The sequence below is a fragment of the Sturnus vulgaris genome, chromosome 5 (assembly GCF_052056855.1).
Source record: "Sturnus vulgaris isolate bStuVul1 chromosome 5, bStuVul1.hap1, whole genome shotgun sequence".
NCBI lineage: Eukaryota > Metazoa > Chordata > Aves > Passeriformes > Sturnidae > Sturnus > Sturnus vulgaris.
In genome coordinates this window covers 20,059,329-20,131,417 of record NC_142247.1, presented here as the reverse complement: position 1 = coordinate 20,131,417, position 72,089 = coordinate 20,059,329, and the positions used below count along the sequence as shown (strand labels likewise).

General features: G+C 36.5%; 2 protein-coding genes across 3 annotated transcripts; one reads left to right on the top strand and one right to left on the bottom strand.

The window, feature by feature from the left end:
* Positions 1-16,310: 16,310 nt before the first annotated feature.
* On the bottom strand, positions 16,311-61,569 carry METTL25 (methyltransferase like 25). 2 transcript variants are annotated; one of them, XM_088165012.1, is made up of 12 exons: positions 61,290-61,569; positions 57,282-57,446; positions 52,635-52,735; positions 47,785-48,414; positions 45,389-45,533; positions 35,628-35,722; positions 33,149-33,178; positions 31,993-32,066; positions 29,814-29,907; positions 18,850-18,924; positions 18,153-18,224; positions 16,311-16,580 (listed from the first exon to the last, which is right to left on the bottom strand). In XM_088165012.1, the coding sequence occupies exons 1-12, from the start codon at positions 61,552-61,554 to the stop codon at positions 16,494-16,496; spliced, it is 1,833 nt and encodes a 610-aa protein (XP_088021138.1). In that variant the 5' UTR covers positions 61,555-61,569; the 3' UTR covers positions 16,311-16,493. The 2 variants fall into 2 exon arrangements, with proteins under 2 accessions (XP_088021138.1, XP_014744233.1); XM_014888747.2 differs by lacking the exon at positions 61,290-61,569 and adding an exon at positions 60,231-60,581.
* A 28-nt stretch (positions 61,570-61,597) lies between these two features.
* CCDC59 (coiled-coil domain containing 59) lies at positions 61,598-68,548 on the top strand. The gene is made up of 4 exons (XM_014888736.2): positions 61,598-61,746; positions 63,008-63,230; positions 63,992-64,091; positions 66,628-68,548. Exons 1-4 carry the CDS (start codon positions 61,635-61,637, stop codon positions 66,787-66,789), a joined length of 597 nt encoding a protein of 198 aa, XP_014744222.2. The 5' UTR covers positions 61,598-61,634; the 3' UTR covers positions 66,790-68,548.
* The last annotated feature ends 3,541 nt before the right edge of the window (positions 68,549-72,089 follow it).

The following is a 72,089-nucleotide window of genomic DNA, read 5'->3' as shown; positions in this document are numbered from 1 at the left end:
AATTACAGGAGACTGACATTCCCTTGCAAGAGGCTGGCTGCCCACGTGCTTCACCATGTTCATCCCTTGCTTCTGTTCCTTATGCTCAAATTAAATTGTGAGGTTTTAGATCTGTATCTTTGGTAATGTCTGGCACAACACAAAGCTTCTGGTCTTGCTCACAGGCTTATTTCTGCCAACTAAGAGATCCTGTGTGGATCCGTAACAGTAAGCAGAACTTTGCTGGAAGTGTGAACTGTCAGTTCTGTCAGACCTGGCAGATACTCCTTTCAGAAATATGTTATCTACTGGAAAGCATCCTTAAACTCTTCCCCAGTATTTTGTTTCTTTCAACAATGATTCTTCTCGAGAAGATAATGTACAAAAACAAACACTTTTTTTTTTTTGGTGGTGGGAGGGTTGTTCAGAAATTGTGAAGATTCCAAATAATTTTTATCCACATATTTCCTTCCTTTCTCAATAGGTGAAAGATCATGCCTACTTAACCCTGACTCTAACTGTTACCTTCTACTAACTATGGGTTTTTTTTCCAGTGATTATATTGTGGTTTCTGGCTGCACACAGTCTAGTGCACCTGTGTCCAACTTAAAACAGATAAATGTTTCATTCGTTTTGGACTGGTGGTTAATTCATCTTCTGATGCAATGACATCCAAAAATTCCTGTTTCTTCATTCTCTCCTGGCACCAGTGAAGTCTTACAACGTGGTGTAATTACTTACACTGCCTGCATTCTCTTTTGAAGGCCAAGAATTGTGTTGTTTATTGCAATGCACGGAACGGTTCCATGTATGCTGATTTTCATCTCCACATGCTTTATTTCTTCCTTATTGCAGTAGTTTATCTTCTTTTGCATCTTCTGGGTAAAAATTGCCTTCACTTCTTCAAAGCAAAAATCCAAGTAAATTTTTTAAGATTTGAAACTGGTTCCCCTATTAATTAGTGTCAGATTTCCAGTGTGATTTGCTATACAGAAACTTAGCTTCCAAAATTTGAGGTGTTTCAACCCTCTGTAAGTCAGAAGGTCTTGTATCTTCTCTTTTCATTCTGTGATTAAGAACGCATCTCTGCCATTTAATGTAACAGGAAGCAGAGCATTTCTCCACTTTTGTGAGTTTCAGTGTGCCTTTTCTGTCTGTCCTGGTGTTTGTGGTTTTTAGTTTCCTTTTTGGCATCCTGCATCCATTCAGAAGCATAAGTATCAAAGTGCTTGACAAATGTCTGCTTAAGGTTGTAATTTCCCAGTCATTAACACTGTATCCATGCATTTCCAGATCACCAGTAATATACTCTTGATCGAGATCAGGTGTAGCCATACAAATACTGTTTTGAATAACTAAGAGCACTCAAGGGTGTTAATGCTTCCTTTTACACTGTGTGATTTTTGATCTTGCACTATAGACTCTAAACCTGACTCCAGTGTGTAGTCAGAGCATGACCTCAGTGCCTGAGTTGTAAGCTGGCAGCACACACAGAAAATGAGCCTCAGCAGAGCACAATGAATTCCCTGCAGCTTTTGAAGGGTTTGCAAAATCTGTAGCTCCCTGCTAGTTTAGCAACTTAAACAAAGGAACCTCAGTCAAAGCTCAAGATGTGTAACAGTGTATTTTTCTTGATACACAATGATATAGGACTTCTGGATATTTAATATAAACTTTTTTTTTTTCATTTTCTAATAAGCTTGCCATTAGTCTGTAAATTTTTTTCCCTGCCTACATATTTCAGAGTCTAGAATTGCATCATCACAATAGCTTTGGGCCTGAATGCACATTTAAATATACATTTGATGGATGTCAGTATATATTTAAATTGATTTTCAAACTCAAGTATTAAAGTGCTCTTTAAATACTACTGATACTTTTTATTCTTGTGAGATACACCTTTAACTTATATTGTAGTTTTAGTCTATGAAGTCACTAAAGTAGACGGGGACACAGGGAGAAACTTTCAGATTAACCAAAGAATATTTTACTTCAGAAGCCCTGTCATGAAAAGGCGAATGTAATTGTCCTAAAAGTGAGCAAGCTGACATGTAGAAGGAGAGCATCTATTTCCACTTTGTCTCTTCTGAAGAACACAATTTATTATATAGGTCTTCATTCTCTCATTTGCAAAATAGGCACGGAAATGTATTTCAATATTCTTAGGATCAAAGCTAGGAAGGACCACCTATAAACATATTCTTTGTGTTGCTATGAGTGCCAGCACTAACCTTATTCATAATTCACAAAAGGCTTCAGTGGTTGACTAGAGGACTAGGAAGACTTAAAACTTGACATTGTGTAAATTGCTATTTCTAGCTTTGATAAGGAAAGCAAAACATGTGGAAGAAGATACATTGGGATAAAGACATAAAGATATGGCTTTGGAGGTCTCTCTAGGGATCATGTAGCCCTTTTGATTCTAGTGACTGGAGGTCACCTATGATTTAGATTGGATAGCTAGCTTTGCCAGAACTGTTGGCTTTGTGCCAACTGAACATCTTCTGTGTCATAATTTTTAGCTAAAACCATCCTAATGCAGTGAAGCCTCAGTGCCCTTGTATGCATAACAAATGGACTCAGTGAGAGACGAGGATGCAGATGAGTGGATGTGAAGTGGCAAGCAGGATACAGACACAATGCTGAACTGGAAACGCTGAAGTGAGCATTCATCCCATATTAATGCTCATCTTCCTGCCAGCTTTGTACTCATCACTGTGTGCATTGAAGGGCTGTATGCTGTGAGTTTCAGTGAATAGGGCTGGAAGATAACCTTACAAAAGATGGATTGGGAGATGTAGAACCCTGTGCCTTTGGAGTCAGTCACATATAGAGACATAGGAGGCCTGGGGTGATAGCAGAGAAAAAACTGATTATCTGTGACAGTCAGTGATTTACAGCACACATCAGTACAAAAATAATTTTTTCCATCCCTTGTTACATGGCCCTGTAGCATCTCTCTTCCTTACTCTCAGAAGAGAACTCTGCAGATTTTCTCTGAACCTTCACAAGTATTCTGCCTGTGTTTGGAAGAAAAGGAATTTTGAACAGGAACCATTCAGTTATGAGCTAAATCCACGTCCAAATACTAAAATTTATATTCTCTGGGGAGCTAAATGGATTCCTGAGGTTTGCAAGCTTAGAAGACTGGAAAATTGCCAGAAACCTGTCAAGGTGACATTGTCATCCTTCTGCAATTACTGTGGTATAACATAACCTAAGTTTTCTTAAGGAGAAAACAATCCATACCAAGTTTGTACAATAAGCTTCTGTCAAGCACTTCCATTTTCAGGAATCTAGAGTGTAGACAACGCTTTGAACTGGATTAAGTCAAAGGTTAGCAGAGGGCCTTATGAGATCTGAAACCATACATGAACCAATTCAAGCTGACCAAGGGTAACCTATAGTTCAACATTCTGAATTAACAGTTTAATTTTCCAGTAAGACTTTTAAAGTCCAGGTAGGACTTTAAAAATATAGAAGCATATGACAGATGTTTATGTGTACATAGAACCAAAAGTGAAATTGAAAGAAGGGAAACCTAGCAGACCAAATTTAAGCTTATTTTCTTGGCAAATGTAAGGATTTTACTTTTAAGATTAACTATAGCATTCCTTAGTTAATGTGGGGTGGTTATTTAAAAAGTTCATGCCTTGAAGGGCTTGATACTGACATTCAAAATTTGGTTTATATGATGAAAAAGATATTGTGCAAATTGGTTGATTTTCTCATTTTTTCCCCTGCTTATTGCTACAATAAAAAGAGCATTTTTATTAATAATTACATTAAAAAATCCTTAATTTTAACTTCTTGGGAAAAAAATGTATGAGAACTAGTCTGGATTGTTGATACTTGTTTGTAATAGAAAATGTACTGGTGTCCTTGCTACATGCAATAAAAATGGTACAAAGATCAGGAAAATTCCTTATATTTTTCACAGAGTAGAGGAAGTTTTGATTATATAGGTCACACAGAGAAGAACTGTCCCCATCAATTCACTTTTTCCTTTTTCATAGGCTACACAAGAAATCCTGTACTGGTAGGAATATAGGTAGGAATGTTGATTATTTGGCTGGTAATTAACTGTCATACTAATAAAGGAAAATCTAAAAATATTTGAAGAAAACGAATAAATTCTTGAAGAAGAGCATGCACAGAACTACTACTAATATAGAAGAATTACATGTAATGAATATCTTTCATAAGGTTCAAAAAATCTCCTTTCAGTAGCTGCATAACTGGAAGAAGGATATGATTTGAGGAATTTAACCACTTATCCCTGTTTCCCCCCAAAATAATAGAAATCTTTGTAACTGGTCAAATCTTGTATCCTTCATGCATGCTTGGTAAAAGTAGTTATAAAATATTGTCACAAATGTCCTTGTCTACAACTCGCTAACATGCAACACTTCACATATAATCTTTAGAAGGTAAAGCTGACTTTCCTGGTACATGGAAGTTGCTTGTGAACTCCTAACCCTTTCTTCCTCTTCCAGTATTTTTTGCATTAAGATAGAGCCCTAAGAAATCACATTTGGCAGCTTTCCTTGAAATGCTTAGAGTCAAGTGGCTGCAAAGAATCTCTTCAATTTAACAAGTATTACCCCACTCAAACAGTGTTGGAGGTGAACCATGCAGTTAAGAAAGTGAGAAATGCATTAAAGTAAACAAACAAATAAACAACACTTTTTGCTCTCACCATTAATAATAATGGCTTCTGAATGCCTGATGGGATAGCATAAAGCAGACTTTGTTCAGATCTGAGCAGAAACTGATCCTCCTTAAGTATTTCACACTGTTAGTGCAGGAGAACAAAGCAAAAAGACTCACTCATGCCAAATAAATACAAAAAAGTGTGCTCAGACACTGGATTTGTCACAGGCGTGATTAGGAAAAAAGCAGGTAGAAAATACATTCTAAGAAAAGCCAACAAGGATTTTCAACACTGCTTCCTCCTTGAGAACTACAGAATTAAAACAGGCTTGAATAAGGGAATGGAAAATGGGAATTTAAAAGGTCCTGGGGTTACTATGTAATGTTTAGATTTGTATTAATGATTGACGGAACAGATTGAAATTGTGAGGATGTGCCTTTCATGGCAGTATGACCTCACCTCATATTCAATAGATAGCAGTGAGAATATTTACTAAAACATGAAAAAGAAAGGTGACTTTCTTGTCCAGAACTGAAAAAGTGAAATTGAAAATCAAAATAGAGAAACAAGATAAAACTTAATGGAAACATTGTTAAGGCTTTGTCTAATCTGCAATTTCCATCAAATCCTGACATATTTGCAAAAACTGTGAAACACAGATCTAGACACAGTAAAATCAATTACAGAAATTCATCACTCTGTGCCATTCAAAGAACGATGCTGCAAGGGCTGTATTTATACACCATGACAGTACACACATGATAATTTTTCTAAATCAAATAGTTATATTCAAGCATATTTGAGTCAAAAATGTAGCCTCACATCTTTAATGCCCACCAAGTTGGCTTTGAGTATTCCCATTAGGGATAATTTTTTATAAGATTTTGTGTCTGTTGAGCATACATGTATATATAAAAATAGATACACTAACTGGAAACAATTCTAATTTATATGCTGTTCAATTATTTTGGTTTACATTTGCTATGTTCCAAATGGTCAACATTTTTTTTTCATTAATTAATTCAATCAGTCTTGCTTTTGTTTTCTGTTTTAGCTAAACAAAGTCTAAAAAGTTTCCATTGTTGCTGTTGCTGTGTTTCCAAAACATCCTGTGGTACGTCTGATTCACTACATATTTGGCTATTTTTCGTGCACTTTCTTTCAATCTTCAGTCTGCCTATCATACAGTGTTCTTTCTGGCATCAAATATCTGAATTTCCTTCCTAGATTCTCTGGTATTGGTTCATGGCACGCTTAATTTGATCATGATACAAACATAAATATTAAATGTGTATATTACACATACCTTATTAATCTTGCAGAAAAGTCTGGGGTAAATATGTTTCAGAAATGTTTACTTTCTTTAACTTTTTAATGTAATACATTTAAAAATGTATTTCTTTGGCTTTGTTTGTGCTTATTTGGTGTACATGTTCCATAAATACTTTTGTAAATGCTCTTCATTAACTAAGTAGTTACAACTTCTAATTTTGATCAGATGCTCTTATAGTAGCAGGAAATACAGTTCATAATTCCTATACGGTCATTAATCCACATTTAATTTGCCATTGTTGCTAGCTTATGATCCTGGAAGATATCTCCCACTTACTTTTACTACAATGCAGTGCCTCATGACCTAGACTGGACTAAAGTAGTGAGGATAAGCAGATGAACCAATGTCTGCACAAACAGATCTTGCATTACTGCAAAAATTATCCAGTCAGAAAATAAAGCAGTGGAAAATAATCATTACATACCATTTGTGAATCATCTGCAGCCCAAGTTACTCCCTGAAGAAATTAAATGTATCCGTCAAGACAACAAGTATGAGAGATAAATAGGATCTGTTAGTACAATTCACATCAGGGAGAAATCACTGTGAAAAATGAGACAGAATCATGTAGGAATCTTGCAGGCTGCTTTTAAGCTCTTCAGATAGGGTTTAAATTAGATATAAGCAGATGTATTTTATACCTAGAATCAGAATTCACATAAACCAAGTGAAAAGTTAAATTAATCAATCAGTCCATTGAAATGTTTTCCTGTTCTTCTATGTAGGAAATAGACACTCAATGAAAAATATTATTTTTACACGGAAAGGTGACATTCAGTTCAAAAAATGAGAATGCTTTGTAGTATTCTTCTGATAGGGTTTACTGAAGGATCCTTGCTTTGTATGGAAAGTAATTTATTACCTGTCTGCTTTTTAGGGCAACTTAGCAACAAATTGCAGAGGTAAAAAAACCTGGCATTTTAAGCCAACAAACAAATACACAATTTTTCAGAAGTTGAGTGTAAACACTTCTAGGTCACTTTCAACAGAAGATATATTGATTAGACACAAACAAAATTTGAAAAATAACTTTAAAATATTAATATGTCTGTAGCTGGCTTTCATAACAAACATTAGGGATTTTTTGTTACATAAAACTGCCTGTCTAGAATAATTTGCTCAGCTTTTGGGGAAAGTAGAGCACTGAATTCACATTGCTTAGCACATCACTGTTTTTGAAAGCCTTATAAACTGCATATATTGACTGTGTATATTGACATTAGAACTTTCAAAGTTTAAAACTTTGCAACGGAAACAGACCTCTTCAGCATCTACAAAACAAAATTCAGATTTCTTATCTGTATGAAATCTTATTTAAATTATTCCAAAATATACAAACTTTTACTTCAACTGGAAAATGGTACTTCTCTCTAACATTCCATTATCCCTCAACTGAAAAAAAAACAAACCCTAAAAGAACAGGTGAAGAGTCCATGGAAAATAGAGATAAAAACTACATTTATGCTACAAAAGACAGTTGCCCTGAGATTTTTCAAGAGTGAAGGTCAGTTTTTGAAAAGCACTTTAAAGAGCATTTTGTTGTTAAGAGGGTTGTCAGAATGCAAATGTAGTGATAATGCACATAGTGTATGTGCTCTTCTACCAACAAAGGGGGATATTTATGATTTATCACACATAAAAATACCTTTCTGAACACAAAACTGTTTTTGTTTTGTTTCTTCTTCATAATGTCCTCTAGGCAATCTGGGAATGATAAGATGTATTGCAATGTTCAATGGCAAGCCTGTGATTTCACTGTTCAAGGGAAAAACTGCAGTTCAATAAAGCATGCTCAGAACAACCTGGAACCCCCACCACACTGCAAAGCACATTGTCACTTCTAGAAGAGAAAGTAAATCCTGGGCCAGTTTCCTGTTCCCTAATTGACCACACCATTGCATTAAAAAGGATGTTTTTCTGCAACTGGACATAACAGGTACAAATCAGGCTGACGTCCACAACAGGAATTAACCAGCCTTTGGTGGCAGCATGTCCCAGGCACCAATTACACGGAAGAGATATGCAGGAGCAAGAACTGTGGGAGCTGTTCACTGCTACCCTTAGACAGTAAGAGAAAACTGGGCCCGAAGCACTTGAAGGTGTAACACAAACACTGGCTAGGAGAACAAGAGTAATAAAACCTTTTCCTTCTTCCTTGTTTATCCTGTCTCAAAAACCCAGATAATGCTCAGAGCATACACATGCTCCTCCCCTGGGCTAGACAGGAGTAGAGCCATACCAGGGCAGCACTGCACCACGGTCTGGTCATGCTGCAGAGCATAGAATTAACTTGGGGGAATCCCAGACTAACAGGCTTATGTGGCCTCTGGGACACACCTGGTATAAAGTGAATCCATCTTTCCTTTCCTGAGATGGAGAACCAAAATGTGAAGGTCTCAAAACTTAACTTACTAAAAAGCAGTGAATGAAGCTGACATTCACTTCTGATGACAAACTGATAAAGAAACTAAACACTTACTGTGAACTGCATTCTTCTCTTGCACGAATCTGGATTTGTTTTGGCAGCTTTTTTTATGGAGAAACACGACATTGCTTACCATATCATACACTTCTATTTCAGTCAACAGAACAGTAACACACTAATACGTACAAACATGAATGTTCCCTGATTTGCTCTTCCAAAATCTTAGGTGTAGTTCACCAAAGACAAATAAACTAGCAACATATAAGGTTGTAATATTTAAATAAACTAGAAGTGAATGAATAATTGTGATACTTTTTACACTTTATTAATTTCTGTTGTTGCCAAATCATAACAAACAAGATTTTTATTAAATGATCCCTTACAGACAACTTGAAATATTATTTTAATTCTCCACTGAGATTCTACCTCCAGTTTCATAATTTTCAAGTCCTGCTGTAAAATATTTTAATAAAATCACCTTTAAAATGTTTTCTATGGAAATTCATTCTTAAAATATATCCTAAATAGTATTATAAAAATCAATCACAATTTTAGCCTGACAATCAACATTTATAGGTTCTATTGAAATCATGGCCTGTGCAGAAAGAGTTATTAATTAATATTCCTTTCTTTAACACATGGCTCATGAATAAGGGATGTGCTGCCTACAAAGTGCTGGTAGAACTGGCTAACTGGTGAAATATACCACTCAGATAAATTCAATTTTTCATTTTACAATATTTTATAAAATTTCTGCATAGAAGAAAGACAGGAAAGGAAATACAGAGGAAAATGAAAAGTGAATACAAAGTGAAATATTGCTATGAAAATATTTTGTTAAAGTACTGACAAGTGCCAGCTTTTTTTAAGAATTAAGGCTAAATCTTACTTTCCTTATTCATAGAATCCATTATAATCGTGTTCATGAGAATTATACCACTGGATTCAGTCAAAGTACAGGCTGTGACACTTTAGTTGTTCTTAGGAACAAAAAGTGCCATTTAACTCTGTTACTGTAGTCAGTGCCCTCATTGTAAAGGACTAGTGAGAGGAGAAGAGAGAATCCAGAGAGTTTTGAAGCATTTAAACATATTATCTGAAATTTAAAAAAAGAACAAAAAGCCATTTAAACCTTCTCTTTCTATATGTCAGGATGATTTCAATGATGAACTAGCATTAACAATCACTTCTATACTGTTCAACTTCAATATGTATGAATAAAGGAAGCATACAGGATCTCTTCACCTTCAGAAATGTAAATTTGGAGCTGTCCTTGTACAAAAGGTATTTGATCATCCACACTGTTTGTCTTCAGTAGATGCTTTTGTATCCAAGCCTGCTCCCATGAAAATCAACAGAAATTAGCCACTGACTCAAAAAACAATGCAGGTCTTCACTACATTGTTGGACAGACATTTTTTACTTAAATCTAGAATTTGTCTAGGCGTAACCTTAATGATATGCATTTTTACTATGTAACTCTCTACCATTATTCATATTCTCAACTTAAAACTAACGTTTCTGTGAAATGAAAGCATTTTTGTATTAGCAAATAGCTAATAATAATCTGTCAATAAACACCGGAGAGCTTAAAATTAATAAAAGTTGTTTTATATGCTGCTCATTGAGTATTTTGTGAGTTGTGTTCTTTGAATTGATGCCCATGCCTTGGAGTATAAAAAGCTTAGCAAATGGCACATTTATTCAAGCAATGTACAGCCCTTTTTGAAGTTTTTAACATCTCTGTGTTTTCTTGATGACTTTAGCCTTTCTCAGACTAACAAGCCAATTTAGGATTTATAGTTGAGAAACAGCATGGTTGCTTCTGCTGTCAGTCTTTATTCATTACTCTAATAATAGGAGGTGTAATAAACTGCATAGATTTACAACTGTACATTTTAATTATTGTTTCTGAAAGTCTGTATAATCCAGAGAAGTGATCACTGCTCCTTTCTGCTTCAGAATTCTCTTCTTCAGTGCCAGACACCACCGAGTTATTCAGTAAGCAGACAGCTTTGCTCTTTTCATCAGTGAGTCATGAAAGAGTTGACAGTGTGTTAAGGCCATCTCAGCTTCAGTCTAACAATCTGATTTGTTGGCTCAGTAGATTTAGTGCATCTTGATTTTCCTGATAAATTCCATGTGAAACCAAATACCAGCTACCCTGACAACATCTTTATCTACACAAGTAAGTTCATACTGGTCAAGATGCAAAAAGAAAGAGACTTTTATAAATCTGTTAATTTTGTAATGAAAACTTAAAGAGTTTTATAGGTTTCACATGCAGAATTTTTTAATCCACAGATAAACTGTATCTAAATTCAGAAGTGATATTTTGCTTGTGGACAGTCTTTGTTAATAAAAGATATTAAATAATTTTATCTCGTTATTGCTACAAGAAGAAATAAAATGTCCTTGCTTATTACACATAACCACTGTAACTGTAATTGCAAAACACTGAAAAGAGATAATAATCAACTATTACACAAAAACCCCCCCAAAAAGCATAGACTTGGATTATAGAAAAGGTACAAAATAAATGTTATGTAGGAAACAGCTTGATTTCCTGGAGTGAACAGTGTATCAAATGGTTGCCCCCCAAACAACCGTCACTTTTGCAGCTAGTTCCTAAATTGTAAGGTAAGTTTAAAATGTGACTCCCCTGTTTAGTTACTGAAAGTTCCAATTTTCCTGTATTCCAGTTAAATAACATAATTACATTTCTTCCTATGGTTTAGAAAGAACAGCAATACACTTTATGGTAACTGCAAATCTCTGAGATATTTTCTCCATGTAATCTTGTTTATGTGTTTTGTATTTGTGAATTATCAAATTCTGGCCAACAGTGCACCTCATGATGTAACCTGACATATACTGTTCTTTCCTACCCAAGTACAATTTCAATTTCTTTTACATTTAATTGGTAATCTAGAATCTATTTTCTAGTGTACTTCAAATGCACATTTCTGAGAAAAGTATGGTTTATAGCAGGATTCCACTTGGATAAAACAACCTAAATTTACTATAAAATCCATAAATAAACCTAGGAGTAGCTACCACTCCTAGCGATTATTTGAAGTAATTTACTGTTTGGACAAGTGTATTGTGAGAAAGGTCCACTGTGGAACATAAACCACAGACATTATACACCTGTTGATGATAGTCAGTAGTGACTGAAGTAAGTAACAGACTGAACTGACTGAAAAAATCTGTCCAAAGGATTTCAGTAAATCAGGAGTTATCAGGAGATACCTGGATGTTTGGCATACCCATCCTAATGGTTCTGTTGCCTTTTAGCATAAGGCAGAGTGTAGAATGTCATTCTCCTGCTGATGTCATGAACAGCATCACTATGAGAGACAAGTGAGACAAGTGTCTATTTGTTTCCAGTTTGATACAGACACTGCAGACAGCCTTGAAGAGAATGTAGGTTTATACTAGGAAGATTGGTGTACAACTACAACAGCATGTTTTAACAGTTTGAGGCCAATTTTCATTATGTTGGTGGGTTTCCTTAGATGTCTGAGTTTAATGATAATGTGCTCTGGAATTCCTGTGAAGAAAATGCTTTAGAGCTCTTGAACTGAGAGTCTTGTGAAGAGAAGATATTGTGCACAGTGATTTTTAATAGCCTGTGCCTCTCAGGATGTCTGGTGCTAACTAATCTTTCTGATTATCAGGAATTAATTTAAGGGAGAAAGCAACAAGAAGCGTAACTGTGGTGTAGCTTCTCTGAGGCATCCTAAATCTCAGAAGGATTTTACTCTATCTCAAAGTACACTGAAATACAACATTGACAGAGATAACAAGCAGGGATAAGCAAATTCAAAGAAACTGACTTATTCAGCAGTTGCCTGGAGATACAGAATATAGACCCACCAATCTGAGTTGATTATTTCAGATAGGGAGAAAACTGCAGCTGGATTCCCAGAGAATTAGGCCATGCTCCCATCTGGCAGGATTTTAGAACTCAAAATTTGAATGGATTTCAGAAACTTAGGGAGCTAAAGTCACAGTTCTAAGAGTTAGGTGACTGGTTTAAGTGTACGGACAACTATACCTCAGTTCTGATTTGCTTACAAATGCTGAAAATTCTTCATGGCCCACAGCTTAGCACAAATTCCCCTCTTTTCAGTGCACTAGGCTATACATCAGGAAGAAGGGGAACAGGTATCAGTGAGAATGCTAAGATGCAAGGGATAAAGAGACTTAAAGATATTAACAGTGATTGGTATTCAGTTACTTCCCTGGGAAAGTCTGAAGCACCACACTAAAGTTGGGTAGTTCACACATGAGCAGGGAGGACTTTCTTGGTGCTGGTCCTATTTTACCACTTGCCCTTAGTACCTCAGTGATATCTGACAATATAATGACACACTTAGGACAGTTTTTAGGAAAAAAGTAAATATAAGCCAATAACTACTCCAGTCATTTAAAAGACATACTGCTGCTACAAAGCCAAATACATTTAGCATGCTTCCCTTGTGCAGATTTTATGCCAACACAGGACATAGAGTTGCAAGATTTTAAGTCCATCAAGACGTAGCAAAAGCATGTTAACTCTGAGCAGATATTAAGCACTTTAACAGTAATGAATAATATCAATGAAGAAGATAATTTACCATAAAATATATGTAATATTTAACCAGAAGAAACCCCTTCAAACTAAAATCCCAGAAACTAAAATAGCACAAAATTTTTTATGGCATGGTATTACAAGTCAGGAATCAGACCTAGAATCATAAAATCATAGAATGGTGTGGGTTGGAAGGGACCTTGAAGATCATCTAGTTCCAACCCCCCTGCCATGGGCAGGGACACCCTGTACTAGACAAGGTCTTAGAGCCCTATCCAACTTGTCTTGAACACTCCCTGGGATGAGAAGTCCATAACCTCTCTGGCAACCTGTTCCAGTGCCTCATCATTTTTTCCCAACATCTAATCTAAACCTACCCTCCTTCAGCTTGAGACCATTCCCCCTTGTCCTTCTCCCCAGGGCTCATCTCAATCCATTCTCTGCCCAGCCTGTGTTTGTGCTTGGGATTGCCCTAAACCAGATACAGGACCTTCCACTTGGCCTTGTTGAACTTCATGAGGTTCTTATGGGCAGATCTCTCAAGTCAGTCAAGATCCCTCTGCATGGCATCCCTTCCCCCCAGCACGTTGACCACACCACACAGCTTGGTGTCATCTGCAAATTGCTGAGATGCACTCGATTCCACTGCCCATGTCTCCAACAAGGATGTTGAACAGCACCAGCCCCAGTACCAACCCCTGAGCAACACCACCCAACCTGCAGAATTAAAGTTTGTCACAAAAGCAGCCTTGGAGATTTTAGGTCTACACTGATCTCTTGAATATTAACATTCCACACATTCCCTGCATATACCATTATTCCTCCATCTAAAAACAGGTTTCAACCCTAAGAAAGATAAATAAAACGCTCTGAATCTGTTAGAGAATGCATAGCTGTGCCACAAACAGAATCAGGCAAACACCTGATGGAAAGCAGGTGTATCCTCTGTTCCTTAGGGAGCACAGCAAGACAGATAATGGTCTGTCACACTGAAAGAAAATGGAGATTCTTTTTAATCAAAAGACTTCATCATATTTCAGATACAGTTTACTTTATGGGAGAACTTCTGGCAATAACCATGAAAAAACGTGGTTTTATTCATCCTGATTACTGTCAGGGATTTTTCCATTGTGCAAACAATAACTCGCAAGTATTCAGGCACCCAAAGCTTTGAAACAGCTTTGAGAGCACACAGCAACTGAGTTCGCTTGAATCCAAACTCATCATATAAACCTCTTGATAGTTATTATTCTAAGAAGCACATTGCCTCTGTTTTTGCCTGCATAGACTACAAAGTGCATGAAAAGTACTGAAAGAGCCTAAGAAGTTGCTGGGGAGGGAATGCAAATTTATTCAGACCTATTTAAAACAGTAGACAAGCACTTGTGCTAATCCTAGAGATGTGCTTGTTTTTCTAAACTGTTGCAAATGTTCTTTTAAGATAGTGATAAAAAATTAACTTTGAATTTACCTAACATTACACACATATCACATAAAATTAACACTAGTCTGTATATCCTTTGCAATTTCGACTGTGTTCAGATTAAACCCGACAGGGCTTGCTCAAATGAATATTTTTGGATCACAAAAGGGTACTTTTGAGCCCATGTTTTCAGTGGGAAACTGTGCTTTCTTTGTTCAAACATCATATATGTCCAGTTTTTAGAATTTGGTCTGAAAAAGTAGAAAAACCGATTCATAACAGAAAAAAAGGGAATTTCTTCCCCAAGTACATTTTTTCAACAGCATATAAGATAGAGATGACAACACTGGAACACTTCAGTAATAATTAGTCATCATGTCTTAGCAGAACATAATATAATAAAACCTATTTTCCTAGGATTTTTGTTCACCTTTTTTCTTTATAACATCATGTACTTTAGATTGCCTTTTTACATCAGATATTATTGCTTTTTTCCTTACAGATGCTTAGAGGTTAGGAAAGGATTTTCTTTCTTTTGATTCCTCTCCTGGGAAAAAAATTCAGGAGCTTGTTAGTTTCCTCAGTACTCTTTGTATAACAAAAGGTGGCATATATGGAAGGCCTCATTTTTCTCTTAGCTCTATTGCTCCAGACATGCAACTTCTGCTCATTTCCTTGGGCACTGAAGATGTTCAGCAGCTCTAAGGATTGAATATACTCAGACCAAACAAATATCAGAAGCTCATACTGGAACCATGGAATTAGTAAGAACTGGACTGTTATAACAGTTTAACTGGACTGCTATAACAGTTTAGACAGACATAAAACCAAAATCTTTCTTCCAAGTGAATACATCAAGAAAGATGTGACTTGTTAGAAAAATGTATTACTTCTCTTTTCTTGAGTGGCCATGTTCACAAGCTCTCATTATATTTTGCAAAGTGCAACAGAGTAGGATCCATTGCTACTCACATCTCAGTCTCAGTCTAATTACTGTCACTATACAATTAATATAAAAATATTTTTTGTTATTCTCATCTTCCATGTGTATTCTCCTCTTTTTTTCTTTCTCCCCCTTTTCTTCTTCTTTAATGCTGTATTTTATTATTTATTTGTTGTCTTTTTTTTCTGTGTACTAGTAGTTAATTATATTTTACATAAGCTGGAAAATTCTAATAAAAGCACTAGGACTTAGAAAATAAACTTTTCTCTTTTTTTAATTGATGGAAAATCTGCAAGTTTAATTAGGCAACCCAGTGAGATAAATGCATCAACAAATAAATTTCCCACTCATGAATGCAGCACAGCTAACAAGAAACTGCCTAGGAAGTTTCAATTCATTTGGGTATCAAAGTATTTATACCCAACAGATTTGGGCCAGATAAGAGCTTTCCAATACAACCCAAGGATTACAGAGTGAACCCCAGCAGGGTACCTGATTCCTAAGCACTGGGAAATCTCCCACTGGTTTAGAGCACACACATTTTTCTTTCAGAGTGACAGGCAAACAAGTGCATGCCAGGAAAACGCCTGAAGGAAGAAGGCGTTGATATAAAACTGTCCTTTGCAGGTAGTCACTACTTGGGCTCTTCTATGCTGCTCTGTAAATAAGCTGAAGAAGAGGTAGTATGAAGATTCTATTTAGTCTATGAGCCTGTTGTTTACAGTGCAGGTTATTTTTCTGTTTATACTCTGCACCATCTGAATCCAGAAAAGAAAAAAGTGAGCCTAGTCTGAGACTAGTCACTGGTAAAAATTAAGGTTGAGATTACAAATATCAGGAGAAAGGATACACAAGTGTAATACCTTAAAAGGAAGAAACATAAATGTTATTTTAAATAATAATAACATAGTATGGGCCATAACATTTATAATAAAATCAGATGTTCAACATTAATAACTGACATAAGGAAGCAATCATATTTATAAAGAAGATTTATTTCTGAAGATTCAAACAGGCATTGCACTTTTTTCTTTTGCATCTGAAAAGCAAACATTTTACTTGAGGAATGAATTAAAAATAACAGAATAAAAGGGAGGAAATAGCACTATCAGTTCAGAATTTCCAACCTCTTTGCAATTTGCTTCCACTTAAGAACATGACTAGTTCTTCAGAGCAATAACTGCATAGCATCTGGGGGACTTCACAGGATCAAATAACTTCACAAGTCCAGACCAGGCAATGTTTTCCTGAAAATGATATATGATTGAAGTGCATAAAAATGTGTTTGACTTATAAGTTAAAATATGGTAATAGGTACACATTTTGAAATACAAAATTGAAAATAAATAGAATTATCCTGAAGCAAAGTAAGAAAACCACTTATCTAATAAGAAAATTGGGGGAAAGTTTGTTGTGAAAAAAGGACACCCATAACAGGATGTATTTTAAAGTAGTTTAATTATTTCTAGTGCTATCAAGTGATAGCTTCCCACCTGTTTCATTAATAAAGCTTTGCTTTTTGGCTGAACTAGAGCAAAGAAATTAAGGCGCATGTCATACTTGTTTTATGCTGCACATTCTACTACTGAAGCTAATTAACTGACTTCAAATTAATCAGGCTGGCTGGATCTGGTCATCATGCTGCATTTGGCTTTCTTAACTTTTACTTTTCTTTCTAAACACATTTTGTAAATCAATCAGTACAAGAGTAAATCCATGCATATATTACATTTAGAAAAGGTGAATTAGTGCTATATGCAGCAAGTCTTATCTCCTATCTTGGAAATCATACAGATTTCTATGCAATTTTTAACTGGTTGGCATTTGGGAAAATACATCATTATTTAACTATTTTAAATTGCCTCTCTGTAAAAATACCAGTTAGAACAAAGCACACATTTACTATAATTCAGTTGTTCCAAGTGCATCGTGACAGAGAATAAAGTGAGTTTTCACTTATGATAAAGTGGAGCTCTTAAAATGAAAGGTTTATAGAAGAAAAATACAGCTATTCATATGAATGAGATTAAACTTTATTTTAAAATTTTATTTTGACCATGGCCCAGAGCAGAAGCTGGATGATGCGACCATTTCCGCCTAGGAAATTATTATTTGTGTGAAAAATGTTTATTGGCGCAGAAAAAATACTACCACTGCTTTCAAGTTAAGCAGGCCAAGCTCAAAATCAGTGTTAGAAGAAACAGTGTAATAATGTAAGTCATCATGGAATAAATGTAGTAGCATTTGCTTATTATGTCCCAGATCTATACTTGTAAAATATATCAGGCTGCATGTTAGTCAAATGTACCTCAGCTGACCCATACAGTTAGAAAAAGTGCACCCTCTCTCATTATTGATCTTAATTAAGAAACAGTAAAATAAAATCATAAACATTTTGGATTTAATTCAAAATTTTTAGAATTATATGTTCCAAAGCACATTAATTGGAAGTTCGTGTATTAGCAGCAAAATATTTGTTTAGCATACCCAAAATTTTTAAAAATTATTAAATATCTCATTATGTTGTATAAAATGAGATTTGCTACATCTTTGATTAATTTATTTTTACTATCTATTGACTAGTAATTACCATACAATTAAAAGAGCATAAACTTTACTGTTGTTGCTTTGTTGAAAATAAAAACATCTGCTGGGCATATGTTTATACTAAATGGAATGAATGCTTATACTTTTGCAAATATGATGAGAATAATAATTCTGAAACAGAGACTTTTTGTCTGCATAGTAATAAATTGACTGAAATAGCCTCATTTCAGTGATGTAGCCTTTAGGAATCATAAAAGAGAATGCAAAAATACCTGCTCCTTGAGGTAGCAAAGACGATCCAGAAGTATCAAAACTTCTATGCAAGGAGCCAGAACAACCTTCAGCTGAAAGAAAGATTAGATGCTATAATCCTTTTGGGAAAGACAGGCAATACACTTCCAAATGGCTACATTTCCTCAGAACAATTCCAGGAAGGTCAATCATTTTTTAGGGTTTCTGCTGTACAAATGTCACCTTGCTAATTTTTCCCTATGGGATGAACATCTTCAAAACAGATTATATTAAAGATCAAAAATACATGTAAAGCCATAAAGTCAGAGAACTATTTATTTATTTAGTTGGTTTTCAGACATTGTCCAACAAGAAAATAATATTAAATGTAGCAGAACAATTTTAAAGAGGGAAATAATGAATTTTAATAAAAAGAGTTTTTTATTAAATAACTGCATGGAGACCAGTCTAGATTTAAAAGGAGACTGACATTCCATTTTCCAGTGCAATAGTCCCTCTTGAAAAAGAATCCTCCATGTGTTCACTTTATGACTTTACTTACACCTAATATAGTTCTGGAATAGGATACGCTCCAAAGTATGGAATGGGGAACTGCTTTGTTTTTTGAGATTGCATACCACAGTGTAAGACAGTCTACCTCCACATAAAACTTAACAGGGCTTTGTTCTAGACTAGCACATATATGCAAGGTAGTAATATTAATCCTATAACTTTTACCATATTAAATGCTTCAAGCTCAATCATTCTGTGCTTGTACTTTTCGTAGTAATCCATTATACAACTGTCTGGGAGCTGCAAGGGATTAAACAAAAAGATATCAGTTATTCTAGTTACTTTTTCAACAGAACTTTAGAATTAAACATTGTCACACTAAAAGAATCCATGTTTCGTTTTTGAAATTAGCACTTCGCTAATATTTATAATAATTTTCCAATAGAAGTTTCTCAGTTCTTATTTACAGTGACTGTTCTTCACACAGCAGTTTCCACTGGCCTGAAATACTGAGATATATTCATTATTCAGAAAGCTCCAGCCATTCTTAAATGAGAATTAAACAGTAAAGTGGAGATAACATTCTCATTTCCTTTCCATGTACCTTATCCCCTCCTCACTCCCATGCCCAAGAGATTTATTTAAATAGCTGAGAATTAAACTCTGGTGTGAGAGTAACATGGATGGTATTTCATATTCCAAAACCTACTATCAGATTCTGGAAATAATGCTTTGTTTCCCTGGGCTTAAAATTACCTATCTTTAAAACAGAACTTTCTCTATTTACTTTGAACTACTTCATGTTCCCTCTCTTCCCAATCACCTGATGTGAGACTGCCAGCACTGCCACCATGACTGTAAATGCTGCGATTTGGGGCTGAATTTGATACACAGGCAGTTCAGGATTTGACCAAATCTTTTCAGCCCCTGCTGGCCAGTGCAGCAGAGCATGTGCTGCAGCTGTGACCACGACTGCTTTTCACAAATCATTTTCTCTATAGGGCAGCCAGACCACCACATCTCCTGGCTTTTGAAGGTCATGATGTGTCTGCTCTTCTGATCACAGTCCTGGACACTGAACAAGACACTTGAGCTGGCTACGTGAGGAACATGCCAAAGAAATGGGAAGTAGGATTGCAGCATTATTGCTGATGGAGGCTGCTGGGAAGAGCAGAGCTGAAAGAGCCTGATGCACTTCTGCAGTACTGAGAATTTTGCAGTACTGCAGTACTGCATACTGCAGTATGGCTGTTCTGTCGTGGCTATGGAATTAGAGAGTCCAAACAGCAGAAAAGGAACAGCTCTGACAGACATGCAGATGGGGCACTGAGTGACATGGTTTAGTGGTGGACTTGCAGTGTTAATGGTTGGAACTGCTGCTCTTAAAAGCCTTTTTCACACTAAATGACTCTATGACTCTATGACAAAAGACAAGGAAAGTTGAAGTGCTTAATAAATTTTTGCACATTTTATTAGAAGAATCATCTGAGAGCATGTGGCTAATACAGTTGCAAAAAAGTAAAATCTTTGTTTAAAATAGGGAAACAAACCAGAAAACATATTAAAAATATATAAATTTTTAAATCAAGTGAGTATTATAAATTTTATCCTGGGGCAGCCAAGAAGGGACTGAAGTGACCTCAGAACTACTACTCACTGTCACTAAGAAGTTCTCAAAGAGGGTATGTCAGACAGATAGCAGATATATGTCTTTTATTATAGAGCAGACAGTTCAGATTCAATGCACCGAAAAAATGGAACAAATAAAGAATTTAAAACCACTGAAAGATAAGCAAATTAGTAAAAATCAACATAAATTCATCAAGAATCACAGGTCAGTCTATTTCAATTGTAAGGAGGGTAAAAAAATTCATGACAGAGAAAAACAACTGGTTCTCATATATTTTGATTTCAAAAAGATTTTTGATAACATTTCCCATAATAATTTTATAGGCAAATTTAGGAAACAAGCTTCAGATTGAAGTACTAAAAAGTGAGTAAAAACTGCTTGAATGAACATAACCAAAGTCTTTGAGCAACTGAAACGACCTGCTGACTGGAGGTCCATTATGGAATGCAGTACTTCATTAAAAATCCAGACAATAGAACAGAAACCACATTAGCTAAGCCTGAAAATGTGCAACAGGAAGGCACTGTCAGAACTTAAAATAACTTTCAGAAACTGGAGCATTGCTTAGAGAAGAAGTTTGAAATGCTGTACAGAAAAGCAGAAGGGACTAGGCTCAGGCAGAAATAATCAGCTGTTCAGGACGGGGAGCAGCAAATGACAGTCTGGAAGATAGAGCAGATCATAAGCTGAGTGAGAGTCACAGTTGTGCTACTGCAAAAAAAAGCAATCACCATTCTGTGACATGTATGGGAGAGCAGCCTGCAAAGTGCAGGAAGTAATCCTTCAACTTTGGCAGTGGAAAAGCTCTAACTGGAATACTGCATCCATTTTTGGGCATCAGATTTCAAAGAAAGAAATGAACTGTCTGAAAAAGCCCGGAGAGGGAAAATAGATCAGAGATCTAGAAAACATGACCTATGAAGAAAGACTCAGAGAACTGGAACTGATCAGGCTAAATGAGACAAAATTGAGAGTGGGGATAATAACAGTTTTTACAAGGCTATCACCAAGAAATAGGGAACAGTTTGTTCACTGTGTCTGCAGTGGGTAGGGCAAGAACTAATGGGCTTGAATTGCAGAAAAAAAAAAAGTTAGCTAAAAGCTTGAAGAAACATTTTCTCTTAGAGGTTAATTAAGGACTAGCAAGCTTGTCAGTCTTCATCACAGGAAGCTTTTAGATCTGACAAATACTATTTTCAGGAATGATGCGTAATTCTAACTCTGCTTTAAAACTTTTGTAGTATTTCAGTCATATTTTTTTAATTTAGAAAGTACATTTTCCCAACTGCAAAGGCAAGGTTGAGTAGTTTATCCGGCAGTACTAATGTGGACTAACAAGAATTTTTTTGGTCTTATTGTTATTTTATTTTCTGTGAAGCTGTGCAATATTTTAGAGTTCTTTTTGTTTTTCTCTTTCCCTCTAAACAGTCAACCCAACCAAAATATATCAGTCACTAAATAAACAAAAGAGTTTATTTAACCTCTGCCCTATAAGCTTTTCATTTCAACTGAGTATTAATAGGGTTTTAGTATAATGGATTTTTGAAATTACAGGCTATTTGGAATTAAGATACTAAGACTTATATTTGGAAAAATGTGATCTTGAAACCTTTCTGCCTTTGCTTCCTTTATGTTCTCCATTTTTCAAGATGAAGCATTCAAATTAGAACAAAAGTTGTGAAATGTTTGGCAAATAAAAAGTGGGTCAAAAATGTCTCTTGTACACTGCCATACTCAAGTATGTGCTTTTCCATTCCTTCCCTGCCTATTACACATTCTGACTGAACACATCCTGCTGTCATGGATAGACTAGGTACTATGCCAAACTGTGCCTCAGATAAAAGTCTGGTGACTGAACCAATTCAATGCAACAGCTCAGCTGGAAAAGAGAGAAAGTGTGCATTGAAAAGCATTGGTAGAGAAGGGCATGAAAAGGGTAACTGGTAGTTAGCCATGTGGTCAATTTATTGGAAGACAACTAAAACCCAGGTAACATTGGTTTTGTCTGAAACTGCAACAGCTTTCCACCTGCCTTTGGTACCTAACACAACCTTCAGCTCTCCTTCCAAGTAAACTAGGAGTAGTTTACTCTTGGCATTTTTGAAGAAGAATTGTACTTCTATATGCAAAGCCAGCCCCATTCAGCTACTGAAGTTGTCCAAGAAACTGTTCTCTGCGTTGTTAACTCACTTGTGTACCCCCAAAAAATTCTTCATATATAGGTACTGAATCTTTTTCGTACATTTCGATGTTGATACAATGAACATGAAAAAACTCAAATACATGCATTTGTCTTAATAATGACTGCACTCAAAGATTTAACTTAAGTTACTGACACTCAAGTGACCTTCATTTCATTTTGGCCAGTGTTTCTTCCCTGATAAAGCTACAATGTCTCCTGGTCTTTATCAGGTTGTGAACAATAGGACCTCGCCATCACCACTGTGATGGTGGTGCAAACTTCATTTTGAACTGATTTCTTTGTGGATTGATGTGGTCACTCAAACAACTGAAAGAAGCAAGAGGACCTAGCAAGGTCTCCGGTGACCTACCTGTAACAATACCATATAGATATACGATATCATAAATACCATATGATGGACATGGCACTAAACATGAACCATAGGACTGACTGATCTGTTGTGAACACGGTGAGACTGTTCACAGAGCTCTGAGAGCATATGAGATACCACATACCTGAGCACACCCACCTTGGACTGCAGTCCCACAGGCATGCTGATAGAGCACAGGCTGAAAAGAAAATATTCAGGCCCAAGGTGTGGGGCAATTACTGAAACCACACTTCACATTTCTTCAGAGAGCCTTTTTTCAGAGCTGAATCCTTTCCTAGACTAAGAGTATTTTCACTGAATGAAAGTCTCTTTTACTGTCCAATGCTGCACATGTCCTCCAGAGAAGAGACAGCCTCAGGATGCTATTCCACAGTCTGTTAGATGCAATTCCTCTTTGCTACCTCAAAGGGACTGCTTCTTCCTGCACTGACTGCACAATTCCATGTTTCCTCTCTCTACTTGTACCAGCACTATCAGGAACACTAACAAGAATACAAGAAAACTGTAAGGCAATCCTTCTAGCAGAACAGTGTCTTAGATCAGTTCAAAACATTTGGGAGAACATACTTAAAAGGAAATTTTACAACTTTTCCATGACTAAGGCAGTCAAAAATAATGTAATATTATATACTGTAAAATAATGTAAAACAGATAATGAAATTACTGGGAGACTTAAGAACCTTGTTTAAAACAAAGTTATTTAGAACTTTAAAAACAATCTTATTTAGAACTTTGTTTAAAATGCATTTCAAATTAATGCAATCTATATTATTTATAATATACCTAACTGAGTTACGAGTCACATCTCTTAGGACTCCTTTTCAGAGTAAAATGCTACAGTACTATAACTGGGATAGTATTTTGTCTATGTGAAAAACAGTTATGCTTAAAAACAGCATTATGTGCTTACACTTTATAGAGTGCTATGCAAGTGTTACCTGAGCTGTCATTTAGTACTTCCCCAACTAACAAAGGAAACAGGAAGTCTGTGAGATGAAACTTCTTCTGTCCAAGAAAACACTGAAGAAAGTCAACTCTTCAACAATTGTAAAATGCATTAAGAGTGTAAATCCATGTAGTACCTTCATTTTTTGACTGTTTAGTCTCAGTTAATTGCTGTACCAGGATTCAGGGGAAAGTGGAGAGCATTGTTTTGGCTTTGGCTCTGTGTTTGCCCAATGGCTGAACACAATAAAACATATCAAATTACAAATATTCTTAGCAAAGACAACCAGTTTCAGATATTCACTATCATTTCAAGATATTCACACTGATGTTGGCTGTGGGGTAGACATAAAGATCATAATAAATTTCAGGCTAAAAGGCCCTCTCTTCCCCAGTTTCTGCAAAAATTCTTTTTAGCTCCCAGTACAACTGCATATATTCAGGTTAGTTCATGTCTTAATGTATTACACAATTCCACTACTGACAGTTTCCCAGTCTTAAGTGAGTGGCTTTTCAACACTTCTTAAATCAAGAAGAAATTTAAGCCATACAGTAAGCTTCATGTTATCTCCATTTGAAAACTGCTTTTTATGATATCCCACTAATCACTGCTGAGGAGAATTTACAAATCAAGGACAGACTATAGTAAGCTAAGAGTAAGCCATCTCCACTTATTAAATATAAAAAACCCACAAACTTGTCTGATGAAAAATAATCAATTAATGAAAAAGAAAATATTTTTGCACAATTCTGATTTCAGTATTGTCTACCAGCTTTAATGCTCAAAGTTAAACTGTCTGGAGTTTGAAAAAGCACCAAGTCAATAGATCCCAAAGGCTGTCAGACACACATCCAGACCTTAGCTTTGTAAACACTTGCTCCATTTAATCACCTTAAGCTAGCCCCTATGAAAGATCTTTTGCTAATCTAGCCCAGTAAGAACAAGACACCAGGAAACCTAGAGTTTTGAGTTTTCTTTCTTAAAAACTCTAGAAATACAGAAGTATTTCTATGAGGACTTTTTGCTATGGCAATGGTATTTGTAGCACTTATTGCCTTAAGCAGCAATCAGCTGCGTTAATAAAGACATTTTAAATGCATTTCCAAAGCAGCTACAAACAGCTGAAACATGTTCTAAGCTGAAGAGGAAGGAATTGCTCTCACTGCTTGAAAGAAAAAAGACCAACAGTATCAGAGGGGCCAGCTACTCTAGGAGAGAGGACAGGGATGAATGCTCTATTCTCCCAAAAGAGGGTTCCCTGTTTACATTAATTAGATAAACCGGTGAAAAAAGGGGAAAGAAATCTTGTGATAGAAAGAATTTCTCCAAAATCTATGTGACCCTTAATGCTCTGTCTGTACAACACAGAGTCTATAGGAACAGAGTGAACTATGACAAAGAAACCAGTCAGGAACAAAATACTGCTCTGGTATGTATCAAGACCAATTACTACAGTCCTGTGCAGGGGTCTCTAGATATCACCCTCTACAAGCACAAAGGAGCAGCCTCACTTTCACAAGCCCTTGTCCTCATGGGGCACTTCAACCACACCAGTATCTGTTGGAAGGACAATACAGCAGGGCATAAACAACCCAGGAGGTTCCTGGAATGCACTGATGAGAACTTCCTTCCCATGAGATAGGGGAGCACATGCTGTCAATTCTCACCAATAAGGAATGCCTGGTGCAGAATGTGAAGCTCAAGGGGAAGTCCGGGCTGCAGTGACCATGAAATGGTGGAATTCAATGTCCTTGGGGCAGTGAGGAGAGCACACAGCACACTCATCCTGGACTTCAGGAGACCAGACTTCTGGGATCAGCTTGACAGAGTACCATGGCATAAAGCCCTGGAGGGAAAAGGGGCCCATGAAGGCTGGTTAATACCCAAGGGTTACCTTCTCCAAGCTCAAAGACGAAGTCTGTCAAAAATACCATGAGGTCAGCATGGATGAACAATGATCTTCTGGCCAAACTAAACAACAAAAAAGAAGGCTACCAAGAGTGGAAGCAAGGAGAGGTAGCCTAGGAGGAATACAGAGATATTGTCTGAGCACCCAGGGATCAGGTTAGGAAAGATAAAGCTCTCATAGATTTAAACTTGACTGACATCAAGAGCAAGAAGAAAAGCTTCTATAGGTACATGTGCTCTCCAGAACAGGGGACCAGTTACACAGCTTACAGAGAATACTGAGATATTCAACAACTTTCCTGACTGAGTCTTCAACAGCAAGTGTTTGAGCCACACCACCTGAGCTGCAGAAGACAAAGGCAGGGATAGACTAAATGAAGAACTGCTCACTGTAGCAGAAGATCAAGCTCAAGAACATTTTAGGAGTTTGGAGATGCACAAGTCCATAGGACCTGATGAGATGTGTCTGTAGGTGCTGAAGGAACTGGCAGATGAAGTTGCTAAGCCACTATACAGCATATTTGAGAAGTCAAGTCAACCATGTGAAGTTCCCATGGAAAAAGTGACATAATCCATAGCTCATTTTCAAAAAGGGAAAAAACGGAAGGCCTGGGGAACAACAGGTCAGTCAGTCTCACCTCAATGCCTCAGATCATGCATCAGTTCCTCCTGAAAACTATGCAAAGGCACATAGAAAATGAAGAGGTGATTGGTGATAGCCAACATGGCTTCATTAATGGCAAATTGTGCCTTCAAATCTGGTGGCCTTCTATGAAGGGGTTACAGCTTTGGTGGATAAGGAAAGAGCAACTGACATCATTATCTGGACTTGTGCAAAACATTTCACATTATCCCACAACACATCCTTGTCTCTAAACTGGAGACCACTTGGGGGATAAGGAATTCGCTGAATGGTCACACTAAAAGAGGTGTGGCCTGCAGGCTAAGAGCACTGGGGCTGTGCAGCCTGGAGAAATGATGCCTCTGAGGAGACTTTAAAGCACCTTCCAGTACCTAAATGGGACCTACAAGAGAGCTGGAGAGGGACTTTTCATAGGGCCATGTAGCGACAGGACAAGTGGGAATGCCTTTAAAATGAATGAGGATAGGTTTAGATTACATAAGGAAGAAATTCTTCACTATGGGGGTGGTGAGCTAATAGCACAGGCTGTCCAGAGAAGCTGTAGATGCCCCATCCCCGGCAACATTCAAAGCCAGGCTGGATGGGGCTTTCACCAACCTGGCCTAGTGAAAGGTGTCCCTGCCCACAGCAAGGGGGGTGGAACTAGATGATCATCAACATCCCTTCTATGATTTTATGATCCATGGCCCACAGAGCAATTCCATTAATTCTGAAGCTATAAGCAATATAACCATACCTGTGAAGCAGTATGCTCATACTAAAAGACCTTTCTCTGCCCTCACAGAAATGAGAATGTTTTGTCAGAAATTCAGTAGTCATGGTTTATACCTCATTTTTACTGCTGAGGTAAAGAGATGTGTGAAGGGAATGGTCCTGTACCAAAAGGCAGAAAAAAGTATTTCATTTGCATCGAAGTGTTTAATTGACAGGCTCTTTCTTCCACACTAAAAAGAAACACCATGAATGGAAGAACTTATTTTGGCTCACTTAACTAGGAAACTTCAGACCTTGAACAGTAATTCTTAACAACGAGAGGTGTAAAGTAATTGATAGATGCCTTTCTTTTTTGTAGAAAAACTATTTTACTACATTGTATCACTCTAACTCATTTCTGATTTCTGACTCTTTTCATAAAGAGTCTGATTCTTGCTTCACATAGGCAAAAACCTCTCATCTATTTCACAAAGGAAAGAAGCAGAGGAGTTTCTTCACATGAATTATTGGCAGGATTCAAGAACTTAATTTTACTTAAAATCAACAGCCAAAAAAACCTTAGTATTTGGATAATTATACCTGATGAATTTTCATCAGTGTAATATTTAGCAAAAGGCACACACTTACACAAATGAGTATCAAGGCAGGTTAGGTGTTTTACATACTTGCACTCTTTATCCTGCCTCCACAATTGTCCAGACTGGAAAATGACTGGATTGCACCAGGGCTACCTTTTGATCCGAAACAGAAGTGTTGGTGTGTATAAAGGAAGCAGCTGTGATGCTTATCATGAACCATTAAGTTTGGAAGAGTGTTTACGTCCCACAGTACAGATTCAGCTTCAGTGATAAAAACCATGCAAGATTTTACCATACATGACAAGCTACCAAATCCTGGCAGAGACTCCTAGAAACATTGCCTCTACTCCTCTATTTTCCTCTCAGTACTTTTATTATCATATAGCAATGAAATTCTTTTAATATTCTGATAAGCTTAGTAAAAGACTGGAGACTCGCAGTTTCTTGACTTCTGTATTTTAGAAAATATTTTTGCACATGTAAAAGAGACCCATATGGAAACAATTTTTTCTCATAGTTCTCTGGTTCTATTACACAGTGTCACTAAGTTTGAGCTGCTTTTTAAATATAACCTAAATATATTTATGCATTAAGACAATGACTGCCTCCATTTTTTTTGTGAATGACAAGGACATTTTTGATTATTCTGGAAGTAGGCTTCATACATGCTTACTCCCACCTTATGTTCTTCCAAGGCATCAGTTTTTGTTCACTGCCAGAGACAAAGTAGACATTTGGTCTATGCAGAACAGCTGCTCTTTTGTTCATTTTTAAATAGAGCTTAAAAAACAAATTCCACATAAATTTCTCTTTGATTTTTGTTGTCTTTCAGAGCAAATGTTTAGGCTCCATCACATTCCTAGCCACGTATTTTTTTTTTTTTTTCTGAAGAGAGGCATTTAACTCATTCTCCAATATTGTGTAGATATAGTGCTGACTCCATAATGAAAACTGCAGGGTCAGAACCACTGTTAAGGGAGCAGTAACAATTTTCCTCTCAGTAATATCAAAATAGCACTGGTTTTGTGCTGCTGCAGATTTCAATATAGCTGGGAAATAAAAAATAATATTGTTTACATCAGCATAAAATCCAGTCTTCAGTATGCAGCCAGCTGCACATAAAATGAGTAGAAACATGAGCAAAAGTGAGCATTTACTTGAATCAGGCCTTTAGCAACCACATAAATGTGCAGCTTGAAGTAGTGTTGACAGACATCTTTGTCTCAGGGCAACTTGCATTCGTCCAGACCCTTCTTAGCAAAAGGCAACATACCTAAAATCAGACCTCTTGACACAAACTTTCTATGCTTATTGGTTTTGAAGAAAACAGTGAACAAATCTACACTAGCAGCGTTTAATCAATGACCTTGTGAACTGATTATTACACAAACAATCCACTATTGCTTCTGGGTGACATGAAGAAAGACATAATTATATTTCTAGTTGAGGTAAACACATCTTGTTAGTGCCTATTCATACAGAAAAGCAAACAGGTAACTACATTTGCTAGATGTGATTTGCCAACTACAGAATTAAACAGAATCCTTTTAAAATACAACACACTTCAAGCATAATTCCTTTTCTTAATGCTGTCAGGATGATTCCAATGTCATTTGAATTTACTTGCTTATTTGGTTTTGCCTGTTTCTCCGAGCTCATATTTGATGTACCTGGCAAATTTTAAGTGATTTTACATTTTGACTACAGGTTTTAAACGTTACTTTACCAAAGAGTGCAGCAACATTTACCTTAAATATTTTATATGTTTGCCACTCCCACTTTTCCTTTGATTGTACTTAATTTGTTAACAATCTATCTAGTACTCTCTAGTGTCTCCTCTGCACAACTTGTTCTCACAACATGGTTGTGATCACACAGTCATAGTCCATGCCTAATGCTATGTTGCCATCTGTTGACCAATTGAGCAGTCGTAGGACTAAGACAAGATACCCAAGAACATAAATAAAATCTCCAAAAGATTTTAAATCTCGACTTTCTATTTACTTCTTTTTCTCTAAGTGATTTAAAATCTTCATGTATTTCCTTAACATTTACTAATCTAAAGATACTAAGTCTTCAAATATAATATTCATACAGCAATATAAGACATAAATCAACTCAAACATTGCATTGTGGTACTGACTTAAGAACTTATATGAATATAACAATTTCATATTGTCACTAGTTAGTGACTCACCTTTGAATCATCCAGTTCCAGCTTTTTCAGAGACCGTCTGACATAATCTACAAAGGAGGATGATTTGGAGAAGGTTTTTCCAACATGTCGATCACTGCAAATACAGTATTGAGGTGTAGGCTTTTATACATCCAACAACAGAAATTCAGGTATTTTTAACAGGAGAAATAAATCAGATAGATGGCTACTACTGCCAAGTTAGTAACAACTTTTCTTTTCCCCCCTTCCACTTAAAGCAATCTAGCTAATACTTGAAGTAACTTCTAGACATAGCAACTGTTTAATTGTATTATGGTTATAATACAGTTATTATTTTACCTAAAAATTTGAGAGATAGTTGAAGTTTCTTTCTAATTTCTTCACTAACATTTTTTATTTCCTTATATGAATCACAAAATTATTTCCACTGACACACATTTCCTTCTGTACTTCTGTATTACTTCCATAATCTACCACAATGCTGCTGTAATTTATTTAACACCAAGCACTGGACTGAGCAAATACTACTTTGCTGGCAAATCCTTTCAATTTTTATTTAAATGATGCCAGAATTCTGTCCTGTTCACAACTCAATAGCTTGGATTTCAAGCCAGACAAAAACGCATATTGTTTCCAAAAAATATGTTAAAATAATGCACATAAGCTTAAAAACCATGCCGGAAGAATGAATCCTAGCAGACCACTCATATTTGTTCTCTTCTCTGTGCTTAAAGTATCTTGGAAAAATAATGCACAAAGTTTTTCTTTAGTCTGAATTCATTTTCTTGACTAAGTCTAACATTATTTCTCTTTTAGATCTGCAGTGTACGAGTTAAATATTCAAGTACAGAATTTTTGCTTCTGAATTACTTAACAAGAAATACACTCTCCCCACACCCTCCCAGTGAAAACATGAAGTATCTTAGTTTAAAACTTTTCTCTCTCTTTATTCTGATCTAAAACTGAGAACTAACATCTGAGGTTAACAGATCTTTTGAAAGATTTCAAAACATTTCACTCAGTGGCAGTTCTAATGCTGTTTTGCTGTCAAGGACCCTCACTCATTGAAAATCATTTCTGTTGTCATAGTTAATATTCACCTAAGCATTTAGGCTGATGCAGTCTGAAAATCAGTTAATGATTATGTTTGTTATGTCACTCCTAGGAAGATGGGCATTTAACATCATGCTCAGAAAATAAAAATGGGGGTGAGAGAGATCTTTCCAAGGTAGTCATTGTGTTCATTAGAAACATATAATCTTAATTTATTCCTCCAAATTATACTTCCTACAAAAAACGAAAAATTTACCTCGTAGTTTTTCTTTGCAACTTGGCAGCCATGACTTTTTGTGTGATATTTTATGCAATTTTAAAATAAAGAAGCATTTCTTCTTTCAGGGATTTGACTTTCTGAAGGGTAAACTGTCTGACTCTACATCTAGCAGAAGTTCTAAGGGTATTTGCATTAGCACTTATTTTAGATCGAGAGCACACTTCTAAAGTTAATTTTACAGTTTTCTCCACCTCTCATGCCTTGGCTCACACCATGAAATAGTATCAGAGCTCAAAAAACGAGTTATTTTCAAACTAAACTGGAAGGTGTGCTTCTGGATGTGATCCAAGTGCTAACAGGCATACATCCCACAGAATAAGATAAAATCTAATCCAACTGCAACCACAGAAGAGTATAATGTAGATGTCAGGTCCTCAGCAGTAGCTTTCCAAATCCCATTCCTACAAGGAAGCAGCACTTGCCAGTGCAGGCTCAAGCTGTGAGTAGCTCTTATGAGCCATGATGGCCATCGAGCTGTCAGCAGTTTTTCTCAGGACAAACAGAAATGCCTTTTTCTTTCTGCAGTATCAAAGCTGCCAGGACGTCTGCATGACAGGGCAGCCCAGGACTGTGCTGACTTTTCAGGGCATTTGCTGAGTATTCTCAGGTGAAGATGTGCTTTACCCATGCACGCAGTACCAAAGAGGGCCTATTTCAGCTACAACTAAAGGAAGGGCAATATATTTGTGATGTGGATTTAGGATGAGCAAATCTATCTTGCATTTTAATACTGATGTGTATATACAACCTGAGGAGACTGATTCCTACATTCTTCTGCTTTCCAAAACATATTTTCTCTGCAACACAGAAGTGGAAGAGAATCAGATCAATCTTTGGTTGGTATTCTGTGAATTCAGAACTTCCTACCTTTTGGTGACACCATAAATTTCTTCTATAATAACCTGAAGAACAGCTCGATAAAACAATGATTCTATAGGCAGCTGCAAAAAAAATTTACAACAGCAAGGATTTAAAATTGGCACTGAAATTAAGATCAGAGTAGCAAAACCATATTGATTTCCTTAACTATTTATTGAGTTGTATACTTTACAATCGGTTGCACCAGATTTAAGACGACCATTTATTAATGTTCTTGCATCCAGTTAAAATTATGTTTTAAAGTCAGATTCTAACATAACCATAAATGCAAGAAAAAAAAACCAAGACAAACCAAGACACTCTTGATGGAAAGAAAGACAACAGAAGAAAATGCACTGTTCATGATCTGAATTCTAATATGCAAAATAAATAACAATTATCTAAGTTGTTTTGAAGACAAAAGCAGTAATTACCTAGCTGAATCATCTGTGGTCAGATGTAGTGTGAACAACGCAAAAAGTACTATGCTAAAAAAAAGATATAAAAAATTTCATCTATTTGGCTATTGAAAATCTGTTTGCATAAAACTAGCTAATGATTGCCAATTAAAAATTCAGAGAAGGATGCTGGGGTCAGTGGGCTTACTGAATATGGAAAGAAGTCTCTCAGCCTAGCCTTTTAAATATTTGCACAGTTGGTGCCCACCATCCCTTAAGGAAAACTTGCACAATAGTAATTCAAAATATTCACAGGGTAAAGATATACAGGGATTAAAAATGAGAAGGATGATATTTCTAACAGGTTCAAGCTTTTGTCATAACAATGTCTATTTCTACATTAGTTGATAAAACATAGGGATAGAGTGATCCAAACCAGGGACATCAGAAGGACATTTGCACTGAATTTATGTATTAGCTGAAAGATAGCAAAGGAAGTTAGGAAGGGTGCCTTAAATTTTAAGCTGTGCTTTTTTTTTTCTCAGGGTCTTAATTTTCAAAAGAAAACAGATTCACTAAGTACAACCACAGCAATAAAAATGTGATTTCATGATGACACATGCTATCTATCAGGATTTGACATAGTATAGGCCAGTATTTCAGATTCCAGATATGCAGAAGTTCAATAAAAGGCCATGGATTAAGAACATTCAAGGGGAAAAAACACATTTTATCTTAGAATGGCTAAAATAAACAATATTACTTACCATTTGGCCAACTGCAACTCGCTCCAAAGCCTTTAAGAGTCAAGGAATTAAATTGCTGATATGTTTATTCTTTATCATAACATTTTATAAACACATTGTATAAAAGTCAGAGGAGATGACATTTTAAAAGATTAATGGTGTGACATAACATGAGCTTGCACACTTTAAAGTGTTAATACCTTTAGGCACTCATAAGCAGCTACTCCTCTTATTTTGGTTTATTTATAGGAGAAGCAATGACATCCAACTGTGTGGAAATAGATACATAGAAAATGTGCTTGTTTTTCTTTCTAATGTACAAGAATTTCAGAGGATTGCTTTCTGTGAAAGTGATAAAAACAAATGCATTTTTCTTGCATCTATTTCTACTGAAATACAAATAATTCACTTTGTATATTTAATTATTTAAAAGTAAATATGAGTTCAATGGACAACAATTAGTTTTAATCACAAGTAGTCAGATAAATTGAACTGCTGATATACAGGCAAATAAAGTAACTTCAGACCCTGCAGTTTAAGATACTTTGCATTATTTTTCACTAGTCTTCATACTATAAATGCTGATGTAGATGTGAGACGACCTGATTTTTATGATGCATAGTGACAAAGAATGACAAATAATTAGAAGCATGTAATACTCTTTCACAGTTGAAAAGATGCCTACAAAAATGTCAACAGAGTTTTAGAGATCATAGTAGAAATTAAGATAAAACCTCAGTGTCTGATTATCCAATACTACATCAAATTAGGAAGCAAACCAAAAATGCCTCGCCACTTACAGATTATTATCACCTTTAGTCCTAAACTTCACTACAGTAAATAAGACTGCATGTTACACAGTCACCCACTCCTCCTTCTCCTTGTTATAGAACTAATCTTCTATTTCACACTGCTCTTCAAACACACTCACATAGTTGCAGGTCCTGCATTCATGGCTTTGGCCAACTATCAGGTTTGCCTTTTGCTGCGTAAGCTCTCATAGCAGCATCTATCTGCTGCTGCTGAGGAGATGGATATGGGTTCCAAGACATATTGTAAGGCTCTGAAACTGGAACTCTTGCCCAACACCTCTGGCCCTTGGCAATTCAGCCAATTTGAACTCTGAGTGTCATTGCTCAGCAGACTTTCTGCTAACCAGCCATTAGCCCAAGAAATGTGGATGCTCAGTGGCTCTGTGCTGGCTCCTTTGTACATCCTACATGGCAAGGAAAATCCCAATCATGAAAAATGCATATAGACAATTACAAACATAACAAGAGACATATCCAGTTACCCAGGAGAACTCTTTGCCTTTTGTGAATATTCAAACACAAAGTTTTTAATTGCCAAACTTCTATGATTTCTGAGAAATTTAAAATAGATATATATAGCATGATTAGTACTCCCTTGGGGGTCATTTGCTTATAAAATTTATCTTCCTACCACTGCTGAAAAACAGCCCAATCTTTTTCTTTCCAAAAGAAATGGAAAAGGAAACAGCTAATATGTCAGCTGAGGAAGGACTGGTATTGTATGACACTGACATGAAAAAGAGAAAAGGCAAATCCCTTTAGAAAGCACTTTTCTGCTATGTTTTACTGCCACATCTCTAAAATGAACAATTCTTTTCTTTTACTTTGCCAAGAGTAACACATTTAAGCCTTATGGATCCTAAACAACTGTCCTCCTATATTTTCTCCTGATAGCATTTAATTATCATGGTAGTTCAAGTTTACATAACCTCAATACATTAGTCCACACTGAGTCTTTAGTCTGTACTCTTCTCTGTAATGGAGGTACAGAGCTAGCAGCAGAGCCAAGGCAGAACCTGATGTGATTTATCTGGATATCATAAATTAGAAATTAACAGAGGGAAGGAATAGTGGTCTTCTAACTGAAACAGTGGTCAAAGTTTTCAGAACCTATCTGTTTTTTCAAAGTAGACAACAGCTCATCATCCTATCTTGATGAGGCTAAGTATTTAAAAGTATTTCCATCTCTTGGTGCATAAAAAGACGTTTCCAGACTCCTAAGCCACATGGATTTTAGAGCTCCTCTAGCATTTGGAATAGGCAGGGTTATTCAAGTTTTAAACAGCTAGAACATTCGATATTATGAATAATGAAGGCATTGGGGGAGTTACTGATTGTAATCCTTCTACAATTACCTTGTTTCTCCCTACGTCCTTGGCCAAGAACTATTATCCTGAGGGGTTACCTTGTTTAGGTTTCAGCAAAGTTTTGGCCTTTCTGTCCACTCTTAAAATACATTTCTGTCAATACTCATTTTTTCATGCCTTCAGCAAGTATAAAATATATAAAGCTGGAAGGTCAATACTATTCTTTTTAGATATAATTCATCATGCTTACAACATTAATGATGTTATTCTGTAGACTCTTGGATTAAAGTCATGGCTTCAGGATCAGAAGCCAAAAACAATGAATCCTGTAACATCTGGACAAATTTCTCCATAGGAAAAAGAAAAGAAGGGGAATCATACCAAGCATGCTGACATCCTAGCATTGCGACCACAGCACCAGCCTTTGTCCTTCAAGTACTGACACATGGGAAACCCCCAGACTTGGTCGTGGCATTCTGCAATATGGAGGGGAAAAAAAGGCACAGCTTTTCCTCTTACTGAATACACAATGGATTGAGCAAGATGAACAGTAGGCAACGTAGCAGAAACACTTAACTGTTCTCATCCAGTACCAAAACTTGGGGTGATGCTACAAAAAACATATTCCCTGTAACAAATGTTTTTGGTTTATGCTGAATTTCCGATAATTTCACATTTTCCAAAGCAATTTTAAGTGAGTGTCCTTTACATAAATCCACTGAAAAAACAGCCAAAGGGACAAGAGAAAAGTTTGCACACACTCAAACACCTACACCATGCCACGAATCACAAGATGTAGGCCAAGCAATCATTCCATGCAGCAGGGCTTCAGTATCACTTATCATCTTCATATTCTATCCCAAACATCTTTCAAACATCCCACAGAACATTGTGTATTTGTTTATTCCAGTTCTGAAAGACCATTCTGCTGTGAGGCAGAATGTTTGTTTTCCAGAAAAGAGCAGCTGCAAAGGCTCTTGCTTGTTTCTTCAAAACACCAAGAAGCATTTGCATCACAATCTGTGCTCAGTTTCAGTATCATTTGTATTTTGAATAATAAGACAATTATTCATGTTTAACACTAATGCAAATGTGGGAAAACTGAAGTACAGAGATTACTTTATAGATGTTCTTAACATTCAGTTCTAAATGTACACAAACTCTAAATGTTTAGAGTTTCCATTAACACATTGTCAGCGGATTTTTTAGAATGGTGAATAAGAATTACTGCTTTCTTTAAAAAAACCCCACAAATTGGCTGAGATCCTGGCTTTTTAGCACAGGAAGGTGACAGGGACATACTTCAGAATAAATCATGTAATGGGGTTAAAAAGAGGAGACAGCAGAAAATTTACCAACAGTCAGAATTAAGTGGAATTCATTCCATAAAATTAAGCAAAGAAAAAGCAAAAACTATAAAGAACCCTCCCCACAACTTGTAAAGCCTTTGGCTTTCTGGAAGAAGTGCCCAGTCTAAGCTGACCACTAGAGAATAAAAGCAAGCAGACAAGAATCCTCTACAGGCAACCTCAAACTCTGCTCTCCTTTTAGCCCTCAGGAATGCCAGAGGCTTTTAGGGGCTGAATACTGGTTTGAGAACCGTGATTTAAGAATAGGATTTTATTTATGGATTATTAGCAGAAGGAGAAAGAAAATTCTTTAGAAATAAAGATGAAATTTGACCAAACAGACTGCAATTGGTTTCAGCACTGTATTCAGGAATGTACTAAGAATTTGTAAGTGCCTCATGACAAGCTCTAAAATATTAATTAACTTCAAGTCTAATTATGGAGTATACGGAATATAGGGATATTTCTACTGCACGGATGGCAGTAAGAACTTATTAAATACATTTATTTTGCAAAGAAAACAATGACTGACATGGTTTCTGTTGTATGATTTTCACTAATGTCTTTGTAATATGTATGTTAAAATATTGAAAAATAAAAATTTGCAAGTGAATTAGAAAGATGAAATCCTTGCTCTTTCCAAGCAAATCCCTTCCAATTTATACCCTATCCTCCAGGCAAACTAATCACTCATTCAAGTTAAAGTTACTACCCTGTCAGCTACAATCTCAGTATCAGTGCACTGTACTCATGCATAATTCTGATAATCTTTGAGAAAGATTATCAGTCAAAGCACCATCTTCATTTAAATTATTGAAACTGTAAAGTAGGAGAAAAATAGAGGGAAACTAATGTTTTAAGGTAGAAAAGTTTTTTTGTGTATATCAAAAGTTGACCAAACATCTACAATATTGCTTTAAGTTATATTTATTTTTTCACATCCAGTCTGCTCTCAAGCACACTTTAAAAATTTTTGGATTAATATATTGCCATAAAGTTCATATATTTACAAGTTACATTTTAAAAAGCTAGAAATTCTTTTCATGCCTGCAACTATTTCAGATATACTTAATAATATATAGCTCACTAAATACCTTATTGTGGTTCTGTCTAACAACACAATAGCTGTTCTAAACTCTATGAATCTCAAAAAATATTCAAGAAACATTTTAAATGTATTTTAAGTATTCCATGGAATTTTCACAATAAACAGCTCAAGTGTTCAACAGCGCATGAAGCAATCCTGTTATAATTCAGTACAGAGTAGCCAATCAGACAGAATTCCTTCTATGAACAGTTAACAAAATGGGGAATTTTAGGTAATCATTCAGTGAGCTGAACTGAAGCTATACTAGTGTTTAATATCAGAAGATGTAAGTTAAATAGCAAAGACTTTAACCTAGCTTCTAAAAAAGACTGAATCAAATATTTAATAAAATGCTGCAAGTATTGCAACAAAACATCAGTTTTTTTATTGATATGGAGTTTATAAAAAAATATATAAGGCAATACAAGTAAGATAAAGGTAAAATCCTTTTCATAGTTGCTAACTCTGTATGTGCACAAATGATGACAAGAAGTTCAAGCGAATGGGACAAGCTTCTTCAATACCTTTAATATTAGGCTGTCCATAGATTTTCATCTCTAAGAATAATACTACACTTTTTCGTGTGCTAATATTCAAATTTTACTTCACAAAGTTTTACAGTAAAATATGGTCTTTGTAAAACAACAGGATCAATAAGCTTTAATGTTACTGGGAAAAATAAGCCTGACTTAAGTTCCATGAGATGAACCAGATTAGAAAGGCGTGGAGTCAGCAATGTGGGTGTAGCCCTTGGTGTGCTTTTACCAGCCCTGGTGTCCCTGGAGCTGTAGGCTTTGTGGAATCTCTGAATCCCAACCCTAAACCTAATGGCTGCTTTTGGCTGATTATATAATTCAGTGGATTGAAATGGCATGTTTTCTTCTGCAATTTTTCAGTGGAAATTAATCTTTATTACCTTCCTCAATTTTTCACCCTACTTTGTCTCTTTGTATATATTGTGAACTTCATCAAAGTAGTATTAAAACACAAATAACCCTTTTCAGGTCCTCTATTGCCGCTATCTTCCACAACATTGTAGATTTTCAGTCTACTTCTGTTATTCCAAACAAAATTGATAGCTACTAAACTGCCGTTTTCCTTCATGGGAAAAACTAAATCTTCCATGACCATGTAATTCATTGTTCCTTGAATTTGTATTTTTCACAAAAAGTCCCCTGACTAAGCAAGATTTTGCTGCAGAAAGCAGGGGGCAGTGGGGAAGAAAAATGTTCTCTAATTCTAGGAAACAATCAGCTGTCATCAAAATAATTTCCAAAACTCAAATCTAGAGTATATTTTAATTATGTGCATTAAAACTTTGGCATTCTCAATTCTAACCTCATACTTTGTACACACTGAGAAAAATATAAGATGATTCCAGGTTTTAATATATTCTTGCTATATATATATTCTTGCTATAATATATTCTAATATATTTATTAAAGAAAAATACCATAATAACTTCAATAGGCAAGACTTTCATTTAACATCTGTAAAGCTTACCTTGTTAGTATTTTTTCAAGTTTCGTATTTTTTTCAGAACCTATTTTTATAGAAAACATCTGGGGTTTAGTGACTAGTTAGCTGTGTCACAAATACATGGAAAGGTTCCCAATGCAGCAATATCTAAAGATGCCTTGGGAAGGAAATTAAGCTTTTTGATCTGTTGCTTGGAAGTGTTTTCCTGTGTTGCCATGGTATCAGTGGTAGCTATTTTAAGACATTGGCTGTTGAATATCTTTGAAAATATACCTAGGCTACACATAGATCATCTGTATTCTAATACCCTGAAACAGTGAGTAATCTTTCATATTTGAGTGGAATCAAGTGATACAAAGCCATTATGCTTGTGTAAGTAATCCTTTAGAAAATTCAGTTTCAGAGTATTTGTCCTCTGAATCCACCTTACTCAAGGCTTTCCCAAATTTCACAAGTCTGATAAAATTCTGTATGTGAATTCTGACTATTGTTTTCAACCCTTTTGGTTCCCTTAATAATGTTCCATAGCTTTTAATAGTCAAAGCTTAGTCAGCAAAAGGTCTGCTGACTTCTTCCAGAGTGCCTTATTGAGAAGCTACTTTCCACAGCTTCCTGGAGGGCTTTACAACTCCTCTACCCAGCAGTGACATGACTTTGGAAATCCTTACACAATCTGGACTTTATATTTTGTAGTATTTAAGCCAATCTCAAAAAGAGCTTCTATCGGAAAGTATCACTGAAAGCATCTATATAAGTACAACTATCTCTTATTTCAAATTACAGAATCAAAGAATAAGTTGAGTTGGAAGGGACCCAAGGGATCATCAAGATTACTTCTTAGCCCTGCACAGCACCATCCCCAAGGATCACACCATGTGCCAGAGAGCATTGCCCAAAGATTTCTTGAACTCTGTCAGGCTTGGTGCTTTGACCACATGTGCTGGAGACTGCACATGATCCGAAATGTTGAAACTTCCCCCCACAGGTGAGGTACCTGGGCATTCCCACCTGAACCTGAGCATATATTAACCCCTGAAGTGTTTGTTTCATGGCTTCCCCCAGCCGTGACAGATCAAGTCTGTGACCCATCTCTTCAACCAACAGACAACTGAAGTGCAAAGTGCTCCCAAAGTGCAAAAATAATGAATGGGTAGTGATATCTTTCCTCTCAGCTAGCTACTTTTATAATTTCTTTTTCTTCCTTATATATTTTCTTCAGTGATATTTTCATGCTTTTATGATGTCATATTACTATAGGTAATAACCAAAATGGTTACATTTTCATTTCAGTTATACATTTCATTACATTATACATTTAAATTGCAACCAAGTTGTTCTAAAATATATATATCTACACACACACACACACATATTTATATCTATGTACACACACCTGTCATTCGTTTCTCTCTAATTCAGTCCAAGGGATATATTAAAAAGAACCTCAGTTACCCTGTCTCTGTGGTGGGTCTTAACAGCAGCTCCAAAGCAAAAGCAATATTCATGTGTTTTTTCCTCAAAACAGAGGATACAATACTGAAGAATTTCACTGGTTTCTAGACTGGTACTGATGCATTTGGTGGAAAGGAGGATAGAAAGAAGAGAATGAGAACACAGAAATCCAAATTCCTTTTCAAGGAAAGTAAAATATTCTTAAAAAATGTTAAATTGTCAGTTCTTCTCTGTTAAGGGATAATCATAAACCAATTGGTATATGGCCCCAAAAATGTGTTAGCTGAATGTAAGATAAAAAGCTCCCAAAAATCCTAAGAATATCTCCTGAACAGAGGCACTGAGTTTGTTTTAACACAAAAATCATTAGCAAAGTGATTTTTTCCCAGAAAAACTGATATAATGGCTCACTATGTAAATAGGTTTATGTAAAATGTCTAATAAACAGTAAAATCCTTTCTACTCTGATGTAATTGACTACCCAATACAGTAACAGAGAAGAAAACCCCCAAAGGAATCAATTATACTAATGGCTACGTATATTTTATCAATACGAGAATCTCTATATATAAACAGACAATTCTCCTTAGAGAGAGCCAAAGTAAAACTACTTCGAATTTTCCAAGAGCTGTCATATTATTCCTTACTAACTGAAACTCAGAATTTTGTACTGCTTATAACAGCAGTGAAATTTAAAGTCAGGTGTTAAAAGACATTGGCTTCAACTTTTTAAAACTGAGTTGAAATTTGACATTACACAGCACCTCTTAGTTGTTTTAGCTACTAATAAATCAAAGCAAAGGCTTTCATGATCTTAACAGTTCAAAATTATTCCCAGCATAACTGGAAATGTGGTCTCGTTACAAAAATCTCCAGACGAATTCAGCTTATTTATAGACACATAGACGGACACTGTATACTGATTGCATTATTATTCAAGATTGTGACTGCTGGCACCTACATTCATCAGAAATGCTCCCAAAGTACTCACAGCAGGTCCAACAGAAAACTGAATCAGCCAAACTTGCAATATTTGTACTATTTTTAGAGTATGTGAGAAATGTAATGCATTATTCCCTGAAGTAATCTCAGAAACAAGAAAAAAACCAACCCCAAACTTGCGATATCCAAGGTAATTCAGCAGCCCAACAAAAACACCATAGTAACATTTTGTTGAGATTTTGTCAACTCAACACCTCAGACTTATAAATACTATGTTAGGCACCATAATAGGTAAATTTTATTCCTATGAAGATCAGTTAATTCCTCTTAATATGAAGTGAAAAAGTAATTTTTCACTGACCTCAAACAAGATTGACCTTGGTATTAAATCTTAAGTGCCAGAGAACATACTGTCCCACCATACCAAGTGATGGCAACCACAAGACCATTGCAGCTCCTCTGTGAGCTGGCTCCTCTGCTTCAACTGTGATTATGAGAACGACACTCTGAGTTTACATTAAAGAAACAGCAAAGATGGAAAATGTGCTACTTTGGGGGCAAGAGCTTTGAAGTGGACTTGCCACAACCTTGACTTTAAGGGTGCACACCTCAAGAAAATCAAAAAGCTTTCAAAGAGGACAAATGACATTTTTAAAACAGATTTTGGAAAACTTTGAGGCTACTCAGTCAAGATAAAATAACTTTATAACAGGACTTCCCACTGTGTCCTCACAGGCAAGCCCTTGCTTATTGGACTGATTTCAAATGAGTAAGTCATTTCCTGTGTTGCAGCGAATTCTGCCCAATTCTCTTTGCTTCTTAGGAAGATCTATCCATCACTGCAGAGATGTAGCTCTAAACCTGCTTCCTAATACCCAAACTAGTCTCTCCACATAAAGCACCTTCATGTCTCTGCAATGTCTGATTGATGCCTTTCCTGAGTTCAGAGTCACAGCCTTGACAAGCGAAGAACTATCTACAGTAGATGTAACATTGGCTGAAGTATCACACAAGCTAGCCAGAAATACACAACTGCATGTGGCCAGATGGGATCCATTTAAGCCTCACTAAACTCACTGGTGTCCCATGAAGACCATACTCTATCATCTTTGGCAGGTCATGTCCATCCTTATTACAGGAAACAGGTGAAAACCACACTCATCTTCACCTTCAATCAGTCTCAACAAGTTTATGGAGCACATTCTCCTGGAAATCATGCCCAGGCCCATGAAGAACAAGAAGGTTGACACTAGCTGGAGGAATTCATCAGGCACTGACAAACTATGCCTTCTGTGATGCAGAGACTGGCTCCATGAACCAGGGGACAACAGAGTCATAATTTATCCTGATTTTATGAAGTCTTTCAGAAAGGTTTCCTTAGTATCTTTATAGACAACATGGAAAGATATGACTCAGACAGATGGACTCTAAAATAGGCAGAAAATTGATAGTAATCTGAAGTTTGACAGGGAAGCCTGCAGATTAAGGGATGTGATTATTCTCCCTTTTTAGCACTTGTGAGAGTATCTGGAGTGTTTCTTTGGGCTCTTCAGCCCACCATAATGACTGAAATGAATTTATTGGTGGCAAGAGCACTAAAGGGCTGCAGAGAAGATCAAGAAGGTATCTAACTGCTGTTTTCAACTACCTAAAGGAAAGAGAACAAAAAAGATTAAGCTGGACTATCCCTGGCAGTGCAAAATGAAAAAGACAATAGATAATGCACAATAGCTGCAAATTCTGAACAGATATGAGGAAAAGAACTTCATGGTGAGGGCAAAAATTGAAACGGGCTACAGAATCACTGCCCTTGGAGACATTCAAAACATGAATGGACAAGGCCCTGAATTAAATTATCTCAGTTGGCCCTGCCTTTTGCCATGATGTAGTTCAGATGACCTCCAGAAGTCACTTGCTACTTAAATGCTATGATTTGGTCCATTCTGGAAGCAATATTAAAATCCACTTGCTTCCAACAGCTGCAAGAGGAGTTTGTTTACTGCTTGTACAAGTGAATTGTTGGATCAATACCATCTGATTAGTTACAGAGTCCCCTAGCATACTCTAGAATGCTTTGTCAGTTTGAAGTCAATGCATAGGAAATGCAGACACAAGATACAGGCCAAATTCTTTCTCATTTTCCCTTTGAAAAAAATCTTAACTCTTAGATACTGTCAGTCCTTGTTCTCTTAGCCTCCCCTGCACATTTAAGAACAAGCCATATGGTAGATGACTTAGTAAGGGAATACAACACCATTATACATTTTAGAATATACACTCTCATAGCAAGAGTAAAAAAAAATAATTATTTTGAGCATTACTAGGACAATATATGTATTCTTTCCCAAAAAAAAGAATACTGTAATTTCCTTTTGTTCTGTCCAAATGTTCTCCTTTGAGAATAATTTTGTCCTTCAAGAAGAGAAAAATCAAATAGCTAGAAATTCCAACATGAAATTTGACTTCATTTTCATACTGCTTATGAAACTGCAGTATCTCTTCTAACCATGCACATATATCTGTTTGTTTGAACTTTGAAAAGGTTATCATGCCTGATCCTTTGGTAGTGTCTGGGTTTATGCACTAGTCTGCAAAAAGTAATCCTATATGCTTAGCACAGAAAGCTGTGTCCTCTTTTCAATAATAAGAAACAACCAAATGTTTCAAACACTCAGACTTAATGACAAGTACCTGAAAAGTTCTTAATTTTTTAAAACTCTGATACAAAAGTAATTGCATGGTTTTTTTTCTCTAACTTCATTCCTGTAGCACAGAAATTTCAATTGTATTTTCCTTTCCTTTGCTTTTGGAGTGAGCTGAAGTACATTGAAATTACTAAGACTAATACACTGAAAAAACTGTTAAAATAGTTGCAGAGCAAAATAAAAACAACATGAAAAGATTCTTAAAGCAAGCAAGAGCTAGTGTGTGTCATGGTCAGTGTGGAGCTGTGCTGTAGCTGCCCAAGGAGCTAAAGGAGCTATATAAGCTATATAAGGAGCTGCAGCTATATAAGGAGTTCTGTTAAAGAGCAGTACCTGTTCCTTTGTGTCTGTGAAGTTCCCTGAAAGAACTGAAGTAAACCTTGCCAAGCCATCTCTTTCTCAGATATACTGATATGATGATCAGGTCCTAGGATGTCAGTAGATGGTCATTTAGACTGCTCAGCTATGTACTACTTGTCTCAGGAAAGCTAGCTCCTTAAATCTTTTTCATTATACAGAATTTCAAGCAAAAATACGAACATTCTCTCAAAAATGATCCCTCCCCCCATTTGTAAGAAAATTTGACTATATTCCGAATCCACAACTAATTTTCAGGTTATGTCCCCAAGGAAACCTCATATATATGTACTGCTTCATGATGGGCTGAACAGGCAAAGACCAGCACAGCACCCAGATGACTTTTTTTTGAGTATTACCTTACACTACAAGAATTTAATTCTGCTTATTGTTGTAACTTAACAAAATTGGATGTTGCACGCAGACAGCCATGGACAAAATCTGGTACAAAATATTTCAAAAGGATGGAAACACACTGGATTAGAAGAGCCTATACATTTATAAGTGAATTAATGGAATAAAACCAGCTGTAATCATAACCATATAAAGTTATTATGCACTTATGTCCCTAATCTTAGTAAAAATATCAGGAATATTGGCAAAACAGAAAAGCAACAAAGCATCTGGGAGTGAATGACCCTTATAAAGTAAATGAAACCAGTACTAAATAAACCACTGGAAAGGAAAAAACACAAGGATGTTATTAATTAAAAGGTACTAATACTCCCAACATGCAAACTGGCAGCCACAAGTTAAGATCAGAAGAATTACCTTCTTGGTTTTCAAACTGTTCTGACAACAGATGGTAGCAGCAGCCCACATTGCAAACGGCTTTGATTTCAGGCTTGGCAGTAAAAATTCGTAGTGTATTTGCAGCAAGATCCCCACATGTATGTAGACCCACCATCATACAGTCCTAAGAAGAAAAAGAAAAAAAAAGGCAACAATAAATCATGTCCTTCATCAACTGAAAGAGCACAAATAAAAACAAACTCCAAAACCCAAACGTGGTGCAAATAGCGAGCTGTAAGGAAGAAATACCCAACTCCATGAGGACCCCTGCTGTTCTGTTCTAGAATTTTTCAATGCCAATCAAAGCTATTCAGTGCTATGAAAATATGGTGAAAACTGGCCATGATGCAGCAGAGGTTTAAGTCTATGAGTAACAGCTGCATGGAAGGGATCTACATGTTTACTGGGCACAGGCCATTTTCTCTTGTCTTTCATAGGTTTCCTGTTCTTCTTATTAGTACCACTGCTACTTTTCTTAGTAAAGATTCCTTTCTGCAAATCTGGCTGGACCTATCTAAGGCATTTCTGCTAGTTTAAGTTGCTGAAATCAAACCAACTTACTAAATACAGGTAATAAGATGAAGAACAGGCTTTGTTATTACCCAAATAGCAGTACTGACAGTTTTGCAGTATGCCCCCTACTATTCAACAAAAAAATCGGTGTTCTCTTTCACAGCACAAAGTAATAACTTCAGCTTCAGATGCTCTGCTCTTCTGTCCATTCTATTTCCTACTTTCCTTTTTCCTGAACTTCCCTTTTCCCTCCATTTCTCCATTAAAATTCTCTCTCTTCTACCATCCATAACAAGATATTTCCCTTCTGACATTATTAGTTGGGATCCACATGGCAAACACAGTGTTGCTTTGAATTCCACACATATTTATTAATCATAGAATCAAAAAGTCAATAGAGTTGGAAAGGACCTTAGATATCACCCAGTTCCAACCCCCCTGCCCCACTAGACCAGGCTGCTCAAAGCCTCATCCAACCTGGCCTTCAGCACTTCCAGTGGCATCCACAACTTCTTTGAGCAATTTGTTCCAGTGCTTTATCACCCTTACAATAAAGAATTTCCTTTTAATATCTATCTAATCTAAATCAACCCTCCTTCATCTTAAGGCCATTCCCCCTTGTTCTATCATTACATGCCCTTTTAAAAACTCTCTCTCCAGCCTTCTAGTAAGATCCCATTTAGGTACTGGAATGTACTATAAAGTGTCCCCAGAGCCTTCACTTCTACAGGTTATCAACAAAAAATTAGGCCAGGGTCACTCAACCGAGATAGCTTTCTCTAATCATTCTGATTTTATTTGATTATCTCACCCACCTGTATTACATACTGCATTCATGGCTGAAACAGTAAAACTTCTGCTTTCCTCATTCATGTTCCCTGACAGTATATTTTGTCTCAAGAAAGGCAGTGATATAGGATTTCTTCCACCTTTAACATCATACAAATTACACACTACGAGGATACAAAATCCAGCTGTGCAAATGTACAGGCATATGCTTCATCAACAAACTCTGCTGCTCAGGATGTCTTTTGCAGACAGACATGAGCTTGCTTGACATATTCTAAGATACTCAGCTGTATTTATAGCTCAACTTATAGGGCCATCAGCACCTATGGTCTTGAATTAGAGATCATTACACCCTGGAATAAAATAGTTTGGTTACTATGAACACAAATAAGTTTTTATCATTCTACAAAAGACTGAATGCATCTACTCAATCAATGAATGTTAGTTCAGGCATAAAAACTAAATATACAACCTCAGTTTCTAGACTTGTGCAACTGTCTTTGGGCAGCTTAACTTGGGCTAGTTTGTGTAGACACAAGCCCTGCCAGCTAGTAAGTTACTAAATGAACTATAAGTAATTCTGTAAAGTCAAAATAAAATCATCCTTTACAAACTCTTCATCTTGAGTACCATACATAATAAATTCTCCTATGCCTTCCCAGTATGACAGAAAGCACAAAAATATGTAATTTGAAAAAACGAAGAACTTTTAGGAAAATTGAAACTCCAATGCTTAATATATACATCTACCTGGTAAATAGTAATAAATCCATAATAATTACATTTTATCTATAATGACAGTTGCAAAATAACTGAATATGCTGTTAACTTTGACAGCTCATAAATTCTAAAGACTGATTCAAAGTAATCCCAACACATGTATCAAAATAGAAAAGCAATCTTTATCTGGTAGGCATGCTTCTGCTACCTGGTTAAAAACCATTATTGGGCCAGAATATTCATTTACACCAGAGACAGCACTCTATGTACACTCAGCAAACATGTACATATTAAAATGGCAATATAAAGACAATGAACAATCTAAACATAGTAAATATTTAGAGTAAAATAACCTCCAGATCTGTTATGATGTCATTGAGTTCTGTTTCTGCAGTGATGCAAGAGGTCAATGGAGAATACAGGTTCGATTCACTTGACTTTCTTGCTTTAGCCTGGAGAGATGCAATTTTTCTTTGTACTTTTTCCTCTTCACAGAGTTCCACGCAGTTATGAGATGAAGAAAAATCTTCTACAGCATCAGCAGGAAGAACATTTAGAATAGCAAGAACCTCTTCAGAAAGTTTGGTCTCATGAGATTGTGTCTCAGTCACTAAATCAGCTTCAGCTTCTGTGTTGGTTACACGCGTAGCCATTTCTGTGAAACCACAAGAAGGAAGTAAATCTTGGATAATCGCTTGGCCCTGATTTTGAGGACTGTTGGCATTATTTAAGAGCTCTTCATTGATTGTTTTACAATTAATTTCACTTTCCACTGGCTTGTCATTTGCCTTTTCCAAACTCTGGCTTTTGAGGGCTTCTTTTCCTCTACTCTGATATGCTCTCCAGTGTTTCTTCAATTTTCTATTTCTTTCATGAGCACCATTTGTGTTGGAGCTTGAGGAGTCAATGCCATAAACTTTTAAGTTATATTGCATGGACAAAAATGAACTCAGGTAGCCTTTCCCAGAACCTATATCAATCACCTAGATAATGGAGAAAAGGAAATTGCTATATTAATGGGCAACAAGCCATACTTCAAGTGCAAAATTATTCCCTAAAAATTCAAGCATGGATTGAATAGTTACCTTATTAGTATTATACTTCTCAATGTACCTAGTTGTTTTGCTTTACTGGTCTAGCTTCTGACTTTAAAACACAGAATTAAGTCTTAACTGATGTGCTCTAGAAAACAGACAACTGAGATGCGAAGGGAAGGTGTTAAGAGGAGTTTTCAAGCTCTTCTCAGTGCTATCAAGCAATAGGATAAGAGGCAATGGGTGGAAACTGATGCACAGCAAATTCCACCTAAATATGAACAAGAACTTCTTTACAGTGCAGGCAACTGTGGATTGGAACAGACTGCCCAGAGAGGGTGTGGAGTCTCCTTTACTGGAGATATTAAAGAATAATCTGGATGCAACCCTGCGCCATGTGCTTTGGGATGACCCTGCTTGAGCAGGGGGGTTGGACCAGATGACCTCCTGTGATCCCTTCCAACCTGACCCATTCTGTGATTCTCTCACTGGAATGGAAAGAGGAGTGCTGAAGGAATAATTTTACCCCCCTTTTATTTAACAGATGTTACAATTATATAGAATATGCGCACCTTCACTTCTTCAAATTCTGAATTTTTTCAGTAAAAAGCAGCATTTGGAGCCAAGAGAGGGTTAGTGAATTATTCCTAAGTGTTACCCTGACTGGCTGTAGAGACCAGCTGCAGCTTGCAGAAAGTTTCTTAAGTAAATAGAAAACAGTAATACATTGTTAAATTAGCACTGAGAGAACAGTTTAAAAACAAAAGGAAAAGTTGACTAAAAATAGCAAGAAATGATCTTACACTAAACAAATAAACTGCATTAAATGATTCCCTGCTTTACCTTCCATTGATTACATAGGAAAGGTAATAAGCAATCCATAGCATATCTGTCAAGCACGAACCTTTAAAATGAAATTTTCATGATACAGTAAACGCCAAAGGTCTTGTCCACAGTGAGTTGGGTCCTATGTTTAAACATAGTTTCTGGCACAATCAAGCATTCCAACATTTCCCAGCACCAAATCACAAATGTAATGGATGCTGAATGCAGAATTATATCATCCTTACACACTCCAAATCTTGCTGAACATGCTGCAATTTCCAAGGAAAACTTTGACCAATACATTAAACAAAACAAACGTGCACTTAAGCAAAGTGGCTCAACACTGGCTTCTTTTCAGAGCTTAATCAAGAACTTCTTTAAAAAAACAAGTTCCATTTATATGATAGGAACAGTGCTTAAAAGGGTCAGCAAACTACTGAAAAAAAAGCCCTTGAATTATTTTGCTTTAATGTTTAAATTCAAATCATTAACCTAGAAGTGATTATAGTGGTAATAAATTTTTTGCTTTTATTCTTATTTTACTATTTACTATTGTACATTATAAAATACCAACAGAGAGCAATATCCTCTACCACCCATTATACAACATGGGTATGGAGGTGAAATGGAGGTGAAATTTTTCAAGCTGTCAGTGATGTGTAACATCTGAAGGAAACACCCTGAGGACATGTGCTGTTGTAAAACGTGTTGTGTTTTCATGACTCTAGATTTTTTTAATTAAATGCTACATATATTTTATTTTGCAAGAAGTACAGAAAAAAATCAATAAGGAAAAACTCCTAAAAATTTGTAATTACTGTTTTTTTTAAAGTTGAAAGAAAACAAAACCAAAACGAGTTGCTTTTTAAAGACTGAGAAGGGAGCTTTTCTTTATTTTCCAAAATAACAGGAAAGCTCTCTTCATATATTAGGGATTTGTAACTTTGCACAAATAAATACTGTTATAGTGTATGACTAAAATAGAAAAAAGTTAATGTAGCACAGTCAGCATTTCATATTCAGTGATACACTGCAATAATATTTTTCATTTAATGTTCTAGTTTTTTCAAAACGTAAACAGAAAATAATTCCATCTGTAGAGGCACTCCAAGGTACCTGATATATAGAATCACTGTATGAAACTGCAGCATATTGACAGATACTTAGTAAGGACTGGTTTGTGATTTTATTAGTAACCAGCTACATTGAAACTTTGGTTAAGTTATTAAGATGGCTTTACTTTTTTACTTTCTGAACAGGATTTTTGCTTTCCTTTTATTCCTGAATCTCACAGGAACTATTTAAATCTAAATGAAAACTATATGAAACACCACTTTCCAGAAAATGCAGAGACCACTTACTATTGCATTGTAAGCAAACTGTACTCTCCTACAGCTTTTTCAGTACGTGAAAGTCTCCAATACTTAAACAACTAATATTTGCCTGAAACAAAAGGTAAGCAAGGCTAAAAACATGCTCATGACGGAATAAAAGACTTTCAGAAATGTGCTGCTAGTGTTTTTCTGTTCTCTACAGAGCACACCCACTGTAGGGCTGTGGAGGACACCCACGCTTGTCACTGAGGCTGGCTCTTAAAGGGCTGCTGGAGAGACTGCCTTCCATGGCTGTAAGCGATTGCAGATGCTCACAAACTGATTGTTTCTCAGACAGTAATGTTTGGCCTTAATTAAAGCTCTCTATTTACTTGACAATCCCAGCTGTAAGAATACTGCCTGAAACTTTGTCTTCGTCAGCTGTTCCTCACAAAACAGATGGTCAGGACTGAGAATTTTGATCTCTGTTTCCAAGGATGCCACAGGCCTGACCCAAATCTAGCAAGTACAGCATCATTTACTTATCTAAATTAAACTCAGTCTGAGCCAAATAACCTCCTAACCAAAGTTCAGCTTCAGCAACTCAGAGACGAATCCAAGTTTTGGGGCTTTCCCTGTGGTGGGAGCAACAGCAACTTGGGATGCTGCAGGTGCATTAATTTTAAACTATGCTCATACATATTTACTTACAAAAAAGAATACTCAGAGAAAATACCCTCACCATAAAATCTGGACAGGTACCTTATTAACCTTTGATTTTAAACAAATATCGTTTGCTCTCCACAAATCTTTGTGGGAATGAATATTGACCTGGATGAAGTAAGTCTCCATTTACAGTTACAGACCCTTGCCTGGAAAGCAAGTGAGCTCAGATGTAGAAAGGAATCAAACATGTGTTCAGAGCCCCATGTCACCTCTAGTTTAAAGCAAGGATAAAACTACACTTGCCAGTTACCAGCATTAGAGAGATTAAAATGAATAAATGAACTCACCTCACCCAGATACTTAAAAATTTAGCCTTACCACAACACAGGCCTAAGCTACGGAATCAAACTTAAGCTTTAACACTGAAAAAGCTTACAAAAAAAGCTTATGTATGTTAACTGAGGAAATGGTATTGGTGCATTTTGTATAACAGAATGTGAAACACAGTACTCAAGAATGTCAAGTATTGATGGGGTGCTTGTGTTTTGTCAACAGATCCATAAATAAACATCTACAAGATTTTACTGAAGTAGTGATCTAGTGCACTGTGCAATCATAATTACATGTATATAAAAAAAGGTTACAATTAAATTTGAGAAAGGAATCCTGCAATTCTTCATCACCCAAAGACAAACCTAGTATTTGATGTATGAAACAGCCAACTCATGCAGTAATTGCTGGGTGATAATGGTGTTGGTCCAGGCCTCATACATGTTCTACCAAATGTATTTCATACACTCTTACACAAATCTCTGCTTAATTTGGTCTCTCTTCGAACTAAAAACATCATAACTAAATTTCTAATTTATAGACCTCAATCCATCGTTAAATAAAGGTGATTAGTATAAAACAATAGGAAATAATTTAAATATTGCATCAGAATTGCTTTCAGAATTTCTCAAGATATTCTGCCTTGGTCTGTATGTGACACCCTTGCGTGCATGACACAAGGCAGCTCTCCTACTGATGTGCAAAACTGCCAGCAATATAATACTGACAAACAAGGCAGGACTGGTCCAAAAAGCAGAACAGTTTTTAGCAGTGCTCAACACAGAGAGGATGATCATAACTTTTTGAAATTACTCATGAGTGATTATAAGTCACTGAAAGGCATCTCCTTTGGAACAATACATTTGCAAACAAAATTATCCTTCAGTTCAGCCCCAACAGCTCTTCTTTAGCTCCAATTATGTACAGAAAAAGTAAGAACAGCAGTGACAAAATATCAAAGAGATGTATTTGCACACAACAAGGAGAATAACTTGGAAGTTATCTGGTAAAACACAGTAATAAATGCTCTCTCACCTGCTTTATCCCACAATAATTCGCTATGCCATCTACCAGCTCTGACATCACCTGCACTTCATGTGATTTCTTATTATTCATAAACTCATCCGGTTTGATACCTGTATCAGATTAGGAAAATAAATACATATTAACACAACCTGTAATAATACGGATTTGTGACCAATTAGGAAAAAAAAAAAGCTAATATACACTTCACTGTTTATGTATTTTCAGGATAGTAATTTTAAATTAAAAACTCAATTATTACAAGAGTAAATTTCTGAATTATGGATGAGTTAGCAACATTCAATACACTGTAAAATTCAGGTTTTTTTAAGATGTAGCATATTTAATACCTGCCCAGATATTAGACAATAGCTACACAACTATAAAACTGTACTATTTCTTCCTTTTCATTGAACAATATTTATTTTTGTCTCATTTATCACATATACCTTCCCATAAATGAAATATAAGGGCAGGGACAATAAATAATCACATTGTACAGTTTGCTAATGCTGCAGATTTGCTGCCAATAGCAAGAGGGAGATAGCTCTATTAAAAGTTATGAGCAAAACTGGGAAAATACAGAGGAAGATGAACTTTCCTTTTCTTTATTTACCCTATGGATTTGTTATAGAACTGTTACACCTTTATGGCAGAGAATCACTGATTTCAGTGCTGCTGGAGAATGTTTTAATAGATGGAGTCAACATCCATCGTGGGTTAACTGCTTGTGGAGAACACCAAGCACTCACTTGCTAACCTCTGTGCCACCCAGCCAAAGCAGGAGCTCAGAAGTCACTCCCTTGGGAGAAGCCCACATGTTTCTCTTAGGAGTCCAATGCTGCAGTGCACTTGGATCTAGTTAAATTGATGGTAAGTCAGAGTGATGGTAGAAGAAACTGGATCATTACTGATGAGCATGCTCCTGGAAAACAGGACTTTTCTCCATGACCAGGCAGATTAATATACTTTCCCATTTTCTGCTCTATGCACAGGTTGTATTCATCTGTCCAGAAACTGATCATTAGGCAAAAACCATATTCATTTCTTGATCAGATCATGCTGGGAGCAGAGCCAAGTGTGCTACTTCTTTAAAAGAGAGTGGGGAATTGAACTGAGCTCATAAGAAACCCACTGTTTTCTCTATTTTTTCCAAACCCCAAGGGATCTGTCTATTTCTTAAACATCTGGGGTTTTCATAATAAATTGTTAAGACAATACTTAAAATCTAATGTAGACTCTGTGAAGTGACAAGAGGAAAAATAGACTAAAACAATACACTTAAATAGACTTAAACAATACAAATAGCAGAAACAAGTATTTGTCATCTCATTGAAGACTCTCCTTAACTTTAAAACTGTAAAGATATATACAACATCCTAAAAAGCTCTTAATTTGTAAGCATATCAGGTTAAAGAAAAACAGACAGGAAAAAAAAATTTAAAAGAAAAAAGGTTTCTCTTTTTGTTTATGTTTGAACATTTTTGTGTCTGGATAGGCTCATCAGAAAAAGAAGCAGAATTGGAACGAGAAGAAACAGACATTTAACTTCTTGACAGAAATAAAAGTTGTTTTTTCTCCAAAGCAGCACTGTCACTTTGGACAATGATCACATACTGCACCTTTACTCTTTATTATGAACTCAAAGGACTGAATGGGGTAACGCTAGGTGAAGTACCATGTCAGAGAGTACTTATTGCAAATTAAGCATTTCAAACATGGTAGAAATCCAGAACAATCACCTAACTTACAAAAGGTGAGGTTCTAGACAGAAAAAGTGTAATTTATTTATATCTACATATATAGTTTATTTATCACCTTAGCTACAAAAACTTCGTAAGCACTTTTTGACTTCTTTCCCTGCTTTCTGCAGGATAACACACTGCTTATATTTCAGCTCAGGGAAAATGATACTTTTTGGAGGAAATTACTGCTTTTAAAATAAATTTTATTTTTCTGCTTTTTATGCAAAATTCTGATAGGTTTTTACATTATTCCGAAAAACAAACTGATATTAAAAACTAATGCAAACAAATATATCTGGGGACTGTTTTATATTACCCGGACAATTTGAATTAAAAAAAATACTAGTTTGACTAAAACTGTGTAAATTCTTTCTGCTATCACAAAATTACTTTCTTGAAACAAATAATTATACATGTACATTTCCTTATTATGTGTATAACTGATGCAGGCAGAACAAATACTAATTTCAAAAAACATCAAAAATTTAGAGAACCATCTCCCTTTGTGATGAAAAAAAATAAAATGTGGTTTCAAATACTTTACAGAAGTAGCTTGGATATGGTAGAGTAACAGAAAGCTTAATGTTAGCAGTTTTAGTTGGTAATGAAATGCTGCTTATTTGCACTGGGAATCCCTATCTGTATTCCATCTGAAGAACTGCTTTAACTCTGTAGTGCCATTTACAGCTACATCTTTAGTCATGAAGCTGAGAAAACTGAGGAGAGACTGTTTCTGTACAGGGCTAACACAGACTTTTAAAGATCTCCTATGGCAGGGTGCAGGGGTTTTTATACCCCAGCTACCTGTGGAAATTCAGATACACCAGATAAAAAAGTATAAACACCAGCACTATCTACACCAAATTTACTACGGTGATTTAACTCCACGATCCAGAGTGAGGAAATGGACTCAAAAACCATACACTCAAAAAAACCCTTCTGTGGCAGAGTGATATTCCAGCACATGGAATTTAAAGATGGATTCATTAGTAGTCACTGCATGGCATGATTATTACCTCAGCCATAAACACACTGCAAAGGTGGAGAACTCTCAATCCACCCTCACTTCTGGGTGATTACAAAGCACAGCAGAACACTCTTCAGACTCAGAACTCCATTCTGAGTAGTTGTGTCCACAACATGCTTTACATGTTCCTGCTTCCCAGTTATTCCCAGGGAGGAAAGCAATATACCTACATTAAGATTGCAAAGAAGCTAGAGAACTATGTAAGTATGCAAACTCTGGTAATAGACTCAAAAGTCTGTTTGTCTTAGAAGAAGAAAACATATTTAAAAACTTCTGAAACATAAATTGAATTATCTTGATGCATATTTTTCAGAATATAAGCAACACAATCATAAAGCTGCCAGTTTTCTCAGACTTACATTTCTCTCAACTTGCAAGCTTTAGCATGTCAGGGAACAAACATATCTTCTGAAATACATAAACAAGTCCAAAATATCTAAAATAGCTCGAAGTTAAAAGATCACGACTTTCATTTGCCAACTTGAACATTATGAGCCCATAAGTTGGTATTTTGCCTCTGCCAAATGATTACCAGGAACTTCAATTAAGTTAACTGGTATTTGCTGCCAATTCAGCACAAAGGTTTTGAATTATAATTCTATTGTAGACATTTGGAACACATTTTATTTTTCCCAAGAAGTACAACTTAGAAGTACTTAAAAAATACAAACCCAGGTCCCAACCAAGCATCACTCCTACCACACAGAGAAAAAAATATTCAGCAATTGCCTTATTCTTGATGCTCCATTCTGCATGACAAGATGAAAGAATCCTGAAAGTTTTGGCTAAGAAAGTTAATCCAGGTATGAATTCACATACAAGAAGATAGAACTACAGAATTACAGAAAATTAAGAGGAACATGGGGAATGAGATATAGTAAAAATGAAAATAGCTAAAAAGCTAGTCGGAAAGAAAAGCAGCATACAGTTATCAAGGAAGAAAAAAGAGCATAAGGAAAGAAGCCAGAAAGTAAGAGGAATGTACTACAAATCATTAAGAGTATCTCAGCAATGGCATTCTAGCACTTCTAAAAAAACTTAGCGAGCCAACCATGAAAAATGGAAAAATTGAAAAGAGATCACTGTAGAAAATGGGAGAGATGCACAACATTTGTATAATGGTGCTATCACTTAGGATAAGAAACGTCAGGAGTTTTAATGCATCCCAGAGATAAAAGGCACTAGAAGGAGAAGGCAGAAAGCTGCTCAGTCAGTCTCTTAAAAACTAATGAGAAATATCAAAGATAGTAACAAATCTTCAGAGACTGAGGACTCCATGAATAGCACAGTTGCAGTGAAAATGACAGCACTCCAAGTAAGGATAAATGTCAGTTTATCATCTGACTTAAACATTATAATCGGGGTAAGACTTGCAGCATCCAACTTGATGCCAATTTAAGAGCATTTTAACTCAATTTAACTACAGAAAATGAAATTACTCTAGTTTTATCACATATAATTGGTATTAGTCCCAAAAATACAGAATTAATAAAATATTTTTTTTCTAAGACATTAAACGCTTGCCATATTTTAGGGTGATCCTTCTAAGAAAAGCATGAGTAGCAAGTATGATTCTTGCCACTCGGGGACAAGACAAACAAAGGGAATTAACAAGGTATCTCAAATAGTCATGTGCCCACTTCTCTGTCCCATCCCCTTTAAAACTGAATGCCATGATGGGTCTATAGATACCAAATGCTCAAATTTTAGCAAGATAATCAATTTCATAAACAAAGACAATAAAGAAACTATCCAACAACAAATGAAAATGGAAGTGGAGATCATGTAGGACAAGACCCTCAAACAACAAACTACCCTTCAAAACCAAAATATTCTTATAGTCCTTACGGTGAATAAGTTAACATTAAAATACAAATGTAAATATACCTGTTGCTCCTTCACTGTCTCCTTTCAGTGCTTCAAGCACATCTTCTAACGGGGTACACACTCCAAGGTTGGACAAAGAATAATACTTAGCAGCCAGGGCAAACAAATGTACATTGATAAGCTTCCCAGAGTTTTCACAAAATGCGCTGGAAAAGATGTCGTCATCTTCACATAAAAGAAAAGGAAAAGATTTTTGTAAACAGTGCTTAACAGCTCTCTAATACTGCTGACAGAAAACTATAGGCAGTAAATACTTAGTATCAGACACGACTTAGCCATTTATCTTGCTTCCCTGAGTGGGAAAACTCATTCTTTTCCTTCAGCTATACTTCCCCTTCAGAACTAAGGACAAATTTTGCTCTAAGCTGAACCAGTGTAAATGTGACAAAATCTGTTGTTTCAGCAGACATACAGTAGTATAACAAGCTAATGACAAACTAATTCAGTCAACATTATCACTTCTCTTCTGTTTACAAACTTGGTCCTTATACATGTCCTAGTCAGCCCTGTCTGCCAATATGTGCTGCTAGATTTTCTTTTAAGGAATGCAGATGTTCAGTACATGAAATGTTTGGATTCACAATCACTCAATTCACATAGTTTCCAGCTTTGTAACTGATGACTACTGGAAGAATTAAATTAATTTTTATTTCCAATCAGGTGTAGGCCAAAGTTAAGATTCCAATGTGTACTTTGTTAGATTCATGATTAAATACTTCATTTTGATATTACTTAGTACTGAGTTTCAAAAATGTAAATTTTTTTTTAAGTAAAATATATTAGTATGAATAATTTATTAATTCTGAGATTATTTTATATTGTCTAATTCCTCTCTATCTTAGCTAAAACTATTTGTGAATTCTACATAGTTTTGTCAAAAATTTTTATATGTTTATAATTTTTTTCAATATATAAAAGGCAATCAGTCCAGCAATCAAACCGTTACAAAGATTTGGAAAAAGTCTCCTGGTTTGTCTTTTGTGTCACAGGTAGATTTTGAGGAAGTACATACCTAGTGCAGTAGCTTTCCTGAATCTGGCATGACAATGGATATAGCTGTTTTGGTAGATCTCAGCTTTAATTTGATAAATTTAAATTTGATAAATGTAATAAATGACCACAATTAAAGATCATGCATATATTATAATCCACTGAAAATAGTCCCAAACCATGTTAATTTTATGATATGACACTACAAACACAAGCACAGCAAACAAATTTTATATCTGAGAAAGCATAAATATTGTCTAAGCTATGACTAGAATTAACATGTTTGCACAGCACTTCCTCCTCTCTGCTAAAAAATCTAAAAAGAAAGTCAGATTTCTCCATTAACAACTTCCTTGTCTGAAAAAAATTTAGTTAGTGTAGTCTTCATGAAGGGTAAGATTGTAACAGGGTATTAGAAACCACAAGTAAAGACCGCAGCTTTTAGGGAGAATGGTCAACTTTGCTTTGCAATATCTCTTTAAGATTTATTACAGAAAGATAAGAAAATATATGTGCTTCCACTTTTTCAGCAGCTGACATAAAATATAATTACTGTTTTACTGAAATCCAATGCAGCAATACCCATGTTGTATAACAATCCTTAACTTGGTTACCTGGTGGAAGAACATGACAGAACCAGCAGGATCTCATACAAGATTGCTAGTGTACCACCCATAATAACACTCCCACCAAACTTAAATTGTTATCCCAGCTTGACAACTAAAAAACAAGGAACTAGCGGCATTAAGGCATCTGAAACTTCAAGCTACAGAATGGCAGTTGGTGAACTTTGCATTATTTATGAATATAAAAAATGTTAGGTTTTTTGACATGTTTCTACTGGATGCTCACAAGAGGAAATCTAGCATGCCTTTTAACCAGTCAGTCTACACATGTGCAAACAAATCTTCAGAGGAAAGAAACATACGCCTCAAAGTTGGAATAACAGTACAAACAGTAATTTACAGTAAAATATTAAAACACTTAAACACAGATTTGTCTGTGCCTGTGTCCAATTTACAGCAATGACATGATAAACAAAATGCAATATGGCAAGCGTCAGCTTTTTGATGTATTCGAACCAGTTTCTGAAGGGTTCCATCCTTCACATGGTCATTATAATGAAATTAGTTTGAACAAGGAAAAGTAATTTCTGTATATGTTGGGTTTCAAGATCTCTAATGCCCAGTTTCTGATTTCCTAATGTTATTGAGTAGCAAAAATGCACTCAAGTTATCTATGATACTATATTTCTCTCTCTCCTAATTTTAATACAGGCTAGCAGTGCATTAATTTGCAAATGTAAGTTGATGTTTGCAGGTATCTTCATTGAAAAACTCATATTCTACTATGAAGTATTTTCATCGTATGGCTGGATGGACAGATAGAATGCAGTCAAATAAGCAAGGCATGAACCAACAAATCAGCAAGCATATGTCCACTCCGCTACAGTGCATTCTGTTAAATAGCACATTATAATTTTAAAGTCAGAAAAAAAGGGGCAATTTTTCCTTTTTTCTTTTAATTAGCAGAAATAATCCCTGCAAAAACCAAAGAAGAAATATCATATTTTAGCCACAGCACGAAAACTTCATACTCTTCAAAAGATGTGCTTAATTTTAGACATAAATCGTTTTTGTTCCAGTAATTTCTGCATCAGATTCTGTAACATGCATTTTGAATGCAGATTATTAAATATTTTCCACTTTTGAAATCTACAAAACAATACTCTGCCTTCCTGATTCTCATTCTACTCTACAGGCCACCACTTTGGTGTTTGAACCATTCCATGGACTTTCTGATTGAAATGGACTTTCCCATTGAAAGGTTAGATCAGAGAAATTTTCCTTTACTGTTTTCTTTATGATGATTTCATTTAATAATTAGTTTTGTTCCAGCCTCTATTTGCATTCAATTTTATGTCCTGGTGCTCTGAATCAGTTCTGACTCTGACATTACCTGTCAAGAACATCAAGTCAGTCCTTGCTGCTTCCCAACACTTTTGCTTGCTGACCAGACCACTGTCTTGTTTCCATCTGGCTCTTGAAAGTAATTCACAACCCAGTGTCTTTTCCATGCACAACTAAACCCTGTGGGATTTTTCCCAAATAACTCAACCCTTTAAAAATGAGCCTTACAGTTAATATTTTGAGAGGTCTTTAGATCCAATAGAGAAATGTTGCTAGTGATGCAGCAATTCACAGTTCTTCAATCTCCTTCTGAGTCCAAATCATTATCTTAGCTTGTCTTCTACGCCAAGAAGCACATGCTACTTTCTGTGGAGCCTTCTCTTACACTCCACACGCCTTCCTGCCTCGCATGCCATTTCACGTAGGATTTCAGAGCTAACACAGTGTGACAGCTATCTACACTCCATACACTTTGGCACGAAGCTGGCTTTTCTCAGCTAAGTGCTTTGTCAGAGATTTCACCCTGGATTTGAAAATGATCTCTTTGCTTGGGCTCAGTCCCCCCAGACACCACAGCTTTCAGATGCTTTATCTTCATTTCTGTGCCCTGCCTGAAGGAGCATTACTGGTACATTTCCCTCCTACTTGGACTGCAGCACTTTCAGCAACACAGCAGCCTAGCTGGCTTCCTCTTCAGTTACGTGAAAATCACTGAAAATATGAAGTGCCTCTTAAATAGATCTCGTCAGACGTAAAACAGCTGCTTTCCTGTGCCAGACACACTATTACAGATACAGGAAAGCCGAGTTTAAGCCTTTTCCAGCTGTCCTCCGCATCTCCAGTTTCAACACTCGGAGAACTTTCACTGTTACATCTTTCCACTCGCGGAGGTTTTTTGAATGTTTGATTTTTTTTTTTTTTAATTTCAATTGTGTTTTTCAGGAGTCAGAGCGAAGGAGTCTCGTTTAGTTTCCAAACGAACAGGATGAAACTGACCACATGAAGCCATGGTCACAAGCGCCACTACCGGGCAGAAGGGAGAGCGGGCACGGAATTCCCGGGCCGGGCCCTGCTGTCCCCGCGCTTCCCGCGCCCCGGCCCCACTCACCGCACGGCGCCGCCGCCGCGCCCGTGCCCGTGCCCGAGCCCGCCGCCAGGGGGCGCGCCAGCGGCCCGGCCGCGCGCAGCGCCTCGAGCACGGCGTCGGGGCGCGGCGCCACGAGCCGCTCCCAGAGCCCGCGCGTGAAGAACTCCACGGTGTGCGCGCGGCACAGCGGCAGCGCGCGCCGCACGAACCGCGCCGCGCGCCGCAGCGCCCGCGCCGCCGCCGCCGGGGGCAGCTGGGCCGGGAGCGCGCGCGACGGCCGCGACATGGCCCCCCGCGCGGCCCGTCGGCGCCGCGGCGCTGCTCGGTGACGTCATCTCGGCGCGCGGCGCCGGCAGCGCGGTGGTGATGGCGGCGGCGCGGCGCGACGGGGCCGGGCAGGCGGCGGCCCGCGGGCAAGGCCGAAAGCGGCGGTGGAGGCCCGAGCTTCTGCGCAGCGTTGTCGGCAGTATCCAGGAGGGTGAGCCGGGGCCGTCGGTGGGCCTGAGGGGGCGTCGAAGGAGGCCCGACTCCCTGGTCGGACTGCGAGCTGGCTCGACCCGAGCGTCCCGGCTGGGGCCAGCCCTGCCAGGCTTAGCGGGGATTTGGGCTGGCGTAGCCCGCAGCCCCCCCCTCGTCCCCAGGCATTCGTGGTCGTGGGCTCGGGGCTGGGGGTTGTAGGGTTGGCTGAGGGCGGCCTGTCTGACCTGGAGCTGCCGGGGCTCGGGATTGCAGCCCCTGGGCCGTGTGGGGATGGTTTTCGGGTTTAGGACTCACTTTGAGTTTTCTTCATAGAAAGGAGTGCATTTAGGAAGGAAGCATGACTGAGGAAAGGTTATCGATAGGCAGTTATGCAGAGGAATAAATGTAAACATGAATAGGAAAAAGAGCATTCAGCACTTTGCTGAAGCGGCAGCTTTGGAAAAAGAAAAAAAGAAAAAATTGGAACTAATTTGACTTCCTCTTAGAAACTGTTTTGTAAGTGAATATTATTACAGTCAGTAGATCATATGACTAATGCAGTAAAAAAATAATGTATTGGGAAAAAAGCACGTTTAATTTCAACTTTCATAAGTTTTCTTTAATGGTCGAGACTGAAACAGCCCATGTCTGAGCTTTCCTTTAAGCAGAAATGATTCTATGATGTAGCTGTAGGAAAGCTCTTCCTAGACATGTGTAGAAAATAAGTAGTAGCAATAAAACACTGTTTAAGTGAAAAGATGTAGTGGATTATTGATGTAGAGTGATATGATGATTTAGTGACTTTTTCCTCTGTGTCACAGCTGATTCACGCTTCTGCTGCCGCTGCCAGTGTTATTGCCAGTGTTTTCTTGAGACTGCCTTTAGGAGCTTATTTTGGAACCTATTTTGGTATTGCTTTAGAAGCTGTCAAAATTAGGAGTGAAGTGAAATGTTAATACATCTTTTCACTGCATTCAAAAAACATTGGTAAAGGTGCATAGTGGTGAGTGGGCATTAAGTAGGGATGTTTGCAATGCTCTCCCAGGGGTTTAGGCAGTAATTTTCAGTAAATCTGTGCAAGCTGCAATGCTGCAGTAGGGAACAACCTAATAATAGGGCTTTTTCCTTGAATTTATGACTGATCTTTATTAAAATTTCCACACGTAGTGACTTTTTTCAGTTTGGAAAGAAAACAGATTGAAAGGTTCCTGACAACAGTTGAATGGTTTGGTACTATTTTAGTGCAGGTGTATTTAACTCCCTTTTTCTTGTACTTTCAGGACGAGGATTTGCATTTCGGAGGAAACAAAAGATCGAACGACAGTACAGGAAATTACTGAAAAAGAGAAGACCAGTGTCTTCACAGCAGGATGATCAGTTTACTGATACCTATCCAGAGCACTTGAAACATCTTTACCTTGCAGAGGAAGAAAAGCTTAAGAAACGGCGCAGGACTCAAGATGATTCAGTGTCATCAGAAGAAAAGCTTAATAAAGCAGCAGAGTAAGTTTTCAAAGTATGTCTTTTAAAAAAGTAATTTTTTTCCATCACTAAAGAAATATTTTAGATCTTAACAGTTCATGTGGACTTTAGTGTGGTAATTTGCTTTATGCTAAAAATGCCATTATGTCTTAAATATTTTTCCTGGTTGTTAGAAAAATAAATGGCAGTTTAACTAGATTTTGTACTGGAGACAATGAGGCGTCATTTCCAAGTATTGCCACCAGATGGAGATGAGAATAAAGCAAATTTTTTTCTGATTTTTTCCATAAGACAGCGGTATTTCTAAATGAATGTTCTTGTCTCTCTGCAGTTGCTTCCGTTTGTTGGAACTAGAAAGAGAGAATGCAGCTCTAAGCTACTATGTTCAGGTTTTCTAGCTCTGAGGAGCTTGAATGATGGGGAAAACTCTTTTAGAGAGTCTTTAAGCTTCAGGAAACATCATCTATGTGAAGATACAGTACATAAGATGTATGCATTACTAAATTATATGTGCACTCTGGTCTTTGTTGCATTTGTTGTGTTTTCTTGCTGACTGCTCATGCATGGCCTGGAATGGTGTTGGGTATCATGTAAGAGTGGTGCAAACAACCCATTCAGTGTAGAAGGATGAGTGCTTTGAAACCTATGTTTGTAGTTATCTTCCCTGAATATGCAAAAAGCAGTGGAAGACTGTGCTGTTATTCTGCAGTGGCTGTGGTATCTATGGTTATGGTCTGCTTGATGATAATCAGTGTCTCAGGAATGTGTACTTTTCCTTCCAGGTCATTTGTGACTCAAGAGAAGTTTAGAAATAAAACATCCAATCAGAAGGCAAAAGAAGAGTATGAGAAAGTAAAGGCTGAGCATGCTAGAAAGAAAGAGGTAAATCTTAAACAGACTTCTTTCTCGATTTGAAACAGAATCTAGATTAATACCATTTCTACCTCTCAGTCTTTCATCTGAACCCAGGGAATACCATAGCAGGTATTGGAACTCTTTCAGTCTTTTTCAACTTGACAGTGGTATTCAGGCACATAGGCATTCAAAGGATCATTCTCTTTGTTCTTACAATTTTTGTCTAGCAGTTGCTGATAGCAGGATTTTATTATGTCAGTTGGTACATCAAGAAAAGTTTAGAGCTTGATCTACATACCCCAGTGCATTGGGGAAGTAATAACAATATCATCGTCTTTTGATGAAAAATGAAATAGCCGTCCTGTTCCTTTTGGCATTATCATAATGCAGTTTTCATTTTACCTTTTTGTGTACTTAGACCATTAAAAACAATTAAATGTAATTGTATCCACAGTCAAAATTTTTAGTCATTCCCTTCATTCAAATTTAATTGGAATTATTTTTGCAGGACATATTGTAATGCCATCATTGTTGAATAGCTCACTTGAGTTACTAATTTGAGAGGTCCTTATTTAGTTTTTTTTCTCTCCCAGGACATTGTTTGTTGCACTGTAAAATGGCACACTGTGTAACAATGTAGAAGTTGAGTAACTTCTTGGTGACACACTAAATTTCAGTGGCTACTGTATAAATATTATATATATATAGCTGTATGAAACATACTGTTTTTTCAGTTCAGCTATATCTAGTTTCATGGAACATGTTCTGTGATTCTGGGTGAGTTACATGGTTATTCAACTGATGGCTGCTTTTTTGCATATTAACTACAGATTGTGTCAAAAGAAATTAATATTATGACCAGCTTATTTAGAAAAGATGGGGACAAGCAAAACCCCAGCAAGACTTTAGGGAGTTGCCTGAGTGCAGGTGATGACATTTTTAGTTTTGTTAAAGATAATTAGGCAAAACAGGAGCTAAGCACCCCAATAGCAGTAATCGTTTAGGTGGAGTACTTAAGTGGAGCATGATGAAAAAGTGAAAGTATGTATATCATTGTCGTGTATTAGCAAACAGTGGATTTTGGCCTCTTCAAAAGCCTTTTTTGGCCTAAAAAAACCTGGGATTTAGTAAATATCAGAAAAAATAAAGAATGTAAGTAGCAACTGTCTAAGTAAGATGTATGCTCTTGCTTAGAAGTAAGCATTTGGTTGGTAGCTTAACTGGATGTTGTTCACAAGAATATGCTGAACAGCAGAAAAGTTATTAGGAAGCGAATTGCAGGTAAGTTAGAGCTGATGCTGCTCTGTTTTTTTAAAAAGAGGGGAATAAATTGTGTTAGTCATTATGGTAAAATAAGTCAAGGATTCTGAATGGAGAGAGGTTAGCTGTGCATATTTGATTGTTTGGAAGTTTTTTCCCTCTTAGATTTCTCTTTAGAAATATTTCCTTGAGTTATGTCCTGTAAATTTTATATCAAGAGAGCAATTCTTACTAGTTTTTGTACATCACTGAAGCCATCTATGCTGTGGAAAACAAAAATATGATCCATAAATTATCATCTATTCAGGCATTCTGCAGAAATGCTTGCCTATGTGATCAGCATGGCACTGCTTTCAATGAATAAACTTTATGAGAAGAAATTATCCAAATGAACTGATGCAGTCTTTCAGTCTGATTTGTGATGTCCTGCATATTTTGATAAGATATGATATAAGTGAAGTAAGCCTGGTTATCAGGCTTGTGGATGCTTGTCCAAATTACTGAGTAAAATTACAACACTAAGAAAGGGGTGTGAGATGTTGGATAAAATCTGAACATAACATAGTGGTGATTATATAGTGTTGATAGTCCATCCATATATAGTTAACACTCCATTAGTAGTTTGGTTCCATATGTGCTTCATAGAAGGTTTTACAAGTGAAAGTTTGATGAGGTTTTGTGGTTTTTTGGCTAGGGTTTTGTTCCATCTCTCTTAAAAGTAAAGACATCAGTCTGTGTTGCTTGAAAGAGGACAGGTCACTAGTAGTTTAGTCTGGATTAATTTTCCCTAGATAATGCTGTCATAATGCTGTCACAAAGTTGCCCAACTCATGGTCCAAATATGTCCCATATCCTATCAGTCTATTCCATGCAGAGGTGTCCAATATCCTAGCATATCTGGACTGACAAGGTATTCACGTGGAAGCTGCATCACCTTTTTCTTTCTTGTTCTCAAGAGGAGAAAGTGAAGATTTTTTTTGCCAGTTCGTAATTTAAGGAGATGAATCAAGGAACACATTTCACAGAAAGGAAATAGTATACATTGCAGCAGCAAACCTTATTGTAGGATGTTCTGCTGAAGAAAGCTTGGCTCTTCTCTTGATGCTTGAGGCTGTATAATTTGTTTTGATTGCAGTATATGTTGAAAGAACATCCTGATTCAGCTTTAGAGAAATTTCTGTTGGCAGTACAATACCTAATTGCCAGTACCAATACAAAAATGAACTTTATTGCTTATAGATAGCTTTGCAGTCACAGAAGGTTTGTAATTGTTGCATAATCTTACATATTTATTTAATTTCAGGAAGCAGAAATAAGAAAGCAACAAAGAGAAGAAGCTCAACGTTTGTACAAGAAAAAGAAAATGGAAGCTTATAAAATACTGAGTAAGAAGACCAAGAAAGGACAGCCAAATCTAAATTTACAAGTAGAATTTCTTCTTCAGAAAATACAGCAAAATACATAGCCCCTGCATATATTTAAGTTAGTTGTGGACATTTTATTGAATTACTTTTAATAAATAATGTCTTTTTGCTTCCATATTACTTTCGTTATTACCTTGATTTTTCTCATTAGTCCCGTAATGATATATTCATCCTGAAAATATGTGTTCTATGCTGAGAGTGAATCTGGTACCTTGAAAACAAATGGTCTGTATTTCTAAACTTACTCTGTTAGCTGTGTGACATCTTGAATTCAAAATAATAGGCTGCAGCACCATCTGACCATGAATCTAATACTTCCTGCAGTTGTGACTACTAAAATTGCACTCACTTGGGAGGATTAAAATGATGCATGTGATGTATTTGATATCTCAAGAACTGCCTATTCAAGGAGCATGTTTTGTGTGCTCTTGGATAGGTTTGGCACATGAAAACAAAGTACATATACTATACTTGGATGGCTATTATTTGTTATTCTCCACAAAGAATAAAACTTGACAAAGGTCCGAAAGTGGTTTGGATGTAAAGATCTTGGTAAAATTATTGTTGGCCCATTCATAAAGCTGCTTTGTAAATTGTAACATGTGAATTACTTTACCTTTTGTGCATAGCTTTGTCATTAAATGTTTTCTTCTATGTAGCTTTCAATTTATAGCAATTTGGATCAATATCTTCAAGTCTGGATTTATGTATTTTTCCCACATTTGTCTCTATTTTAATATTTTGCCATCAACCCAGTTGAGAAAACACATTTGTCGGTTGATAAACTATAGTTGAGGTTTCCACTTCGTGGATTAAAGGGAAATTATAAACTAAGCTAACAATGTTTTAGAAATTTGTTCAATCCACACTTGTTCACGAGAAAATGTGTGTGCTGGTTTTGGTTGGGATACAGTTAATTGTCTTCACAGTGGCTTGCACAGGGCTGTGTTTTGAATTTGTGCTGAACACAGGATTGATAGTGGCAGTTTTTGTTATTGCTGAGTAGGGCTTACACAGGGTCAAGGCCTTATTTCCATGCTGCCACGCTGGCCTGGAGATTGGGGGTGCCTGGGAGATTGGGAGGAGACACAGCCAGGAGAGCTGACCCCACCTGACCAACAGGGTATTGCCATGTAGGGAAAGGTATTGTGGGACCCAAAAAGCAGTGAATAAATAGGACAGTGATTTCTCTCACCCTAACTTTTTTGGTTTTTAGTTGAAGAGTAATGATTTATACAAGATAGGTTATATAATTTATTTTCCTTTTCTCCTTTTTTTGCTCTTTTGCTCTCTTCCTTTTTTTTCTTTTTTTTCTTTCTGTGATAGAATGAAGTATGAAGACTTGAACTGCCAATGGCAGATGGAAAGTACATGATCTCTAGTTGCTGAAATGTCACTTGAATCTAAAGGTCAAATGCTGGCATAAAACTAGAAATAATTCTCATATTCAGTGTTTTAAAAAATTAAAAATACTGTAGTACATTGTATGTTTTCAGTCAGTGCTCAACACACATCAGTTACCTGTTTCTTACATGGCTTTAAGAAGACTCGTGGTGAAACATGGGAGAATGATAATGCTAGATTATGGAAAAAGGCTTTTATCATTCAGTTGTTAATATTGATATTCAATTTATTTTACTGTCCAGTTAAGTTAGATCAAATACAATATAGAATAAATAAATGCACTTCCTTTTAAAATGGAATCTTAAATTACATATTTAACAACGAATTTTTAAATTTGTTCTCAGTTTCAAGGACCACCTGTAGCTTTGTTTATAAAAGTATCCACATGAATAGTCAGGCTGCTGCTGTTAAGTGCTTATTTCCCCAAGAGTTCCATGTGCTAATTGAGTGTTTATATTAAACAGTCTTCAGGCTGATATATTTCATGCTTCCTACCTACACCAGTTTTGGGTTGCTCACTGGTGACAGGACTGCTGTATTTCACTTGAGAATTTTCCAGGGAGGAATGGAAGGAGCTGCCCTCCACAGATGGCTATCTCGTTGGCAGGAAATTCATCTGGCATGTAGGATTTGCTGTGCACATATGAACTCTGCTTTCGGTGTGCACACAGTATATCTGATCTGGCCAAGACTCATCCGATTTATGGCAGGAAGTTTTGCAGCTGATCTGCACAGATACTGAGCGTTTGAAGCTTCTAGAAATTTTACAACATGTTTACATACATGGCGCAAAATCAGCTTTCTGAGCATCCCTGAGTGTTGGCAACATGACATCCAAGTCTGCATCCACACTACTGCATATTCAACAGTTATGTGAAAACATTTGGTCATCAAACTTCATCAGACAATGTTCTTGGATATGAAAAGTCCACTGACACCAAATATTTAACAGCCCTACTTTTTAACAAATTAAAGACAACTTTATTTTTTATTAATGTAGTTCCCTTTGCTTTGGTGCCCCTTTTCAGTTTGCATCTTATTTCCTGATGATAATTAAATTAATTTTTAATTTTAAGCATTCTGCACTTCAAGGAACATGTATCTGCTGGAGGCAGTGTTTCCTCACCTTATAAAGCTGTAATATGTTATATTTTGTATTTCACTGTAATCATTAATGTGGCATTTTGTCATCTCAGAGAAATATGTTAAAATACTTGCTTGTGAATACAGCACATACATTTAATTCTTCAAAGACAATGCAGTTAAAGCGCTTTTTTAATGCTTTTTGACTTCTCAAAATAGTCCATTATGTAGAAATTATAGATCTAAAAAGCATGAATTCATTCTGTGTCAACATTTTTACTGATATTAATGATTTTTGTCTCCTAGTCACTTAATTTTGGTGAGGTTTTATATTTTGTTCCTTATAGATATTATAAATAAATCTGCTATCTTCAGTGGAAAATCATGTTTCAGTTTGATGAGGAAAACAGGGTTCCTTTGAAAGTAAACTGGTATGCATTAAAGTACATTTAGTGGTTGATAAACCAACAGACATCAAAATATCAATGTATTTGAGGTGTATTTTTTGCAATTATTTTATAAGTGTCAATATGTTAAATTGCACTGCAGGTCTGAAAACACAGAACTAGTTAATATGCACTGTGCTCAAGATTAAAAGAAAGGGGGTATAATTTACACACCCATATCTTCATGTACTTACCTGTAAACGCTGGTCTGATTTTCAGGCAATATCATAAGATAATTACTTTTTGTTTTAAAATGGTGTCTTGTCCAGGTGGTAGTGATTGCTGTTTTTAATGTTATTTTTAAACCAATCTTATATGTATATGTATCATTTTGTGGTAATGTCAGTCGCTGTACATTCAAGTGTATGAGCTGCTGCTCCTCGATCCATACAGTACTCTGCTCCAAAGGCAGTGTTGATAAATTGCCTTTGCACTGGGAGCAATAAATCATACCAATACTTATAAACGTTTTGTATTTAACAAATACTTTCTTTGGGAGTGCAGAAAGGGTACAAAATGCAGTTACAACATACATAGGAACACCTTCCACTTCTGCATCATACTTTGTATTGGAGCAAGTCATCCAATTTTCAGCTGCTCGAGTGGGGGAAGGGCAGCTCTTCCACCACACGTATACTGCCTGTATCTGTTCAGGAGAAGCACACCTAGGAATGGGCTGCACCTTCAGTCAGTGGGGCTTAAGCACGTTCTTGATGTTAATCATCTAAAGTAAGAGAAACAAAAAATAAAAAGCTACCTTGTTGTTCCTCCGACTGCTTATCTTATTAGTTTGGATTTTTTTCCCTTAAGTTGCAACCTAAGTCTTATTAATTTCCGGCAGAGTAGATATTTTCTTTTTTTAAATTATTTTTTATAGAAGAAGAACCAGAAAAGAATCTGGGGAACAGGTCTTAGAGTTTAACCTCAATGCCAGGAAAGGTCATGGAGCAGATCATCCTGACTGTCATTACACATCAGGAGCAGGACAACCAGGAGATAAGGCCCAGTATGGGAGTACAAGAAGCAGGTGCTGCTTTATCAGTCTCATCTCACTCTGTGCTAAGGTGATGTGCTTAGTGGATAAGGGGAAAAGTGTGGATGTTGACTACCTCAACTTTAGCAAAGCCTTCAAAAGCAAACCCTTTGACACTCTTTTAGGAGAGACCTTATCCCTCTCTAAGGCTGCTGAAAGGAGGCTGTAGCCAGATGGGGGTCAGCCTCTTCTCCCAGGTAACAAGTGATAGGACAAGGAGAAATCGTGTCTCAAGTTGCACAAGGTAAGGTTTAGACTGGCTATTAGGAAAAATTTCTACACCAAAAGAAATTTTTCAGAAAAGTTTTAAATTCCCAGTTAATTCTGAATGTTGTTCTTACTTCCAGCATTCACAACTGAAGAAAGCCTAAGGATTTTGATTAAAAGATAGACCTACATTTAATACTCGGCATACAACACAAACAAATATCATTTGCCAAATTCCTTGATTCTGAAAAGTGCAGATATTCTACCAAAGTAATATGTAGTCATAACTTTGACACTAAGACAATATTTAAATATTTTTAACTTTCTGAAGATTATTGGGTTGTATTGTAACTCTTTTAAAATAGGTAATTACTTTCCTTGGATATGGATTCACAAACCAAAAACATTGGTATGGTGAAATTTTGATATTTACTATTTAAGGAAAAGCTTGTTACTGAAAACCAAAAAAAGGGGAAAAAATCAGATCAGAAGTGAGCTTAACCTGAAACTGTAATGTGTAGGTAAGACTCTTTCCATTTCTCTAGAATGTCATTTGGCAAATGTGAAATTAAGCTATCTCAGACCTTTAGCAGCTGTAAAAACATCCAAAACATTATGAAACAAAAAAACAACATCCCTCTCTCCAAAAAGCAGGAATAGCTAGAAGCATCTCTCTCTGTCAATTTGTATTAGGTATCCCTCAAAACAGTGCAGTCTCCTAGAAAATTATGAACTTGATATAGAAATTATTCTTTGACCTGTGGTATAAGAGATGTAAGAACAGAAGATTAGTGTATGACTTCTTTGCAGTTTGAATTATTATCTAATATGTTTGGGCTATTATTCCTACTCCACCAAAATCTAATTTGTACTGAAGACTGCAGATTTTCTCATCTGTTAACAGTTGCAGATTAATTACAGGCTGAAAAGCTTTTCATTATCCTTTAATTTCATTGTCTTTTAGTTTCAGTTCTGTGGTAGTATTAATAAATTGTAAACAGACCTTTGCAGAGAGTAGCAGAGCTATCGTATGGGAAAGAGGTTTATTCTGGAGTGGTTTTGGTATTAGAAGTAAGGAAGATGTCATCATTAAAGTGGTGGGGTATCAGAAAAGTGTATTTTTTATTTCTCAGTCTGGAATGGGGGAAGGGATCTTGTTCTTTTTCCT

Bases quoted from the DNA above. Each gene is read 5' to 3' on its own strand.
- CCDC59 (XM_014888736.2), top strand. From the start codon at position 61,635: ATGGCGGCGGCGCGGCGCGACGGGGCCGGGCAGGCGGCGGCCCGCGGG. The intron at 61,747-63,007 runs GTGAGCCGGGGC...TTGTACTTTCAG, and splicing joins TGTCGGCAGTATCCAGGAGG to GACGAGGATTTGCATTTCGG. The intron at 64,092-66,627 runs GTAAATCTTAAA...ATTTAATTTCAG, and splicing joins AGCATGCTAGAAAGAAAGAG to GAAGCAGAAATAAGAAAGCA.
- METTL25 (XM_088165012.1), bottom strand. From the start codon at position 61,554: ATGTCGCGGCCGTCGCGCGCGCTCCCGGCCCAGCTGCCCCCGGCGGCG. The intron at 33,179-35,627 runs GTATGATTCCCC...TGACTCTTAAAG, and splicing joins CTAGGATGTCAGCATGCTTG to GCTTTGGAGCGAGTTGCAGT. The intron at 18,225-18,849 runs GTAAAAGTTATA...TCTTTCTTTCAG, and splicing joins AGCTTGAAGCATTTAATATG to CTGAAGGTTGTTCTGGCTCC.